We start from the raw sequence: 72,089 nt of genomic DNA on the forward strand, positions 1-72,089 counted from the left end.
ACCTTGTTCACAGCTCGACTATCCGTCCACGCCACGTCTTTCATGGCTGTTAGACATGTAGCCTCTCAAACAGCTGTTGATTACACTCCCAGAGTCCCTGATTACATTTAGGAGCACATTCACAAGCCTCAATAAGGAGAGATAATCCTCAGCTAAGCAATCGAACAATCTTTTTGGGGACAAGAAGACACCAAATTATGTGTCGGACGCTCATTGTGGTTTCACAATAACTTCATTATGAGTCTTTTGTTATTTGTTTGTTTTTAGCAGTGCTGGATTAGTGGTTAACACAGAAACATGCATTAAACATGACAGAGTAATTCAGGAAATCAGCGACCAAAACAACAAAAAGGAGAATGACTAAAACAAACATGAACATTTAGAAATTAAACTTAGCTGCTTGAGAAACATACATGTGTGTTACAACAGTGTTACACATGCAGTGCATGTGTAAAAATGAGGATGATAACATGTGGTAATAAAAAAGGATGATAGAGTCCTAATATGGAAAATCACATAAAGAGAGATGTTAAAAATAATGTATAGTCGGTTGATATCAATCAATCCTTTGACTGAGCCATCAAATAAACTCTGGTGAATTGACCATTTGCTCTTTTAGGACTCCACACAGTCTGTATCTGCAAACTAAAACTTTGCTAGAAAGAGCTAATCCATCCTAAGTAATGACCACAAACACTCAGGTACCCTAAACTAATCATGGAGCGTTGTTTGAGTTATTAATGAATTCCATAATTAACAGCTTGTGCGACACAATCTGCTTTGCTTTGGGGTGTAAGGTCCCTGCCATCTGCTCCTGGATGTGAGCTAAAACAATCTCTGAGGTCAGGGTTTTACAGTCTGGTTAATTAAGATGGTGCTTTTGATGCAGAAATTTAGTCTGTTAATTTAGAGCTTACTCAGAAATGCTCTTCAAAGGATTTCTTTGTTGAAACACTAAAGTTTACTAAACCTCATCTTATCTACAGAATTTCAAAGGTGAATGCTGTGGTTGTGTTCTGACTCTTCACACTTCTCAAACTACAGTGCTTATAAAAAGTATTCTCCCCGTTGGACGTTTTACCCCTTTATTGGATATAAACCTGTCGTCTGTCGATATCATTTGGACTGATGGACAAATAAAGGCTGATTGTCTCAGTTTGCTCTGGGATCAGACATGAACAGTCCTTTTTAAGTCCAGCCACAAACTCTCTTTTGGATCAGGGTCTTGGTTTTGACTCGGCCTCTCCAGAACATTCACCTTATTGTCTTTAAACCATTTCTGTGAAGCTTTTGCTTTGTACTTCGGGTCTTTGTCCTGTTGGAAAATAACTCTTCTTCCAAGCTGTAGTTCTCTTACAGACTGAATAAGATTGTCCTCCAGGATTTTCCTGTATTTTGCCACATTCATTTGGCCCTCTACCTTAACAAGCCTTCCAGAACTGACTACTGAGAACCATCCCTAGAGCATGATGCTGCCACCACCGTGCTTCACAGTGGGGATGGTATGTTTGTGGTGTTTGGTGTCTGCTGTCTTGTCTGATGGCTAAAAAGCACCATTTTGGTCTCATCAGACCAAAGAACTTTTTTTCATTTGACCATGGAGTTTACCCCATGCCTTTTGGCAGACTCTAATCCTGATTTTATGCAAGTTTTCTTCAACAGTGGCTTTCTTTTTGCCACTCTCCCATAAAGCTTTGACTGGTGAGGACCCTGGGCAACAGTTGTTGTATGCAGAGTCTCTCCCATCTCTTATGCTGAAGCTCGTAACTCCTTTAGAGTTGACGTTGGTGTCTTGGAGGCCTCTAGTCTTCTTCTTGCACATTCACTCAGTTTGTGAGGACGGCCTGACCTAGGCAGATCTGGACCTTCCCGACACTGGCGACTGTATTCTACTGTTGACACATTCACTGCACTCAGTGATCCCTGACACTACGAGCACAAGGTGGCTGGACCGCCGTTGAATTAGGTCAGTCATTTAAAAGGGGTCGAATATTAATGAAGTCATTTATTTTACCTGAAATTTTTTATTCAACTGGCATTACTTTGTAGTAATCTGTTCTCACTTTGACATTAAAGCTGATTTTTTTGTGATTTTTTTTGTCAAAAAAGCCAAATTATATTGACCATGATTGATTTATAAAACCAGCACAGAGTGATCCTGATGCCATCATTAAAAAACATGGACTAGTTGATGTTAGCTAATTAGCACACATCTATACTCTGATGATGAAGAATTTCTTGCCCTTTCCTTCCCAAACAGCAGCATTTTTGATTGAATCATGATGACAGTACATAAAACTGTACTTACTTTTGTGCTGTCATTTTGGCTGTGGCTTCTTGGAAAAGATTATCCACTAGTACTGTAGACAAAATGTGCAAACTGCTACCTGCTGAATCAGACTGTTTATAAAAAATGCCCAGGCACAGAACAGTGTCACTAATCTGCAGTGTTAATTTTAACAGCTATTTTTGATTGTAGACTTAGTTTTAGTCTTAAAATTACATGACTTTTAGTTTTAGTCAAATTTTAGTCATTTCTACCCTTTTAATTTTTAGTCTAGTTTTAGTCCATAAAAATTACTCACATTTTAGTCTTTACTTTTACTCCAAGCATTTATTCTCTAAGCACTCTGCCAAACCTGGGGTCCCTGCTCTCTACTGCTTAGTGGCAAAATAGATACAGATGCATTGATTTCTGACAGAGTGGAGGCAACCAGTGGAGAAATATCGTGGCTTTTTAATGTCCAATGAAAACTAAATCACATTTTAGTCTAGTATGAGTCATCTTGATAAAAACTAAACATATTTTCTGTCAGTTTTAGTCACCACAGATCTAGCTGTGGCTAGTGTTAGTCTAGTTTTTGTCATGGAAAAAAGGCTGTCCACAAAATTTAACATTGCAAATCTGAGAGCAGAAATAATGTGAAATTAATGCTTCAAAATGATGATTCGTGACAGTATAGAACATGCATTCTTGAAATTAAAGACTAAATGCTGGCCAAAGACCTTTAATACTTACGGCTGAATGGTTTCTTTTTAGACATTTCATTATTTATGGTGGAGTCTCTCTTTAGAATACTTCCATATTTTGACTACTATGGACCTAAAAGAACAATGATCTGCCACCTTATAATACTAATAAAATCTTTATGCATCCAGCATCCTGACAACTTGACAGTGTCTTTTATGAATCACTCAATAAAACCAGACAAGTCAGATAAAGGAAGAAATGACAGAGCAGCTTGAGGAAGTAAAATCAATAAGATTAGGCAAATAAAAAAACAGCATAAAACAAATGTCATGTGCTTAAAAACAAAGCTCTAAAAGAGATTTATGGAAAAAAAAAGAGAAAAGTTTAACTTGTGTCACAAGTTGTAACGTTAGAGAAACCAGCAGAGCTCTATTAGTGGCTGTGAGGGGAACATACTGGATCAGTTAATGGAAATATATTACAGAGCAAGGCTGTTTGAAGCCTTAAAAGTGAGCAGTAAAAGGAATTAAAAATCAATTTAAAATTTAACAGGAAGCCTATGAAGGGAGGCCAGCACAGGGGGAATGTTATAATGACTCTTCATCCCAGTGATGAGTGGAGCTGCAGCACTCTCCATTATGGTGACAATGAGAAAGCTGCACAGTAATAAAACAGCTTAAGAATAAACCAAATATTCTACAACCTCATCAGGCTGGAAAAAATGTCCAAGCAATGTAATCTGACCATAAACCAGCCAATAAAACAGCAATGAGAGAGCAGATGATTGCCAATCTGTTGGCGAGGAGATTCAACCAGAAGATGTGGAGTAACATGAGCAATGATTGACATACTAATTAGGTAATTATAAATTTAGGAACAATATTCCAAACTTGGTTATACTCTGTTTAGATTTAGCTAACCCCAAATTCCAATCTCATAGCCAATCCACAAGCAAAAGAGTCTGGAAAAAAAAAAATCACCCGACTTTTTATTTTGAAGGTTTTCACTGTAGCACATGACCGCCAGTATCACAGAGTGTTCTGTCTGCATCCACACTCTAGAGTTAATCACTCAATTTCCATGATCTCTTTCACAAATATACACACAAAACAGGGCCTGAAGTTGGGCTTCTACGAAACATATGTGATCAATGAAAAAACAGACCTGTCGGTAAAATGTGCCCACCTGTGTGGATGCCTTATGGAAATATTCTACTTTCTATTATGAAAGAAAATGTATTGACATTTATTTTTCTTAAAAAAGCCATATGTTAAATTAGCCAAGTTTCACCTCCAATTTTCACATACTCTGCCTGCATCAAGAGCCCCTTGTGAAGTGCACCACAGCTGGAAAAAGCTTAAAGCCTCAACATAACAAATGTAAAGTCAACTGAAAAATACAACACAATGCATGGTCTCCAGATAGCAGATCGTCACTATATCAACATTACGTCTTATCCTGTGGCAGGTGCATCACCACCATCAGTAGATCTCCACTTCTAAGAAAATGGCAAATCCCATCCCCCCTCATTAAGCATCATGGCTCCACAGTTTGAGAGGTTTAGGGGTCTGTGCTCAAAAAGATCCTGTAAACAGAGGCTGCAGTGGCACTGAAGTATTGATCTCTTCCTGTAAACACAGCACTGGTGAAAAGCTTGTCCTTACAGACCTTCAGTTTAATTTGGAATGAATCAAAACTTTGCATAATAAATATGTTCCAATATGTCTACAGCTGTGACATTGACAATGTTATTGACTAGATCTATGTTTAGTAAAGGGAAATTGGCTTGGAAATTTCTGCGTGCCCTCCAAATCCAAATGTGCAAATTATAATTCATTCATGTAGGCCAGTGCTTTCAGAAAACATTTAGAAGCACAGAGGAGATGGACCTTTTCATGTTAATGGCACTTTTTTCACTGCACAAGTGAATAAGCCACATTCACTGACCTCTAGAAGAAATGTGTACTTTAGACCCACTTATTTTCAAGAAGACTCTGACATTCAAACATTTTAAAATCTGGGATTTGTTCATAGCTAAGGACAAAATCTATATTCAGGAGCACTCTGAGGCACATTAAAGGGATGATAAATCATAGCTTTTTTATTTGTTATTTTGTTTTCTAATTTTGGCATCTTTATATTACTAATTAATGGATAAAATCATAATTTAATCATGCAATGTTTGAGCTAAAACATGTATGCAATACCAGTTTATGAGGACATGCCATTCATAATTTTATTAACACAAGTGTGATCAGTTCTGCAGAGAAAGAGCATCGCTATGAATCTACCTTTTCTTAGGATCTTCTAATGAACAAATGCAAGGAAAATCATGGAAAGATTTTGATGAATGAGGCCCAGTGGGGTGTAAAGGCACTGTTTACTCCGACATATAGTTCAAATGAATACCTTGAAACAAGTTCATTATAACATCTAATCTGTTGGGCACCAGAAATGAAAAGAAAGATTAACTGAGCACCAGAGTTTCAGCTGAGATACATCTATCCTGGGATTTCCAAAAATGCCCTTCGAACATCATGGAAAGGGCCTGGAGGAGAGGGGATAAGACACAAATACTCCCCTCTTCCTACTGTCCCTTATCAGCCACATCATTCAGTCAATGCTGTTTTTTTCAGCTTTTATTATTTACTATTATGTCATGACCATCCAAGGTAAACTAACCAAAAGTGAAACAATGAACATGGTCAGGTAGAAGACACAAGTTTGTAGGTTATCAACTTTGTAAATAGAAAAACATTGTTTATTTGCAATCTCGGTTGATAGCACTACATCATCCACAATCCCAGTGTGTCACATTGCCATCTCTGATCCCACCTTAGAGTGCCAAACTTACAAGTTCTCGCAGTTTCTGCTGCTTATACTGTATTTACCTAATTTTTTAAAAAACAAAAGAAGAAATTTTTCAGAAAAATTCAGTTATAGTAGACAGTTTCAATCTTTAGAGGGCAGTTATTATTCAGATTTTTAACACAAATTGAAGAATTTAACTCTCTGAGACCAACTTTGTTGTATGCGACAAGAAAAGAGGAAAGCTAAATAACTTTTGAACCAAAAATTGTAAACACTTACTCCTCTCCCCATTAAAGCTTGGTCTTGTGCCATTCTAAAGCTGCTATCCATGCTGTTGTACCCCTTACAGATGCTTTTCTAGTTTGCCTGGAACTTGGGTGACTTTCTAGGGTGTTTAAAGATTAAATCCACACCAGTAACCCAGACACTGAACTTCTCTCTATCCATTTTTAATCTTTTTTCGATTGTTTCTGCTTCTAGCTTAGCATGCTATAGGCTTATTGTTTTCCCAGTAAACTTAGTGTACGGCTGTGACAACCATTCGCAGGCTGCTCTGTCATTATGTCATGCTTTTTTTAAACTGCATCACACTGGAGATGGCCTGAGTAGCTCATGAAGGAGACAGAGAGACAGAGAGCCTGTGATGTGGCCCTCTGTGTCACTGCAGTCAACTTAAAAATAAAACGCCACGTACAGAATCCTGAGAGTAAATCATCACTTTACATGTCATCGTGTGGCACAAGCAAAAGGTCACTGGTTGATCAGTGGGTCACAGAGCTACTACAGCTATTGACCAGGAAAAGGTTGGGGTGTTGGAAATCGTTCAAATATCCCATAAAACCACACAAACTTTGCAGTAAATTTAACACTTTTACCTTTTTTACCCATAGTCCTCAGCCATGGTGGAAGCAAGCAAAAGAATCCAGGAGTATGTGGAATTTGGGGGTCACTCTACAAGGGTCGGTTACTGGGATCATGCTGAAGCCAGCTTGTCCCAGCTCCCCAGCCCCCTGCTTTCTTGCACTGTCATGCACTGCAAGCCTCTTGTCCTGGCTGAGTGCTGCCTGCTTCCTGTCCCTGCTGGGCGCTGCATGCTTCTTGTCCCGGTGAGCACTGTCTGCTTCCTGCCCCTGTCTGAGGCTCTGCGTACCACAGCTACTGGCCCCCTATCAGAGGCCCTGCCGACCTCAATTCATGGCCTGTCGTTGGAGGCCCTGCCAACCTCTGTTCCAAGCCCCCCCTTGTCAGAGGCCTTGTCGACCTCAGTTCCTGGCCCCACGTTGGAGGCCCTGCTCACCTCTGTTTCTGGCTCCAAGAACCTCAGACCTGATGCTTTCTCCCGCCAGTACACAACAGAGAACACATCCATCCGTCAGGACACCATTCGCATGCTTCATGTGTGGTAGCAGCAGTGGCATGGGAATAAGAGTCTGTCATCCATTAGGTCCAACACGCCCAACCAGACCCTGGTAGTGACCCTGACAAGCTTAGAGGATTGCCTGGAGGTGCTTGTTGAGTTGGGGGGCAATGTCATGGCTCCAGCCCTGCCCTGGGCCTTGTCAACAACACTCTGCTCTTCTGATTATTCCCTTCACCTGCTCAGACTGGCTCAGCTGCTCCAAATTAACTTATTAAGCTCCACAGTATATCAACTCTGGTTCACCACCCACTCATCGCCAGATCATTGTTTCAGCCTCTCCCGTTCTCACCTCACCTGCCTTGTCCTGCCTGCGACTCACCCCCGACAACAACCAAGCTCTCTCCAGTCATCTGCTACAATAAAAATCCATTACTACTCAACTATTCTGACTCTGTGTCCTGCATTTGGGTCCAATCTCACTAGCCATAACATGCAGTAACATTGCTCCAAGATCAACTAGGCCTTAGCATAAATACTGTACATCGTTGTGTTGAACTATGACACACACGGTTTTTAAGACATGTGAAGTAGACAGACAACATGACAGAAATGTTACTTACTTTGTGGCTTATTTTGAGTCATTTTGCTCAGATATGGTCCCAGAAGCACTCTGTTACAGTTTAAAATGTCTGTCGAGGGGAACGGTTGTATTAGCTACACATTGTGTGCCTGTGCTTGTGTGCATCTGCTGTAATTATGTTCAGCCTGGTCTTTGGTTTGTGTCCATTTGTTCTCAGTGGCTGTCAGTGAGTCATTGACATGGGTTCAAGAGTAGCCTGTTTCCTAACATAGCTCTCTATGAATGTTTGAGTAGGATTTAAGCACTAATGGTGTCATGGTATGACTCCTGAGCATTTGATCATGGCAACCACTTCTACTGTCATTTTTCAAGACCTTTCTTTTGACGCTTATATAATTAAAAACACACACTGAAATCAATATCCCGCCTCACTCTGCTTAAAAGCCTTTAACTGGACATGCTGGTGGCATCGGCATCGCTGGAGAGTGTCAATAAAACAGCAGGTTAGAGATAATGACAAGATTAGCCCGTCAACACTCAGCTGAGATGTCATTAATTTTTCAATCCTTATGGAAACTAAGAAAATGCATCTCTTTATTTTGAAGTGGTGCCTTATGGGAGTGAGTGTGGAGGATATTTAGAAAATGTCAGGGTCAAACTGTGAATCATCTCATTAAGAAAAGATTTCTTTTATTTCTTCATTTTTTACTCTTCTCCCTATGCTTGCTGTCTCGTAGAAAGAGAGGCAAGTCTCCTGAGTGTTCTCACAGCAGAATGCAAGGCATGTTGGGTAGTAAAATAGTCACCCATCAGGTCTGGATTAAGTCTTCCTGCTCAGATGCTGTATTTGTTTAAAACCAATCAAAATAGAAATGTCAATTAAATCAGCTAAATGTAATTTTCATATATGCTGCTAATCCTGAAAATTTCATCAAAGTTTTCAGAGATTTGGATGTGAGAGCTCTATATTTGACCCATGACTGTGAATGAGAGCATCAAGAAGAAGGAAACTGAGATCTACACTTTATAAAGCAAGTTTTGCAATCAGCTGTTTGTGAGCCAGTTTAGAGGAAGCAGGAGGATTTTATCATTAAGGAACACTACCCACACATGTTCAGGGCAGGATCAGGAAAGAGATAGAAATCAGAGAACTGACTGGATGATTGGACAGAGATAGACATGGGCACAAACATGAATCATCACTGTTAGGAAACTCAAGTTTATTCTTTCCATTTCCTGAGTTAAAAACGTTTCCTGTGCTCAGTCCAAGGAGGTCAGAGTGGACTCTGCTGTAATACAAGCAGCTAATGACTTTCATTCATGTTGGCCTTGCTTCTGAGTTATCAGTTACTGTTGGCTCTTTGTTGAGAGCAAATTGTCACTTTCAGAAATATAACCTAAAGGATTCTGATTCTGCAAACAGATCTGTTTCGAAATAGAAATACTGTGGTTTGAAAAGATTCTGATTCTTTTCTCTCTCTGCCTAACTTAAATGCTATTTCTAGCTAAAGCTGATTTTTACACCACACAGACTACTTCATTTATCAGGGAGGCAACAAAACACCTTTTCTTCATTTTTTCCCACCAATTTAAACACATTTTTACCATTCAACGTCTATTTTTTCACTTTTAAACTCTTTCCACCACTTTTTTCTGCCTGTTTTTGCCACTTCTAACCCAATTACTGCCACTAAAGTTTAATGTTGCCTCTGTTGACCCACTATTGTTACTATTAACAATTACCACTTTTTACACCCAATTTTTCCCATTTTAACCACATTTCACCATTTGATGTGCCCATTTTTTGCTAGTTTAACCAATTTCTGCTAATACCTGCCTATTTTTCCTTTCTCGGTTGACCTATTTTTGCCAATTTAAAGAAATTTTTACTCCTTTTGCCACTATTTATGCCCATTTTTGCCACTTTATCCCATTTTCGCCATTTTTGATTTATTTTTCACTTCAAACCCATTTCTGCTACTTTTTAAATCCAATTTCACCATCTTTTCCACCATTTTTGCCATTATTAACCCATTGTAGCAATTTTTTACACCATTTTACTTCTTTTTTTTAACAAAAGGGATTCACATTTTTAAGAAGGCTATTTATGACAGGACTGATTAAAAAAGATTGTTCCTTTGATAAGAGAGGTTATTTTTTCAGGATATCACAGCTGAACCTTACAATGGACCATGGTTTTGCTGACCTCCATGGCCCTCAGTTTGGTTGGACGTCAGAAAGCTCTCCCAGTTATCCCCCTTTATGGATGGCCTTGTCTGCACATGACTACTCCAAATTGTGCATGGCTGTGTTCAACCACTTTCAGGTACAGTGGGGGACCCTGGTCTCTGGCACCTTTATTTTGGGGGTCGCGGGCTGAAAAGTTTGAAAACCACTGGCCTAGAGTACCGTCCAGTAGTAGTAAGTAGAAGGGTTGCCAAGAGCCCCTGGTTGTTCTGTTGATGTCCAAGGGCCCAAATAACTGCCAGCACTCTCCAGGCGTATCACCAGGGTTGAAAGGCCCAGACAAATGAGATGCCGTGAAGCTTGACCTTGGTTGCAGAATGACACACGTGTTTTGACGTGTCAAACTTGACTCTGCCTGCTGCCCCAACCTTTCTCCAGCCCTGGCACATCAGGCCCTGTGATAAATCCTTAGGGCCCTACATGCCTAAAACTTGTGCACATGACTGTATATTTGTAATGAGTATGCATCTTACCGCTATAAGTATTCAACTTGGAGAGACTACAATAATGTGCAAGCTTAGCAAACAGGCTGCTACAAAGCTAAGAGTGTGTTACCTTCAAGTCTCATATGGCTGTAACCCTTAGTACTCACCCTCATTTTTACAGTTTCATTGAACAGTTTATCTAACAAAAATAATTTGCAATCCTTAAGCTGTTATTTAGTGTTCAGAGACACTGCAATAACCCTGACATCCATGTGGGCGTCATTATGATTGGCACCTCTTTCAGCCCCCACGAATGATGCTCTAATTTTGACGGCTGTCTGGGCATCTTGGTGCCTACATCACTTGAAGCTCCTGTTATTCAGCCTTGCTGAGCTTACGGTCTATCTTTGGAGCCACCGTCTGACAACAAAATTTGCTTTCAATGTGCAAAAATAACTCCAAACTTTATGTAATAAACGGAAATATCCATCAGATCAGAAGCCCTATTGGAATCCTTTAAATGGCCAAGTTTATTGAAAACATTATTAGTCAGACATTAGCCAAAGGAAATTCAACAGGAAGAAGAGAGTGGATTGAAAGGAACCTACCATGTGCTATCCTTTTAAAATCATGTGTGCTTATATAATTCAGAGGCAGCCCTTACCCTCTGCATTCATCAACTAAAAATAAAGTAATGAGTGTGGAAACAAAGATTTGTGGCACAAGCTATATCACTGCATGGCAATAACAAAGACACCTGTCTGCAAGATTAATATGATCATTAGTTTTGATGTCTTCTGGGCAACACCAAAGACAAAATATCATCAGTGATTTTCTTAAAACTGGACTTTTTTTCAGCCATGAAATTGCTCTTGAAATGGACTTAGCCATGAGGTAAATGTCCATACAGGTGAAGAAAATGAATCCAAAGTTACACAGCCCATTAGTGGGGTGCTGAAAAACTCTTCTGAACAAATACTGGCCCATCTGAATACTTTGTTTTTTTAGCCTGTGGCTGAAGAAATGACAAAATGTTTAGATGAACTTTATTTCACCTAAAATGAAGTTTTCAAATGATGATTTCATTAAGGACAAAAAAAAACCTTCAAACCTAGCTGGACCTGTGTGAAAAAGTAGTTGCCTCCATTCTTAACTCAATCATCATTTGATTAACCACATTTTTTGAAGTTCAACTTTACAAGCCGCACCCAGGCCTGATAACTGCCTTAGAACCTGTCTGACAAAGTGAGACTAAAGGACTTAAAAAGCAACACATCATGGAGCCATCTAAAGAAATTCAAGAACAGAGGAAAAACAAAGTCATGGACATCTATCAGTCCAGAAAGGGTTACACAGCCATTTCTAAAGCTTTGTGATTCCTGTGAACCACAGTGAGAGCCATTATCCACAAATGGAGAAAACTTTGAACAGTGTTGAACCTTCCAAGGTGTGGCCAGCCTACCAAAATGACTCCAAAAGTGCATCAACGAGTCATCCAGGAGGCCACAAAAGAAACAAGAACAACATCTAAAGACCTGCAGGCCTTACTTGGTTCAGCTAAGGTCAGTGTTCATGATTTAACAGTAAGAAAGAGACTGGACAATAATGACATCCATTGGAGAGTTCAAAAAGCCAAAACCACTGGTGACCAAAAAGGACACAAAGGATCGCCCCTCATTTACCAGAAAAATTTTGATGATCCCCAAGACTTTTGGGGAAATATGCTGTGGACAAATGAGACAAAAGTTTAACTTTTTGGAAGGTGTGTGTGTCCCATTACATCTTGCATATAACCAACACAGCATTTATCAAAAGAACATCTTACCACAATAAAATATGGTGATGGTGGTAGTGTGATGGTCTGGGGCTTCTCTGCTGCTTCAGGACCTGGACGACTAATTGATGGAACCATTCATTCTGCTCTCTACCAAAAAATCCTGAAGGAGAATCACAGTTGGGTTATGCACCAGTCCAATCAGGAGAGACTTAATACCAGTTTAACAATGATTTGTTTTTTAAGTAGGAAATGTTTGAAATTGTGAAATGTCTTTGGAGGATAGACTCCATATCATGACGTCTTTATGAATTTGAAAAGCTAGTTAGGCTGACAGCAGGATAGGATGCCCACCTTATGGAGTCTAGACACTGGTGGTGGTAATGGAAGAAGTAGGTTAAGATGAGTAAGAGACTTCTGAGGAGCAGATTTCTGAGGAGCTTGAACAGGACACCAATGAGATGGCTCGGAGGTGTGATGAAGGAATCCAGGATGGCATGAAGGAGCTGGAGCTTGACTTGGATACAATTAGATGTTATGGAGGTGGCTGGGGTGGAGGAGAGCTGCAGGAATTGCACATTTTAAAATATGACAGCAGTAGGAGGATTGGATTGTAAGAGGTCACGGCCGAAAGGGATTGGCTTGGAGCTTAAGTGAGAAGATGCCCATACCAGCTGATTACCAGATCTTGAGGCTACTGGCCATAGATTGTAATATTGATGTCAAGGCTGGAGGCGTGAAAAACGTCTTCTCTGCTGCAATAAGCTTTTGCGGTAGGTCTTTGCTCTCATTTTTAAAAGAAATGTGGTTTAGCCACAATTAAACTGTGACTTTCCTACAGCTACAGCCGAGCTAATAGCTACCACGGCACCAGCCATCAGATACACCAGCAGACCCCACCCATAATGACTGCAAACTCATGCCGAAGCAGACTGGGAGAAAAGTGAAAACATTTTTATGTCATGAAAAGCTGTTGCTCTCTGTCTTTGTTTTAATGAAGAGAAGTGGTCCTGTTCTGACAAAACTGCCGCTGTGGCTACATCCGAGCTAATCAGTCCACTAGCAGCCATTGTAGACAACTACTCACTCGTCCTGAAGCAGGTTGGCAAAAGAGTGAAAACATTTAGTGTTGAGTGTTGTTTTTACCCATATTTAACGCAGTAATGTGGTCAAGTTCTAGTACAACTGAGGCTATGCTAAAGCTACATCTGAGGTAGTCACCACACTGGAGGAAACCCCCGCCCATAGCTACTGCCTCATTCTCCTCAAATGACGCTGATTGATCTGAACAGTGTTCGGCACAAATTTTGTGGATTGGAGCTTCTCAAGCTGGATATGCCTGATGACAAAGATGGAGTCTGCATCTGCTTTGCAAAGTTAGGGCTAGGTAGATTTGGATGACTTTTTTCCCTCATAAATTAAATCACCATTTAAAAAAATGCATTTTGCATTTTCTTGGGTTATCTTTGTCTCATACTAAAACTAGTTTGATGATCTGAAACATTCAAGAGTGATAAATATGCATATCCATTTTTTATGCTGCATGTCTTATTGTGTATAATAAGATAATACAGGACATTTAATTCCTAACTTTTTCTAAATAAGAAGCATGTTTAACTGGATAATCTATATTGTTGCATGGATTTGGCTTTATTCAGACCATATTGACGACTAACATGGCACACTGTCTGATGATTAATCATGCTTTGCAGGTTTACCTCATGTCATGCATCAGCTTGTCCCATGTTTTATTAGCAGTCGCTCTGTCACACACAAACAGCTCTGGATGTATTACATGAGCTGATCAGACAAAAACACCCCACCTCTCTCTCTGTGTTTGGACGCTGCTGGCTGCTGCACTAACTACATAATTGTGATGGATCGCTGCAAACCAAAGACTCTACTCACCAGTTTCTTGACCCCTCCTTCATCGGAGATGAATTCACTTTGTCAAAAGAAATTCAAAGTGATACAGTTGAATAAGTAAGTAGGTGATAGAGGGTTAAAGCGAGCAGGGGGAAGCGGACATGGGTAATTTGTCTCCTCTGAAGCATTCTGGAGAATCATTAACGGACAGGTGGACGGGATGATGGGGGAAAAGGCCTCCTGGGGGCTTCAGGACCTGTGCTTTTGGCCTGCTGAGTAACTTCCAGCAAGCATACAGCAGTACTTTATTCTTAGAGTCAGAAACAAGTGGTCATACATCATCAGGCCTTTTCCCCTGGTTTCTGGCAGAGCTGGATGAATGTGTTTTGCGTTTGGAGCTGTTATTAGCCATCCAAGGGGCAATTATGGCCAGGCAGTGGTCATAATTGTCCTAAACTTTAATATAAATAGATGACGATCATTAGAAACACATCAGCAGGGTTTTAATCATGGGACAAAAATGGAATAGAGCCATTTTTTTTCCAAACATAGCCTTGTGGAATCAAAAAGGACAAAGCAGAAGAACAAAATAAAACTCCTGACACGGAGGAAACTCAACTGTGGATACATTTATGAGGATAAATTGATGTAGGAGAAAACCAAGTGCTGTTGTTCATCTAGATAAATAGCCATAGGAGCATTTCTGCCTAGCGACTAAAATTGATTGGGGAAGGTGAACACAAGTCGCTGACATGTAAAAAAACCCGCTGCATTCCCCTGGCAGTAAATGTGTGGTGTTTCTGCAGCCACCGTCACAGCTGTGCTCCATATTCCCGACCTTGGCTTTCTTTTATCTAACTGCCACGGTGCTTCTTTTTTTTCCTTTTAGTAACAGTGTGTTTTTGGCAGAATGAAACCACCAGCGAGCGCCGCCATGACCCTTTATCTAGCCAGACAAAGGAGGGGAATTTGTATGTGAATGTCTGTGCTCGATTGTGAGGGAATAATCAAGCTCAGCAGATATACGTCGAGATAAAGTCTGCCCGTCCTCCAGCCGCTTGTGTTGTCCTCAAGTCCTGCTCTTTCATTCGACTTAAATATCTTAGGCCTCTTTGTTCTGGTGTAGCATATTCATAGCAGTGAATAGCATGCAGTTGTCCTTTTGTTTGGACTGAGTGGATGATGGAACGGTTTTAGAAGAAGTTAATAGACTGAAATAACACTGTGTTTCAGTCGGAGCTGGTAAACTCTGAAGTGAGTCAGCCAGTTTGACTCTCTGCCTCTCAGCACGATGACTCCCACTTTGGTCTGTGGGTGTTGTTTTTGGGCTACACAGCTCCTCAAGTGGTTTCACAACATTACTTGAGGATTCATCCAAGCTTAAATGGCTTATCTTTTTCAACACAGAACTTCAGCTTTGCTTACCTTGACTTCAGACTTGTTCCTAAAGGTAGCCAGAGTTAAATTCCTTGTGTTTGCAAGAATTGTGTAAGCATACTTGGCTTAGAAAAGCTGACTCTGATTGAAGAGAAACTTTTCAGAAAAAGACCCAGTTTCAAAGTAAAAACTCCTGGCTTGCATTTCTGTGTGCTGGTAGAAACACAGACTTCAGAAACGATAGCTGTGTCCTAATTCAGGGGGGGGCATCCTTTGAAGGATCCAGCCTATTTAGAACCCAGAGACTGCACAGACTGAAGTGAAAGTAGATGCTCTGGTGTACAGAGGATTCCCTGTTTGGGCTACCAGCTGTCACCACCATCGCCCTTTTATATCTTAAATAACGCTTCCATACTCAGGTCCTTCATGTCTAAGTTTGACTCTGAAAAACTGGTCCATGCATTCATATCCAACAGATTAAATTACTGCAATATGCTGGACTTCCAAAAATGACAGTAACTCAAATCTAACTCATCCAAAACACTACAGCTGGAGATCCAACAGGAACAAAGAAACTGGAACATATCCCACCTATTCTGTCCAGTCACTTTTGTCCAATCAGATCCCTCAGATCATGAGGCTTGGTTTAGAATAAATCAGGTGACTGTTTAGTCACTGTGTTTTTGTCCTCTGTAATACGCTGCCTGCTGACTAAGTTCTTTTAACCCTCAAATTCCTGAGACCTGTCACCACAGCAATTAAAATCAAGCACCTAGCCATGCAGTCTCTATTTGCAAACATTTGTGATACAGACTGGGTTGTTCTGAAGAGCTCAATGACTCCAAGCATGGTATTGTGATGGATACCACCTTTGCAATAAAGGTTTGTGAAATTTCATTTCTGCTGGATTTTCCACAGTCAACTGTAAGTGAAAGTGGAAGCGACTCAGCCACAAAGCAGAAGACCATATAAATCACAGAGTGGGGTCAATGAATGCTCAGGTGCATGGTGTGTAAAAGTTGCCAATGCTCTGTTGATTCCATAGATGAGGAAATCTGAACCTCCGCTGGCATTAATGTGAGCACAAAAACTGTGCAGCGGGAGCTTCATGGAATAGGTGTCCATGGCTGAGCAGCTGCATGCAAACCTCACATCACCAAGTCCACTGCCAAGTGTCAGACGGAGTGGTGTAAAGCACAGCAACACTGGATTTGGTTTGGTGGATGCTAGGAGAACATTACCTGCCTGATTACATTGTGCCAACTGTGAAGTTTGGTGGAGGAGGGATCATGGTATGGGGCTGTTTTTCAGGGTTTGGGCTAGAATACTTATCTCTATGCTTCAGCATACCAAGAATGCTATGCTTTCAACTTTGGCAAGAGTGTGGGGAAGGCCCTTTTCTATTCCAACAATGTAAAAATGTAAACATAGACTGTAGAAAGAATTGGACAAACCCTCAAACAGCTCTTGAAGCCAGTCCACGCCGACTTCCTTATTGAAATCACTATCTCAACTGAACTTTGGATCAACCTAAGGGCCCGCCCACTAAGCTCGACTTCACATGGAGGCTTTTGAAAATCCTGCCTTCTGCACAAGGATGCAGAAATCCCTACTCTGCTGCTGTGTGACGTCTTCTGCAAAGAACCTACACAGGGAGATTTGTGACAGAACCGTAACACCAAGGAAACAAAAGATTCATCCAATAAAAGCAAGATAAACAGTGGTAATTGTGTTTCAACCAGGGTGAATGAAGGAGAGTTTGCTTAAGCAACACAAAGACTGAGCTTTTATACACACTGCTTCATAGTTTGCTTTAAAGTTCAATTTGAATCAAGGATGTTCCCATTGTATCTACTGGATTGCACCTACTCAATGTAAAGTTGTGATTGTAGCATTTAATGAAATGGCAGTAAAAACTTGTTGAGGATGACCTCACAGCTGCGGTAAAAGTTTGGCTTAGCTGCTGCTGCCTACATCTGCCAAAAGGTGTTATTCAAGCAATTTCCTTTTCACCTTGCTTTACAATTCATACATAATGAGTTAGTTTTTTTAAAGGTGGCAGCCAAAACCTATTTAGAGGGCCTGTTCAGGTAGATAAGTATATAAAATCTTGCTAAAATATGTGTGGAAAAATTTAGTTTTGAATAAGAGCGCTGTTTTGAAGTAAGAGTGAATAATTGGGGACAAAGCGCTCATCTGCTGAGTCTTTATTTATGGACCCCATACCTGATGTGTTTTAGCCTCCTTGACTCTCCACAGTTACGGTAATTATACCTGCAGTTAAAATAATAATAACTTCATGTTTCAAGTCTCAATGTTGCTCCCACATCAGACTTCCTAAGAGGAGTGACTGAATTTTCTGTGTGTAAAATGTCAGTGAGAAATCACATGAATCTTGGGGAACTTCATTATCCAACAGAGAAATTCATTTTCCACACAGCATGACATTCAGGGATTACCTCAGCTGCAAAGAGCAGATAGGTGAATTAAAAAATTAAAATGCTCATATCTAAACACATGCATTCTCCTTCCCAACAACACGACCTCCACTATAACATGCAAAAATAGGAAGAGGATAGCATCTTCCCTCGACTGCACTATCAACCGCTCAGTCACTTGATACTGCCGCTGACTGACTCGTCTTTATCAGCAGCTGGATGCTTCGTTTATACATCCTGCACGCAGTCCCAAAACCCTCAGATAAATAGAAAAAAACATAACAAAAGGGCTGATATGATCATCAGATGTGATATCTTAATTTGGATCTACATCTTTCAGTTATCCGTCTATTCTTTGCAGGTTTGTTTACGCTTGGCCATCATTTGAACAGAACTGATTCTTCAGTCCCTCTGAGATAACATCTGAGAGACCTTGATGCAAGATTGGTGTGTTTTACCGTCTACCGACAGTTTTTTATGGTGTCATTGAAACACTGCCTTTTTTTTCACCTGCCTGAGCTAATAGAATTTCTCAGGTGAAGACAGTGAATCACAGAGCTGTGGAACAAATCTTGTCCACCTATTTATCACAGGACAATAAGAGAAGGCTGGTAAAAGCGGAAAAACACAGTGCCGTGGCATCACACCTCCTAGGTTCAAGGAGAAGTCAGTCACATTTACTAACTGTATTTTTTGTTGAGAAAATCATGCCATCAAATCTAATCAGGTCTCTCTAAGAAAGACAAGCCTTTTATAGAAGAACCCTGAATGCAGGAAGTTACTGAGCTACGATGATAGTACGTCTGAGCTAGATCAAGGGCAGAGAAAACGCTGTGATTTTACACTAATGTCCCACATCTGTCAAAGGCAGAGGTGTTAAACTCAGTCACAGCAGGAACCAGATTCTGAATTTAGGTCTAACCTGAGAACCATACATGGTCAACATTTAAGCACAATCTGGCAACCTCTCTTTCACCAGTAATGAATTATGAGGAAAAACTAAGCACTGATGAGAAATGATTTTGAGATTTAAAAATGTCAAAATTTTAAGTTTGAGGCTCAAAAGCTGAGATTAATAATCAAAGTAATTAATTTAAAAGATAAAAACATGAAATTTAAAATTAATATGTTTTAAAAAGGCAAATATATGTGATAGAAAGTTGAAATAAAGAGTTTTAAAGGTCAAAATATGAGAAAGAATGTTGAAATCATGAGGATTAAATATGAGTTAAATTTTTAAATTGTGAGTCTTAAAGGTCAGAATACGGGAATCAAAGTCTAAGTTAGAGTTGAAAATATCAAAACGTGATAAAATTGGAAATCAGAATTTTAAAGCTCAAAATAAAACTTAAAACTTTTTAATTATGAGTCTAAAACAAGGGTGTCAGTCTCAAGGCTGGGGGCCAAACACAGCCAGTGGTACAGTTATAGCTGGCCCACAAGATCATATCACATTTTTATTATAACTGGCCAGCTGGTATGAGGTCTGCAGATTTCCTCCAGTATAAAAATGTAAACTTAACCTTGTTCATTTAAAATATCCTTGTTAAGTCATAAAATCAGAAAAATAAAGATATATTTTGACCTTTTGAACTGATGATTTCAAATTTTATTTCAAATTTGACCTTTCCAACTCCTAACTGTGTATTTAAATCCCCATATTTTGACCTTTCACACTCTTGTTTTAAACTTAAACTCATATTTTGACAGTTCAAAGTTATGATTTTGAATTTTAGGACATATTTTGACCTTTTACACTCTCGTTTTAAAACTTGAACTCATATTTTGACCTTTAAAAATCATGATATTGACTTTAGTCTCATAATTAGAATTTTAAAACTCTTTATTTTTAATTTTATTACATATTTTGACTTTATTGCTCATGATTTTGACTTTCTATCTCAAATATTTGCTTTTTATAGACATAATATTAACTTTTAATTTTGTATTTTGATCTTAAGGACGAAATGACTTTAATCTCAGATTTTGAGCCTTAAACTTTTCATTTTGACTTTTGAAATTTCAGAATCATTTATCATCAAGTGTTTATCTTGTTTTTTTTATCATCATTGTTTTTGTCTGAGTCTGATTGCATGAATGTCACATCGCCTAGCCCAGTGAACCCATCATTCCATGTGCGAGGCCCAGACATTTGATGTGATTGTAGAGACTATGGTCGTTTTCACACCTGATAGTCCCTGGGACTCGGTTTGATTTGGATCTCAAATTGCAACACTGTCGCACTTTCCTGTGGTTTGGTTTGCGTTCACATTGTCCTTGGTCAAACAAACCAAACCATACGTTTTTGATGCTGTCATCCCCAGCAAAGACATGTAGAAGAAAATCAAACTGGAAATTCATCTCCTTCAGCTGGTCTTTTCTCTTCCACATAAACAATCAAAGGACACCAGATTTATGCTGTCTTGGGATTTCTGCTTTTGTTTTGGGGTGTAATGAGCAGACAACAAAGCAGCGAGCTGTTTAGCTTGTGTTTTTTAACATAAATTAATTAATTAATCATTACCGGAGAAAAAGGTAAGCTGATGTGAGCGAGAATCTATAACATGCTGCTCTGGCAATATATCCACAAGGATGTATTATATATCAATTATATAATTATATAATTATTACACTTTGTTCCACCTTATTCCTTTGGTTCACAAGTTGGTCCACTGCGCTTTCACACTTCAAACAAACCACACCAGGGTTCATTTGGATGCAAACTGAGACCCCTGTGTTTAAGCAGACCAGAGTCCACTTGTTTGGTCCACACCAGAGTTACTATGAGCTTTCACACCACCAAACGAAATGGACTATCCAGGAGACCAAAAAGCTCTGATGTGAATGCATCCTATGTCTGTTCCCAAACACAGACTCTTCATTGCAATATGTCCAGAAATATACACAAAATTGTGTAAATCAGAAAAAAATCCATTCTAACCAATGCAACGGTCAGTGGTAGAAGTCAAAGTGACTGAAAGCCATGACTAAAGAGGCTGAGTGCTCCACAGGTGCAGTCTATTAAGCTCAGTACAAATCCCACTACAGTATAAATGCTGTGGTGGGAATAAACAAATCTCAGCACTTATAACATTTCAAAACAAAATCATGCCCTAATAGCAGATCTAGTTAGTCTTTAAAGTGATGAATACAATGAAACACTCACAGTAAAACACTCCTAAAACAAACCTAATGTAAGTTATTAAACTAGATTTTAATAAAAGACAAAGAAAAAACATAATTATTTGAGTCTGCATATTCACAAATAACTCATGCCACCCTTGTAGAAGTGGCCAACCCGGTATAGCAGAGCTACAGAGCTACACCGGGGCTGCAAAGAGCTAAAAACACTGTTTTCTTTACTGTGACACTCAAACAAAGCTTTAGAAATGTGGATCATAAATGCTAGAAACTAAAATCCAACAAAAGCCAGAAGGAAACTTCAGAGTCGTCTGATAATTCTCTTGAGATTTCTCATACAAGCAATTTGCAGTTAAATTAAATGTCGTCTATTGTTAATTCCCATGACTCCCTTTTTGCTTAAGTGTGACTGTGAGCTCATTATGACACAATTTCACAGCTAATTACAAATGTAATGTAATTAAATATACCCTCTACAGGCTGATAGGATGTCCTAGTAAGTGTAGCGTGCAACAACAGCCCTATAGTGACCCCAAATTCAAATTCATGATTGTGCACTAACCAAGCAGCACTAAACTCAAGTGTAGTGCCACATACAGCACAATTAATCACACCAGCTGGTTGGCTGTGGGTTGGAGTCTGTGGCAGGACTGGCCCTCATGAACAAGTTGCACTCCTCCGTAGCTCAAATGACACCTGGAACAGTGGGACCAGCTGACCTACATATGATTCACAAGGGGGAGAGTAAATGGAATTGAAGCTATCAGTTAAACTCACTTTGAAAGCCTTTATTTTTGGTTCCGTTTTTCCTCTCTTTTCAAGGTTATCTTTAAGACTGACCTGACTCTGTTTCCTATAACCTGTATTTAATTGAAACATGGGTTTATCAGAAACTGTGAGATTAGATTGCGTGGGTTTTTCTGAACAGAAAGAGTTTATAACAATACAGCATGCTTCAACAGCTTCATTTTTAGTTCTTCCAGTTATATAAAAACAAGTTCTTCATTGCATGTGCGGCCATGTACAGTCAATCTGACAGGATCGCTTGGGATGTGACCTCCCTTTGCATACTGTTGCAAATTATACAGGCTGTGGTGTTGACAAGAGCTGCAAGAGCCGGGTCAATTCTATTTTTATAATATGAAATCATAGCAAGAAATGATCCCACGAAAACTTTAGTGAAGGGTTAGAATGTGTTCTTTCTTGCATTATCTGAGTCTAGACTTTCATAATGAGCAAAAATCTGATAAGATATGCTTTTTTTACACACAAATTAAGCACTTTCCTTCGCAAAACAGCACCAAATTGTTTAATTAGAGTGTATGCATCAGCTTTTAAAGAGGCAGCCTTGCTCGGCGCTCGATTTAGTCATTAAAAGTGACATAGCATTAAGTTAGAGACAAACCAAAAAAACATTTAGCCTGCTTTGCATGCAGTACGTGTGTCTGTGGAATCAGCCTTCACAGCTTGAATAGGGCAATTAGCACAGACTACAGTGCAGAACTCAGAGCAGACATCTTGATCCACTGCTGTGCTGCTAAATCCCTAACATGTTGGCTCTTTGTCTGTTTGATTCAGCACTCTGGGTGATTAAGGTGATCAATACATCACTGTTCAATCCGAGCAGGGCGAGGCCATGAGATGGGCTGTTTTACATGAGAATTGATTTCCACTTTTCAGCATGACTCTTCATTGAAAAGAACAGGAGCACATTAAATATTTGGTTTAAAAAAAAAGGTCAATGGAGAATTTAATTGGCTATCTTGATGGTGCAGTGTTGGGCAGAAAAGGCTGTTTCAATACATTTTTACCAGCTTCCTGGTAGCGTCACACTTTTCTGAGTCAGACTGATTCCCTGTGGCTTTGCTCTTTTAATGCTCAAGTGTGGTTGCATCCAAAAAAGCAACATTTTCCTCACAGTCATGTGAAAGAGTAGTGGAGTTCTCTGTCATGGTTCAAGATCAACCTGGTAGAAAACCAGACTGTACATGGACATTTTCTCTGCATTTGCTTAATGACAGACTAGTAAAGTTTTTTGTTTTAAATATACATATTTTATGTCTTTACCTAGAGAGGAAGACAGCTGATAGAGTCAGAAACAGTGATGAGAGAATAGTGGGGGAGACACGAGGGAAAGCAGCCACAGGCTGGACTTGAACCCGGGCTGCATGCGTACATGGGCACAACCTAGCCACTAGGCCAACAGCGCCCCTGACTAGTTAAGTGTTTTGTATTACCTTGACATGTTTCGACTGCTAACTTCTTCCTCAAAAGAGTCACGTGGCATGTCTTTCCCCATACTGGTTTGACCCTATGGGCTTGTTACTGGATCCTCATGCCCCCCCGATTCATTGGTGGTACTTTTTGCTCACTAGATAAGTGATCTTGGCATTTCCCAGTTCATGGTGTTGATTTCCCTTTTGCATTGATCTGATAAAGCTGGTTTTGGTTTCCTGTTCTGCTTTTTCATCAATGGATCATGTATGCTTCACAGATGTTTCCTTCTCACATTCTTTCAGGCATTTTTGTCTTGCACTATGCATGTTTAATCCAAACAAAGCACGAGAGAAACAGGAAGATCCTTTGGTCCTGTGAAACAAGGATGATGGGGCTTTCATGCTAACCTTGCAAAGAAAATAGATTTGTCAGACTCCATCTCTGTCATCATGCAAGTTCATCCTGAAAAGCTCCAATCCACAATGTTTGCGCTGAACCGAGCATCATTCGGACCAATCAGCATCATTTGAGAACGAGGCAGTAGGTATGGGCGGGGTTTAGTTGTACTTGAAGCCATCTGCAATGGCTTCCTCCAGTGCGGTGATTACCTCAGGTGTAGCTACACTGTTGCATCAGTTTTACCAGAACTAGACAACATTTCTGTATGAAATAAAGAGTAAAAACAACACTAAAAGCTTTTCTTGATGGTAAAGATTTTTTTGCTCTTCTGCAGACCTTCTTTGCCATGAGATTGTGGGAGTTACATGGGGAAAGGGTTAGTTGTTGTGTGAGTGGTTACAATGGCTGCTGGTGGAGTGATTAGCTTGGACTTAGCCACAGCAGCAGTTTTGTCAGATCTGGACTACTTTTCTTTATTGAAAGCTTTTCATGACAGAAAAGATGTAGCTGTAGGAGAGTGTCAGTTTAATCTGAACAGGAAAACATTTCTTATTAAAAAAAGAGCACAGAGCCACACTAAAATCTTGTATTGGCAGAGAATATATTTTTACATGTCTCTCAACTGGCCTTGGCATCAATTTTATTCACAGAGAGGCTCTGCCATTAACAATCTATGGCAGACCAATGTAAGTAGTTAGGAGTTTCAACTTGTGAATCTTTTGTCTCAGTGAGGCTTTACCTCCAATTTCCACATACAGTGAATGCACCATGAACCGCCCGGCAAATCATGGAGAGCATTTCCACAGCCGGCCCTCCAGACGGGCAGCAGCGCGTGCCTGGCCCACACTTCGCTCTGCTTCGTTCGGGATATGCTGCAGGTCTATTTTCAGCGCCGGCCGCTGCCTAACCGCGTGAATACCCGTCGATCAGAAAGCTCCAGAAGAATAAGTCACAAGTGTAGAATATCCGGTTCTTTTAAAATACAACACAATGCACAGACTCCTGATTGTAAATCATCACCATATCAACATTACCTCTCATCCTGCAGCGAGCGCAAAGGGTCAACGAGAGGTCAGTGGGTCACAGAGCTACAATGGCGCCATTGATGAGGAAAAGTTAACTTTTGGGGATATTTAGCCAAAGGATTTTGCATAAAACCACAGATCCTTTGGCAAACATTAACCTTTTAACTTCCTAATGTACTCACCCAGCGTAGAGGTCCATGGCTTGGGCAATGTACGTCACGCCCCAGCGCAGAGGTTTCGCCCCACCGTAGAGGTCTCCAGCCGAACGCCCCAGTATTGAGGTTTGCTCAAGGGCTGCAGCCAGATGCCTCTCACTTCTGCTGCTAGGTACCTTATACCACCCAACTTAAAAAAAATACTGAATTATCTGAATTTTAAAAATGTTATTCTGGCTGTCACAGAAACATTATAGTGTGGAACTGTAAACCAAATCTCTTTTTAATATATTTATTTAATTTTTATTTGATCAGGAGAACCTTGTTGAGACTAAAAATTTGTTTATGAATAGTTTTCTTGCCAAACTAGCCTCTTAATGGAGAAATAAAAACTCATCATTGTGGTACAGAGCTTTCAGCTATACAAAATTAGCATTGACAGAAAATAACAGATTGGTGCAAAATAAATTCTATCAAACTACTACTGCTATTTCTCTGGGGTGTAGCTTTAGTGAAATAACGGTTTATTTTATGTGGAACAACTAGTTTAGCTCCCTAGTTTCAGGTAGCTCACAGGTGTAAGCTCCCTGATTTATAGCCTAACAGTCCCTAACAATTACCTGCAGTTGTCATGTGTGTCTTGTTTTGCATCCGGGGACATTGTTCAGTCTTAATGTTCTTATTTGTCAGGTTAATTGTTTCAGAGAAGAGCGCGTGGCTCAGGGGAGAGGGGAGGTGCCGACAGGGCGGCCGAGGGAGGAGGACAGGCAGACAGACAGTGTGACAGCCAGGCGGGGGAACTGGAGGACGAGGAGAGCTGCCAGCAGAGAAGAAGCAGAACCATTCCACGCGCAACCGGGACTCCTTCTGGCGCCACGCGCGCCCCGGTGCGGAGAGAGAGGCGCGTGATGAGTCGGACAGGTGCGGTTCGTCCAGACCTTGCCAGAAGACCGAGGCGACCAACAGCAGCATCAACAAGTGTGACTGCCGCGCTGCGTGTGAGCAGAAGACAGAGAAACAGGCACGTTAGGAGATGTGAAAAGGTTCACGCGGAGATTTATTAACTTCCTCGCGTGCTGCTTTGGAACTTTACCGTGTGGTTCTTTCATCTTTGTTCCTGCACGAGGACTTGGGCGAAGGAGAGAGCTACCTGATTGTACTTTTTATGTAAATTGTTTTACAGACATTGTTTTAGGAATTCCCGTCGTCTCTTAAGGAGAACAAAGAGGTGATAAGAGAAAAATTCATCCGGACTATCAACGTTTTCTACGCTTTTGAAGGACACAACACCTTTTCTTGGCACGAGGAAGAATAAAAAGAAGCTAGTTCCTGTTTATTTATATATTAGCTCAAGATTTTTCCCGGTAAGTACCCCGCTCAAGTTAAAACTCGTGTACATCTTCGTGTTGATGAAATATTTACATACAAAACCACATATTAATAAATCAACAAAAGTATATAAAGACTTTTATTTAGTTAATTTACACTTATGTATTGTAATCCAGATGCATACAATTTTTGCTAGCGTATTTTCTTTGTTGAGAACAGGCTAACAGATTTTTTTACAAACCTGTTATGTTTTCTTGTATAATTTAGTGTTTAACTAAAAACTTTGTCTTACCCAGATAAAACACAACAAAACTATGTTGGTTTAGCCAATGAAAAGCCAATTTTTCACCTATTTTCAATAAAAAGGTAGAAATATATGCCAAAGACAAGATATAATGATGATTTATTGATCCCCAAAGGGGAAAAACAAGTGTTATAGCAGCACAAGGACAAAATCGAAATGATTCAAATACAAATAGAAATGGTAATAAAATAGAATAATGTAAAGAAATTAAAACAGGAGGTAAATACAGGTGGAAAATAAAGGAGTAAAGTGTCATTACATGACAATTTAGGACCTGCTATGCAGTAAATGGTAAAGTAAAGTTATAAGTAATGATTTAAAGTGACATGATGTGATTGATAGTGAGTTATGCAAACAGTTCTGTGGCAGTTTAACTCTTAAAAATTGTATGTTATTGAATAGATGTTTCAGTAGGGCACAGTAGTACAGTTTTACACCGATTTTTCTCAACCTTACATTAGAGACTTACTATGTTATAATAAGCTTCAAATGATTGTGTTATAAATTAATGGCAGTGGTGTCATAACATATCCGCAGGGCGTTTGAACTGCCCTTGTATGTGTAGATGCCACATCTTGTCCACACCTCATGCTGAGCCGAGGCTGACGTGAACGTGAGGGGCTTATTTAAGACTCTGTTGTGAGTGGGTTCGTCTGTGCATGCGCATGGCTTCAAGCAATGAAGCCCCTACTGAAGACAAATAGAAGAAGAAGTGAAAAATGAGCAGAAGACACCAGCTCCGCAGGGTGGATGACCTCAAACACAGTGAGGGTCTCACTGTGTGTTCTGTTGAGCCCAGCAGAGGGTGCACAGCGCTAAAGTGATGATCCTCCTGCAGGACAGATGGAGTAAATTTGGAGCCTGCAGCTATTCTTATCGTGTGCCTCTGAATGAGAGACAGCAGTCCTTGGAGTGAGGGAGGGAGCTGTGCAGAAAGAGGCTTTACCTCATTGTTGGACTCTGATGAGTTGGGTGTTTACCCTCTGTGTTTGTCCACCTATGGAATAGTGCAGGCTAAATATGATTGATATTCACTACAGTGCACAAGTATCGAAGGATTATTTCACGTAGCATTTGTAGTAAACAATGCAGAGCAGAATTACGTGGCCCTAATTGAATGAGAGACTGCTGCTCAGCTGGTTTATGAGATTTGCGAAAGTGAAATGGATTTTCTTCAATAATCACATTATACATTTGTAAACATTGTGGGAATAGCATTTACTCCGTTCAATTTTAGAAGACAAAGGCAATTGCCTGCTCACTTGGAAAATGACTTAGCAGGAGTCAGTGAATGAGTTTTCATACATCTACTTCCATCTCTGCGGCCCTTATAGATCCATGATTGAGTTTTCGGTTCAAGAATAACACTTGTTTTTCTTTTCTTTCAGGGCTCAACATGCCATGTTGACTCCACTGTCGCTTGCACCCCGCCTTACTCTCTGAGGCTTACAGTGTACTAAAATAAACTTGGGATTATTGTTCCCTGCTGGAATATGCTCAGTGAGCAGCCCGGATTTTGGATGACCTGTTTTGAAATCTATTTTGAAAGATTTTCTGAAACCCTGGAATCAACTTGGAAGGATTCTCTTAAGATAAGCCCCGATGCTTGTGTGAATAAACGGATAATTTGGGAACTTTGAAAGTTAATGAAGCTGAAATCATCAGCATTTATTTACAAAAGAACAGGTGAAACTATGAATTCTTCTGCCTGACAGGACTTTGAGGGAGGTTGCTGCTGAATATGCAGATCTTTGTGGGGCATGATAAGCCCACGAAGCCCCCCATCTGTCATGGCTTTGCCCTCTTCTGGGGCCTGGTCTTTGGTTTATTCATGAAAAGTGCACCAGTGAAGGCTTGCCCCAGCACTTGTCACTGTATAGAGAAGAGTGGAATGACAGTGGTTCAATGTATGTCTCGCAATTTGGAGAAGATCCCACCAGATCTACCAAGGGACACAGTTGTGCTACTGTTGGCCTCCAACCACATCACCCACATCCCCAACTACGCCTTCAAAGACCTGCACTACCTTCAGGAGCTGGACCTGTCCAACAATGACATTGAAACAGTGGATGTTGGGGCATTTCAAGGTGTTTCTGACAGCCTCCTTGTCCTGGATCTATCAAACAATCACATCCAAAGTGTCCCTAAAGAGGCATTTGCCCGTCTTCGAGCGAAAATCAGCTTCTCCAACAACCCGTGGCACTGCGAGTGCACGCTGCAGGAGGTCCTGAGGGAGCTGCGTCTGGACCCAGAGACGGTGAACGAGGTGATCTGTCACACGGCAGTGCAGGAGGAATATGCAGGCAAACCGTTAATCCAGGTGCTGGACTCAGGGATCAACTTCTGTAACTTTCACCACAAGACCACAGATGTAGCCATGTTTGTCACCATGTTTGGATGGTTCACCATGGTGATTGCATATGTGATCTATTATGTAAGACACAATCAGGAGGATGCCAGGCGGCACCTGGAGTACCTAAAGTCACTGCCCAGCAGCTCTCAGATCAGCAAGGACTTTGACACCATCAGCACTGTTCTCTAGCAGGGCCATCATTTATTCATGCGATTGTGTGTGTGTGTGTGTGTGTGTGTGTTTGCATCTTTAATTATGTGATTAAAAGCGCGGTTCTGTACAAAATGACAAACAGCTATTACAAGACATAGCCACCTTGAAATTTTCCATATTTTTAACATTTCTATCACTGAATCTGGTATCGGAGTTTAAATTCTGGCTGATACCTGCTTCAAACTGATTCCACCTGAGACATAAAACATGACAGCACACAGCTGACCTTGTAGCATTGTTATGATGGCATTGATTGTTACCTTGCCTGGCTCAGAGAACAGAGATTTTTTTCTTTTACTAGTCTTGATTAAAGCCCCTTGTAAAGAAAGTCATAGCTAAAGAACAAGCAGAGTACCTACAAACAGACTGTGCTGACATACACAACAGTTCTGCAGGAAGCCCATTCTGTTCTGCCGTGTCCTGGAAGCGTAGGAGAAAGGCTGATTTTTGCTGACAAAATGCTTATTTAAGAAAATTTGTATTAATCTTACATCACACAGAGGTATTTGCAGCTCTTTAGTAACGAGTCTAGGAATCAGATCTTTGTTTGCTCTCATAGGGTTTTATATTAAGATGGAAGGAGCAGCAGCTGCCAAGAAGTGAAGCCAAAATATTTAGGGCTCTCCCTGGAAAAGGTCATAAACCATTCCTCCCCTAGTCAAAGATCACAGTTACATTTTAGGTCAGATTCCGTCATAAGTTCAATTCAAAAAGAAGTAGATTGAATGTCATGATGAACATCTCTGTAGACGAATGAGGATCATTGTAGTGCTGTCAACCCAATTAGAGGTGTTTGCAGAGTCCTGCATGGGCCCAGTTCTGCAAACATGCATGCACCTGCAGAGCTTAGAAATGCAACCTGATCCGCTAGCCACAATTATCCCCATCTAATACCCAGACTGGTGCTTGAGCACTAGAGCTGGACCCGACCTGGGATTGAACAGTGTTTAGGTTACAATGTTTAATTTCTGAGCTGTGTGCTTAAAGAAACTTAATTAATACATAATCATAATTAATACTCTTGTTTAATCTACAGTCTGTTTGTCTTACCAGTACAGAGGGGGTCTTAGTTATGCAGGTTTTGGGAATTCAGCTTTATAAGATCTATTTTACAATAAAACTGGCGCTTCACCAACAAATATGAGTTAATACGCCTGTTTATCATAATCTGATGTTCATCTGCAAAGACCGAAGAACTATACCAATAATACTTCAGAATAAAAGGATTGTGTGATAACATAAGTGGTCTCAGTAAAAAAACAAAACGATCTGGCTTTTACTTTGAAAAACTCAATGGAGGTGTACGTTCATAGCATCCTAAAAGGAATTGACGGACTGGGTGCACACAGCGGTCCAGGGAGATCTAACTGCAGTGCAGACGACTTTCTGCATCTCTCGTTTTATGTGCTCAATCTTTTATTCATGTTTTGTATAATGAACCAATACCCGTGACCGTGAAATTACATTACTATATTTCCTACCTGTAGCTTAACATTTTTGTGAGTTACAGTCAGATACCTGCGGGACATGGTGCAGGAGTCTAAGAGGAAGGGTGAGAGAAGACGTCATGAAAACAAAAAGCCTAGCTACTAAACTTTCCACTGACGTGGGTGTCTATTCTCAACTGAAACAAGAATCTGCTCTGCCGTGCACCGTACAGTGACGACATTTCATTCAAAGTTGCCGGCAATGTGTAGTTGTCACATTGCCATTGCAAGGATGTGCAATGTTAGGTGACCTGAAGCGCATTAGGCTGCTACTTCTACTTTGTTAGGTACGTTTAGGCTACAGGTGATGCTGCTGCTGTCACCGATAGGCTACACTGGCATGCTGGTCCAGGCAGATACTCAATTACACAAGGCTGTTCCTACATGAGTGGATTACGGCTATCACCTTGTCCAGCTACTTGTTAATATATGTTCCATGGGCAGCATAAGGTCATGTCTGACAATCACAAGTTTGTTAACTCAGAAGTAACACATGCTGGCCTGGTCATGTCAGTTAAATGCAACCTTCAGCATCTTTAGAAATGGTTGATTTAAGGTACACAGTGGTGAGGTTATTGGTAGAGTTTATTAAGAAACGAGCCATTTAGTCCTGCTTTGTCTCTCCCTGTCCTCTATGTGTCAGACCTACTCTCATCAGGCTGCACACTGTAATATTTGAATTCCAAAAATGACTTAAAAGGCAGTGGTCATTAAAAGGCCCTATGTTTATCTGGCTTCATATCCTTTTTTAATTAAAGTAAAATCTTAGTATATATTGCAGAAAGAAAGACTATCACAATGCATTTTTTTCCAATATTTTTCAGCCCTACTTATCTTCAAATAATAACTGAATCATCAAACCAAGCTCTCCACCCTCCAGCCTGATTTTCTAGCTTCATATGCAAAGAAACATGGGGCCTCATTCACCCTCAATAGCCTTCAAAAGCACTCTGTGATGATAGCAGACAAGGCTGCAGTACATAAAGATGGAGAGATGCACTTAAATGATCAAGTGCAGGGTAGTGGATGCTTATGGACGAAAGTGGAGAAAAAACAGCCAGTGTGATTGACACACAGATTACGTAACATCAGTAGCGATAAATGTGTTTTCTTGATATGAGCTACAGATGGACCAGAATGTATGTCTCAGTTTAACTTGATACCAACAGATAGTGGAATTCCACAAGTTAAGAGATTTAGAATCAGATTTTTTTGATTTAGGAAAAAATCTATTTACCTCAACTATGTAAAATAAATAGACTAGTGGTGCCTAGCCTTTTTCCTTGACCCCTTTCTTATATCTAATAATGGCTGAGCGCCCCAAGGACCAACAAGTAAAAGTGACACATGGTTTTAAAAATATCTATATATTCTTCATTTATGTAAATTAGTTAAAAAAATCTTTGTATGAACTTTCCTGCAAGCAAGTTATCACAGTTTTGATTAATATTTGCAGATCTAATTTTGACAACCTTAGAGCAAACAAAGCCACATGCCTGCCCAAAGGTCTTTGGCGCCCCCCATTTTTGGGGCTAAAACTGCAGGAACCGACAGAATAGATTGACCATTTCCTTAAAGTTTCAATATAGTGTTTAATTTGGCAGCTATTTGTTATTTTAGTCTTAGAGATACATGTCCTTTAGTTAAAGTTACATTTTAGTCATTTCTGCCCTTTAAACTTTTAGTCCTGTTTTAGTCAACGAAAACTAAAAAAACACCAACGTCCAGGTTTAGTCCATAGGCTGTGACGTTGTAGTTTGTCCGAACATTTGTTCTCTTCACCTGAACCTTTTTCCTGCACACAGTAGAGGCAGAAGAGCTCCAGATACATTGTGTTTGATTGATTTACCCACATTGGAGAAATATCTCAGATTTTGAATGTCTGGCAAAAACGAAATCACTGTTTTGTCTATTTTTAGTCTCCTTGAGGAAAACCAAGCTTACTTTTTGTCATCAAAGATCTGTTTCTAGCTAGTCTTAGTCTTTCTTCTGGAAAAAGGTAGTTCACTTACATGCTTAGTCATAGTTTATTGGTGGGGAGTTAAACCCGAAGCTCCTGCAGAAGTCCTGTGGCCTATTTCTGTTCGTAGTAGTAGTAAAAGTTTTGTGTTTGTGTACTTGTACTTAATTGAGTACATTTTGAAATCCATACTTTTACTTCTACTCAAGTAGGTTTAACCAAAATAACTTCTTTCACTTGAGTACATTAGTTATGTAATTTTTTCCACCTCTGTTGACTACACAGTGGCCACATCAGCTTCTGATATGTCCACATTCCAAAACAGCAAAGTTTTGCAAGTTTTGATAACTCAGTGTTAAACATTCCAGACTAGATTTTAACTCCTGAAGTGTAGTTTTGACTCCAGCCTGACTGAAATGGTCTTCAGTGTTGGAGTCATTTGACAGTGTTGATCCACCAGTGTCAGTTCAGCTCTGTAAAGAGTCAGTTGGTCTAATCTATGCCCACTGGGATTTCTGGTCTCTGGGTATGTCTGGACATAGTTTCCCATCATGCCCCTGGGCAGTGTTTAGATGTGTGTTAGATATGTTTAGCTGTGTTTGGATGTTGTGCAGTGATCCCTGCTAGGTTTCTTTGGTCATGTTTCTAGTGGATTGTTGTTTTTGATGTGAGACACATTTGCCCCATCAAAGAGGTTATCCACTGAGTTAGAGGTTGTGTCTGAGGTGCTCCTTAAGGACACATAGTGCATTAGTATGCATTGCCTTGCTCTGAGGTTGACTTCCTTAGTTGTTCTTGCCAGAGATTCTCAAGAGTTCCTGCTGCTCTGTCAAATTCTAAAACATTTATCACTTTAAAAGTGTAGTTTAACTTTATCACTTTTTAAGTGTTGAATTAAGTTAAAATAACACAGCCAGTTTAGCAGTTTTTTACTTTATTATATGGGTGTGACTTTACTTCAACAACCGGGTATGAGATCTATTGTCATGTTCTTCTTGCCACTAAGAATTTACCATACAACTTCCCAGTGGCTACTAAGTACTTAAAGCAAACTTTAAATTAAATACTTGAGTAGATTTAAAGACCAGTACTTTTACTAAAGTACATTTAAACCAAATAACTGTACTTGTACTTGAGTACAGTAGTAATGTACTTTTCCACCTTTGGTTTTTATTCAGTCATAACATACTCCAAACATTTTATACCATATAGACTTCTTAGACAAAGTCAATAGTCAATAGTGTGTTGAGTGATGGCCGAAAAGGCATAGGCAGAAGCAGACTGCTTATAAAATCCCATCCTCCTTTCTTATGATGAATGCTACCAACTTCCAGAAATGCAAAGAAACAACTGAAAAATCAATCAATTGTAAGCCTCAAAGTAGATTTAAAAAACATTTGCTTGGAAACCAAAATTGAAATTACATGTTTTTATATTTATATTGTTTTGAATTGAAGACTGTTTGATGGAAATGGCACACCATCTAATGTATTTTCTAAGTAATAAACCAATGTTTTGGTTTCTTGGATAACTTTAACAAAGGGAGGTCTTGGCTCTAAATGTCAACAGAGCATTACGTTTTCACCTGCTCCAGGGAGCTTTCAGCATCAATTTTGTACCATAGGAAGAGACAGAGACACACTGTCCATTTTAATACACACTCAGTTCTTGCATTTAAACAACATGACTAAATCAGTTGTTTTAGAACAATAGAAAAAAGGTTTTTTGTATTTGAAGCTAATAGAAAACAGTCCCAGACTGAAACACAGAAGATACCCAGTGCTGTATCTCAGGTGGTATCAGGTTGTGGCTGGTATCGGTATCAAAACAACTCTATAATTACCAGTACTTTTGAGCATTTGATTTGGGTTTACTAGAGTCTAAAACTGGTTGTTTTGATCATGAATGATACTTGATTCAAAGTATTTCAATTTCATTAGAAAAGTAAATGTTTATTTACAGTAGGACAGGGAATCAGCGATAGCACAAATAAACAGAACTCTTCCAAAACTCACATCTCCATGACAGACTATAGATCTAGACTTGTGAGATAAATGTTCCAACTCTGGTGTCGATCCACAGTGTGATTGAATTTAGACAGAGACGAATGAGGACGGCTACTGTGTCTCACACTTACTCTCTACTGATTGATTTATTTATGCTCTCCATGTCACTCTGCCAAGGTAGCAGGCATTTTTTTATAAGACATGGCTAATAAATGACACAGGGCGAGGTATTAACATTCAGTTTGTATAACTGACAGCCCTGCTTCAGATTAAACTTCTGACCCTGGAAATAATTCTACTTTTTGCAACCCCTGCATCCTGGTAAGTTAAGGACTAAATGTTGGAGAAACAGGAGATAATGTGATACACTTGCATCTCTAATGTGTTAGTAGTACAGTTAGAAAGAAGCCATACAAACCCCAGAGCAAGGTCACAGAAGAAAGTGTGAACATGTCGGCTTTATTGAAGCAGGGAAGGCTTGAGGTGAAATATCTTTCACACGTCGGCTGACAAAGCTGCTTAGTGCAACATGTGTTATAGAGTGATATATGGGGACATAAAGGGAATTTGCCATATTTTTCCATCTAATTCACACATGATACATTTATAAAAAAGCCTTTTTTAATTTATGCTGATTGTATGTGTTATTTCCAACTTGAAACCTTAGGGTAGAGGAGGAATGGATGTGGCAAGTTAACATGGTCAACGGCAAAATTTTCAGACTTGGACCCCCAAAATAACTGTGCCAGAGACCAGGGACCCCCACCATCCCTGGAGGTGGTTAAAGCATACGATACTGCACAAAGTATCATGTCACAATTTACATTTTGAAGACTTTTTGTGCAAATTACTTTAAGCACAATTCTCACTCAATAGCTGTGGTTTAATTCCAAATGAACTAATTTTAAGGATAGCTTTTACAATTGTTCAAAATTTGTCTTTGTCTTTTTGGGATGTATCCTGGAACCTAGGACAAAGTGTTGAACACGTTTTTATTTTAAATTGGTCTAATTTTATGCTTGTTTTTATTGAAATGAGTAAAATGTACAATTTTAAACCAGTTAAAAACATTATTTGTTTTTTTGAAGGCATCTCAGTGTCTTGTGATCCTATGGGGCGTCCTGACCCCCACATTGAGAACCACTTGCCTAGAGTACAGTCCGGGTGAGTTGTAGGGTTGCCACAAGCCCCTGGTAGTGCTGTGGATGTCCCAAGGGCCCAAAAACCACCAGTAGTCTCCGCGCATTTTACCAGGGATGCATCGACCCTGAGTAAAAAAATGCTCTCAAACTTGGCTTTGGCTGCTGAGCGACACGTGCCAAGCTTGACCTCCTCTCCAGCCCTTGGTTGTAAAACATGGGGCTGCGTAGAGAATCCTTAGCGTCCTACATGACTTAAAGGTATGCACTGTACTGTAACTTCAATAAGTTTACTAAAATGAAGAGTAACAACATAGCTACCAAACATTAGCAGAACTTCACATATTGCCTGGATTGAACTTGCTCCCTCTTAACTTTAAACATATCAAATTATTCTTTTTGATTGGCAGTGGGCTGAATTGGCACAGTGGTCAACCACAGAGTCAAATTCTATAATTAAGGTTCAATTTGGAAGCTGAAGGAAAAATACTCCTGGATTATGGATAGCTTGAGTTGCTCAGGCAGTCCTCCCAATCATACCCTTTAACAATGCTTAAGTAACCAATTTAAGATCACAATTTAACCACAATGCATTAAAGAGACTTGGCCATGCAAAGTCAACAATGGCTGCCATGATAGGAGGTTCTCTGGTGAGTCAGCAGACCAATTGGAGACCTAACAGAGGGCCAATTAGGTTGTGGTTCAGGCAACAAACTGCTTGGTTGGTTAGAATGACAGGAATTGTTGTAATGTGAAAACAGAAACTGAGGAAGAGGGAATTAAATCAGGTCCAACGATGGCATTGCTTAAAATAACCAGATTTTGATACTTTGTAGAATTCAAACGCCTTTGTCCTGAAAGCTTGCTGTTTGTTCGACTTATCAGCTGACCCTCATAACAAGACCAAACACTTTCTTCTTCATTTGTGCAGCACATAGCATACTTCTTATCAAATTACTGGACTGACACAAGAAAAGGGAAATTGCTCTAAATGCAAACAATTTACAAAATACAATTTTATGACTAATTCTATTTGTAGACCTCAATCTTTTACATCAGAAGCCTAGCCGAAGTGTGTGCAGGGCAAGGTGTATGCAAAAACACATTTTAGAGAGAAGCTGTATTTTTAAGTGGCTCAGCACTTTTCTGTTGGACTTCAAGTTTGTGATAATGTCTTGTGTGTGCTCAACAGGAAGTTACGACGTCAGTAACAACATAGCCATGAAGAACTTAACATGTAAAGTACTCAGTAGGGATCAACTGATATTGTTTTTTTCAGGACTGACACAATACAGATTATTAGTAGTCCATAACCAATATTTGGAATCAATAAGCATTTATCGTAAAAAAAATATACTTAATGTGAGAAAAGTAAAATTGCAAGATCAGAAAAAGAAGTAAAATGAAACATTTAGGAGAAGCTCTGTTGACTAGAGAAACAGCACAGAGCAACAGTAGCACCAGGAAAACAGGAAGTGGTTTCACAGTGTCAGCGGCATCTAGGCCTTAGTGTTGATTGGCTGGTACTAATAGGACTTCAAGCCAATCAGATATGTTGTGGGCGGGACATTAGGTGAGAATTTGGCAGAGTAGAAACAGAGCCAGGAATTAAGGGCAGAATATCAGCCTCTATAAACAGCCAGGTCAATAATCAGTCAACCCAAAGGACTGATTTACAGCCGTGTATACAAATGACCTTCACAGGTGGAAATTTGGCATCCACATTTTTTGTAATTATGAATTAAAATGAGTTCAAAGTCAATATTCTCTCCAATTAAGGACTTTGTGAACCACTGCAACACACCCCGGATGCTGAACTGATGCCATAAGACTAACTGTTCCCTGTTTGTAAGTAAACGTTTGTTTGGACAGAAACTCCATTATATCGAACTATTTTTGATTTAATTGTCTGGTCAAGTTTTGATAGTGTCTAAGTGCCTCCTTTCTGGGTCTTTTACTCCAAAACACTGTGGGCTATCTTGCGTCACAAGCCCTCCCTCCCCCATCCGGTGTCACCTTAAAAGATCTCAGATTCAGTTACAGCGCATGTGTAGCCGGTTTCTCTGTATGACTGGGGAAGTGAGTCATAAAGGTGTTGAAGCCCAATTCCATGGATGGTTAGATTTTCCCAAAAGAGGAGATGCGAGGGCCAAAAGACAGAGTTTTTTAAAAGTTGCTTTGAAACGCTTTTCTCCAACTCATAACTAACAGTACGGGTGTTCATGTGATGAATCACACTCAGCTTTCAGTTCAGAAACACAATTTTTATTTTTGAACTTGTATTTAGGAGCTTGTTTTATAAATTTTTTTCGTATTGCATACTGCACAACAATCTGACTTAAAGTAGTGAAGGTTTATTTGCTTTTTTGTCCTTTCTTTTTGTCCATGTTTGTGCTCATCTGTGTACACAACTTAAAGAATGAAAATGCCATGAGTGTTGTTTTGTTAGTCATTTTAAAATGTTGGGATGTCTTTCAGAGCTGTAGTTGGTCGGTGTCTTTTATTCATCTGTAGAAGATTTGGTCCTTGAGCTGTGTATTTCTGTGATGGAAATTAAAGGGCTCAAATAACTATGTTTGTGAAAATACAGTGTCATTTGTTGTTTTGGATTTCTATAGAAAAACCTTACCAGCATTTGAAAATAAAAAATCTTTTCCAAGTTCAGTCTTCTTCCTCTGTTCTTGCTCTTTGGCATCGTCATCCATAAACAGCCAAGCTCTTTTGAAGTAAGAGCTGAAACCAATATTCTGATTTGTTTGCAGCCTTGCCCTTAATTAATTAATTGGCACATTTTTCAACAGTTAAGCTGCAGAGAGAAAGACAAACATCTTTGAAATATTCTGATAGCAAAATGTTAATTCCTAGCTGATATACAAACCCCAGCTCCAAGATCCACAGGCATTCAATGTAAGCTTTTGGCCCTGCTCTTTATGTGCAGTGATTTCTTCATATTCTCTGAATCTTATAATGATATTAGGTATGTAGATGCTGAAAGCTCTTGATTCCTTACAACTGTAGATTGAGGAATGCTCCTACAAAACTGTTAGACTATTTCCCCATGCAGTCTTCACAAAGTGGGAAACCTCATGCCCCCATTGATTGTGAACAACACAGCCATTTAGGAGAGCCAATTTTTAAATCCAATCATGTTGCTATTACCTTTTTCAAATTAACTTAAACTGGGCATACCCTGCAACTTTAAGCCACCTCTTCAATTTCCATGGTGGAACATCAGCTCATACAAGGGGACTGACTCATTTAGGAAACAAGACCATCATGCACATTTCTATATGCTCACACCTAATGATGGTCATGCACAACATTAATGCTCCCAGTGTGCAAGTAGAGTCAGGATGGACTGTGACCTCAACCCCATTAATCTTCTCTTTTGTCGCACTGAAAAAAACCCACACAAAGAATGAGCGTAGATGTTGCTGTAACTTAGCCTTATGCATTTCTCCTGGGAGTAACTTTTTCATGTAGTTAAACTGAAATTAACTAGATGCAACTCAACACAATATCAAGAAGCTTGCCAAACCAAAACACTGATATTCAAGGATTTTTGCCTTCTGTCTTTGTTAGTAGGAGATTTCATGATAGAACAGAGTGAGCTGGCATCACTGTGACTAATATCTAATCCTCCATGCCATTGCATCTCACCATGCAGGGGTCCGGAGGAGGCTGTTCTCTAATGAGTGGGCGAGCTTTTGGCTTTTCCAGCCAGCAGTTTGAGTGCACAGTGTGGAGATCGATAAAAGACTCATTACCAGGGATAACTTGTGCCTGCTGCATCACTTTTAAAGGCCACTGCTGCTGCTAAAGCTCTGTGACCTACTGTAGCAATTACTCCAATTGGTGTTTCCTAAACCTTCAGACCTGCTTTGTTTGCAGTAACTCAATAGAGGTGAGCAAGCTGAAAATGGAGGGACAAATATTGAAAGTTTCACCACCCATACACTTTCTTCCTCCACATATCTTCCTCTTCAGTTAAAGTAGTTGAGATGCTTCTCTTTACAGTACAATGCTTAATCTCTACTTCAGACATTATTTTGTCACATAAGATGTTTTGTAATAAGAAATGTCCTTTCAATTCTGCAAGATCTACTGCCCACATTGACAAAAATACTCAGACCATCAAACGCATCATTAGCTCAGGTTCCTCCAATTCCTCCCAATCTTTGCTGAGATGTTTCTACACCTGACTGGAGTCCGCCTGTGGTCAATCAAATAGATTGGACATAATTTGGAGAGGCACACATCTAAAAAACAAAACAAAACAAACAAGCCCTGAGGTCTGCAGAGCTCAGAGACAGGATTTTTGCATGGCACAGATCTGGGGAAGGCTTCAAAAAAGTTCTGAAGGTTCCCAATAGCACAGTGGCCTCCATAATTCTCAAAAGTTTGGCATAACCAGGACTCTTTCATGAGCTGGTTGCCTGGTCAAACTGAGCAGTTGGAGGAGAATGGCCTTAGTAAGAAGAGCAACCAAGTACCCAATGGTCACTGACTGAGCTCCAGAGATCCTCTGGGGAGATGGGACAAAGTTCCAGTAGGGCCAACCATCACTGCAGCCCTCCACTGAGCTAGGCTTTATGGCAGAGTGGCTATACAGAAGCCTTTCCTCAGTGCAAAACACATACGCCAGCTTGGAGTTTGCAAAAAAGCAAGAACTGAACATTTTGGCCTCAGTTCTAACCATTATGTCTGGAGTAAACCAGGTACCAATCATCACTATCCCAACAGTGAAGCATGGTGGTGGCAGCATCATGCTGTGGGGGTGTTTTTCAGCAACAGGGACTTGGAGACTTGTCAGGGTTGAGGGAAAGCTGAATGGAGCAAAGTACAGAGATATCCTCAATGAAAACCTGATTTGAAGCACTTATGATGTCAGACTGGGCCAAAGGTTCACCTTCCAACATGGCAGTGACCCTCAGCACACAGCTAAGAGAACACAGGAGTGGCTTAGGAATAACTCTGAATGTCCTAGAGGGGCCCAGCCAGAGGCCAGACTCAAACACTATCCAGCATCTCTGGAGAGACCTGAAAATGTCTGTGTACTGATGGTCCCAATCAAAGCTGATTGAGTTTAGAAGATTTAGAAAGAAGAATGGCAGAAAATCCCCCAATCCAGGAGTGCATTGCTAAAAAAGACTCAAGGCTGTAAGGTGCTTCTACTAAGTACTGAGTGAAGGGTCTGAATACTTGTGACAATGTGTTATTCCAGTTTCTTCTTTTAACAAATTTGCAAAAAAAAAGCCTGAAATCTGGTTTTCCCTTTGTCATGATGGGGTTCTGAGTGTGGATTGAAGAGAGAAAAACAAATTTAAATGATCTGAGCAATGTTGAAAGGAAACTAAAAAATGTGAGAGGGTCTGAATGCTTTCTGGATTTTCTGTTTAAAATATTAAAGACTTGGCATGTTGTCCTAAGTGCCAATTAGTTTTTCCACCATCCTTTCATCTGCTGCCTCCATAAAGACCATAATACATATTTCCTCTTCTGTTTAACATGTAGAACGACACACATGTTTGGAATATGACCTGTTGGTTTGCCATCCTGTCTGTTCGTACAGGTCGTTTGCCCTTTGTACCATCTGTTCTTTTAAATATCATTTACATTTTAATGAAAGACCCCCTACTCTTCCTTACTGTGAGGGGTGAAGCTTGAGTTAAATCTAATGATCCAGTGTGGTCTTGTGGATAATTTTCAAGGCTTCTTTCGTGTCCTTCACTGCCCTGGAATCAATCTTATAGGGTGGAGATTTGACCCTGCCTGCTTACAAAAGCTCAAAATTAAAACAGACCACACGGTATGGGGGGACTAGGCCCAAACAAATAGTCAGCGTTGGGACATTAAAACAGTTTCTTTCATTTTATAAAATATTTTAGCTGACATCAGGACCGTTTCTAATCATTTTGGTGCCCTAGGCGAACTTATAATTTGCTGCCCTGCCACCAAATGTGTGGTTACAGATGCATATTTCTTAAAAAAATGCAGAAATATTAATAGTAAGGTTTTTATTTATTCTGTACCATATGCTGTTAAGCTTTTCAAACTAAAAAAACATCTGATTTTTTTTTTTTTTTTTTTCAGTTTGGCAACAAGAATGAAATTTCCATGTTGTGATCAGCAGGGTCAATCTGTTTATCAAAATACAAGATATTTCTTTTTACATTCATCAGTCAGAGATAACATACTTTTCCCAAAGTTAAAGACTTAATGTTTTGAGAAAACATTAATCAATCAATCAATCAATCAATCAAACTTTATTTATAAAGCGCTTTTCATACATGACATGTAACTCAAAGTGCTGTACATGGACAAATTAAAAACATTCCCTCAAACCCACCCACCCCCACCTTTTGCGTAATATAGACAATTAGAGTCATTCCCTCACACCCACACACCCGCAACCACCCTACAGACAACAGTTACATGTGCACCCACTCACACCCACTCACACACACTGTTTCACAAACACACACAAAAATAGTGGACATTAGGCTGAGTACAAGAGGCTGAGTACAGATGAACCAGTTGAGAAAGCGCCATCAGAGGGGCCGTCTGCACCAGGAGCAGCGAGTCACCCACAGCTACAGGACACCGACGCAGGACCCAGAGGAGGGATGAGGCAGAGACACCAAACCTCCACCAGGAACCCACGAGACAGACCCCTGCAGCCATAGCCGACCACCGCTCCCGGTGCAGAGGGCTCCCCCAGAGGAAACACTGGAGATCCTAAAAATGATAAAAGGATAAAAATAAGTAAAACCTCAGTACAAATAAAATCTAAGAACTAAAATATAAAATAGCATAACTAAGAAATTAAGGTAGGAAAAGAATAAAATTCATAAATAAATACAGATTGAAGGCCTAAAATAAATAAATATCATAAATGAAATAGATAAATATTAATCAAAAGCTAAGCTAAAAGGTGTGTCTTGAGCCTGCTCTTAAAAACATGAACGTTCTCTGCGGCCCTGAGCTCCTCTGGCAGGCTGTTCCATAGACGAGGGCCGAGTGCTGGAAAGACGCCTCGCCATGAGTGTGTGTCCTGACTTTGGGAATGACTAAGAGCCTGCTGCCAGAGGAGCGCAGGGTCCGCGAGGGTTCATAGGTAAAAGCAGTTCTGAAAGATAAGAAGGCCCAAGACCATTAAGACATTTAAAAACCAGTAAAAGAACTTTAAAATTGATCCTAAAACACACGGGGAGCCAATGCAGTGATTCTAAAACCGGTGTAATGTGGGCCCGCCCTCTGGTCCTAGTCAGGACACGTGCTGCTGAATTTTGGAGTAACTGTAGACCTGAAATATTCTTTTTGGGAAGACCAGAGAGCAGGGCATTACAGTAGTCTATACGACTAGTGATAAAAGCATGCATCAGCATCTCCGTGTTGGCTTGAGAGAGAATGGGGCGGACTCTGGCGATGTTCTTTAGATGATAAAAACCTATTTTTGTTACATTCTTAATGTGTGGAATAAAAGTCAGCTCAGAGTCAAAAATTACACCCAGGTTTTTCACTTGTGATGATGGATTAAAAGACAGTGCTTGTAGTTTGGGTAAAATTTTCTCTCTCAAGGCCTCAGGACCAATGACTAAAACCTCAGTTTTGTCCTGGTTAAGCTGGAGAAAGTTTTCTGCCATCCAGGATTTGATATCTAAAATGCAGTTAAAAAGAGCATCCATTGGCCTGGTGTCATCAGGAGACATGGAGATGTAAAGCTGTGTATCATCAGCATAACTGTGGAAGTTGATTCCATGTCTCCTGATGACACCGCCAAGAGGGAGCATGTACAGGTTAAAAGCACAGGACCTAAAATCGAACCCTGGGGCACACCACATGTGATTTTATGGACTTTGGAGGAGCATGTGTCTACACTTACCATGAATGTTCTGTCTGTGAGGTAGGAAGTAAACCATTTGTGTACAGTACCAGAGAGGCCGACCAGATGTTTGAGTCTATTTAAAAGAATAGTGTGGTCTACTGTATCGAAGGCAGCACTTAGATCCAGCAGAACCAACACCGTCACCTTTTGTGAATCATAATTTAATCTAAAATCATTTAAAATCTTTGTCAAGGCCGTCTCTGTACTGTGGTTTACCCTAAAACCAGACTGACATTCTTCATGAATACCATGTGTGTCTAAAAAATAATTCAGCTGAATAAAAACAAGTTTCTCTAAAATTTTACTTAAAAATGGTAAGTTAGACACCGGTCTGTAATTGTTAAAGTCATTAAAATCTAAATTGCTCTTCTTCAACAGGGGCCTCACCACTGCCGCTTTAAAGGCAGCGGGAAAGACCCCCGTCTGAAGTGAACAGTTCATCATGTTTAAAAGCTCATCTCTAAAAGATCCATAAAATGACTTAAAAAATGAGGTTGGAATTGGATCTGAAAGACATGTGGTGGGCTTCACTGAGGAGAAAACTTCATCAAGCATCTCAGCATTAACCAGGACAAAACTGTCCAGTGTTTCCTCTGGTAAAGATGATTAGGCAAGGATGATTAGGGGCATAGACCCCACAATCCACCCCATGGCTCCACCTCTGACTGATGAACTTATCCACCACACAAGATTTACATATCATAATGCCAGAACAGTGTCAGAAACATAAGGTTATTAACACTGTGACATAATTAATTACAGGCATAGTTCAAGAGCACCTGCGGCAGTTTTTAAAGATAATTATCCTGTTAGCTCTACTATTTTTGCTTGCACTAAAACTGTTTAAGTTCATAAACAAGGCACAGTATAATTCCTTAAATGCGCACAGAAGCTGTAACTCTCCTCATAGCGCTGCAGACATACAGTATAAGCGTCTCCACTGCTCTGATGCACCTCATGACGCACAGGAAGAGACTGGCACAGAGATACTGAACCAACATTCTGTTATTTAAGTGGAAATCTCTTCTATCCATAAAAACTGGCCTCTTTTCATAAAGCGTTTAATTTACAGACGAGGACAGGGACAGAGAGGGGCAAACAGTAAAAACAAACTCCCTGTAGAAGCTGACTGACGTACGCTGACCTTTTTGGCACTCGCGAACAATGATCAGGAAAATAATTCCACCTACGCCTCAAAAAACAAAAGATGTGTACATAAAGTCTGCAAATATGACCCTGACATTACTCTTATTAATAAAACCAGGGTTAAATTATTCCAGGCTGTCAGCTGATGTTTTTAAAGCGTTATGGCTGACAAGGATGTTAGACTTTTCTTTCCCGCTCCATTCAGTGAGAAAACTTTATCTAGAGCAGGGAAAAACCGTATTTGTCAAGGGCAGTGCTTAAGTGAACTCAGTATTATAATTTCTTAAACTTAATGCAGCTTCTGTCATTCCATGTTTTACGTGGATGGTCAGACTTTATGAGGAATTGGACGCGCATGTTGCGGGTACAGGTGGGAGGGAGAGATGACACACACTGTAGAGGCAGGTGTTAATAATCAGGAAATCAGGGGGAATGGGCAGGTAGGGTGTTAGCTGTCTTATAACACTTATATTTCTCTAAATGTCTTGCTGTGCTCCCAGTGTGCGTGTTCCGGGGGCGCACATGGAGAGAGAGACAGAGCAGCAAGGTGAGCCTGGACTGTTTCACGAACGAGGGGCGTAGAGGTTATTGGAGTGGAGTTGATGCTCTCTTACACTGATGGACTTATTAAAATGTTCAGGGCTCATGACGGCACCCCCCCCCCCCCCAGCGTGGCGCCCTAGGCAACCGCCTATATCGCCTATGCCCAGAAACGGCCCTGGCTGACATTGAATTGATTTGGCATCCTCATGTTCCTCTGGTGTGAAACCCTTTATATCCTATGCACATATTTATGCACATATCCAGTCAGGTATGGGAGCACGTGCCAGTTGGGCACTTCCCTGCCTAAATCTTGGTCCTGTACAACTCCCTTCCTGATGGCCATCCTCCGGTCCTGCTCCAAGCCCATGCCCCACCTCTCCAGCTGACCCCTCCATGACGCACATGACTGTCCTTGACAACTCATCCACACTGCTAGGTCAAGGGCACCCAATATCTGGTGAGCTGGATCAGGCCTGGGAAAGTGTGCCAGGTGCTTGTAGAAGCGTAGCTGCAGCTCCTGTAGCCAGCAGCTGACCCTTCCCATCCCTGCTGTCCTGAACACATCAGGATTGGACACACAGTCAATACCCAAAATTTTCATTGCACCTATGTGGGTTGTACATCAAAATTTAAGTAATCCTGTACTTGGTCTTGGTGAATCCATTAAAACAACAATATTCAGTCAAAATTTTCAAAATTAAAGTCTCAGACTTAATTTCTTAGTAATTTTGTCAGAATTTAATTTTAGTCAACTAGATCCCCTCAGTTAAAGTCTATAGTTTGATTTCAAACTAAATTACCCTGAAAGTCTTAAGTATGCTAGACCTCTACCACAAGAGTCAATAATATCAAAATGAGGTCTTTAAAGTGTCTAATGTAAAGCACATTTCCAAAATAAAAGCCTTTTGTTTATTTTTAAAATAAATTACTCTGAAACTAGACTTCTAAAAAAGTGTCAATGATTTCAAAGTTATGTCTTTAAAGTGTCCTAAGAATAGCAGGTTTCTAAATAAAAGCTTAATAATTTCAATTTAAATTGTTAAGAGTCTCTGAAGTAGACTTCAAAATAAAAGTCTTTATAATTTCACATTTTAGATCCTTAAAATCTCTTGAAAAAGATTTAATTTACAAAATAAAAGCCTACTTTCTTTCTAATTATATAAAACTTTTAAAGTACTCTTAACTTTATCAATAAAAACCTCAAAAGTAATTCAAAGTGACTTCGTTAATAATAAGCACTTTTTCAAAATAAAAGATTTAATTTTCTTCCAAAACACATTCTTTAGAATCTCTCTGGCAGACTGTATTTTGAAAATAAAAGTCTCAGTCATTTTAAAGTAATGTTGTTGTCTCTCTTAAGTACACTGAATGCAAAAAAAGCTCAACTTGCACACAAGATTTAAAGCAAGCTCTTACGGAGATTAAATTTTCAAATTAAAACTTTTCTTAATTAAAACACCTTCTTTTCAAAATAAAAGCTTCAGGTAGACTGGATGTTCAAAGTAAAAGCCTATTAATTTGAAATTATACTCCTCACCTGTGATTTCCACATACAGCCGCTACGATCTGCTCACGAAGTGCACTGTGGAGCAAATCACTCCCTTTTAGTCAGTTGAATCATTCCCACTGCCGTGCTCTGGTCTGGCTCCAGCACATCCTGGCAGTGCCAGTCTGCTCCACTTTGCTGGAGATATGCAGCAGCTCTATTTTCACTGCTGGCCATTGTCAGACTGGGCCAATCCAGGTAGAGCAGATGGATCCAAACAGCCGGGAAAACAAGCAAAGTATCCAGTCACCTTCAAAATACAACAAAATTCACGGCCCCTCAATGGCAAAACATCACTCCATCAACATTACATCTCATCCTGCAGCACAAGCACAAGGTCATTGGAAGGTCAGTAGGTCAGGGAGCTGCGATGGCACAATTGAGTAGGAAAAGTTAACTTTTGAGGTGAAACCACACAACCTTTGTAGCAAACCTTTTCACTTCATAACACACTCACCCATGGCAGAATCAATAAGATCACAGAATCATGTTGAAGTGAACGGCAAATCAACCCAAAAAAGGCCAAATAATCCGCTGTTAACATTCACTGGTGAACTTGTAGTTCTCCTGTGATCTTGTGCCCTCTTGTCTTAAGCTTCTAGTGTCTAAGGTCGCTCACCTTTGGTCGGACCAAAACGCTGACCAAAGTGCCATGGAGCATGGTGCAGATGGTGAATGTGGAAATAACGGGTTAGAATCTCCTCAGTAGACTGAATTTTCAAAGTAAAAGCCTAACCACCAACAGCTCAAGTGAGTTTGCCTGCCTTCCTTCAGTGTTTGCTTAAATCCAGGGAGACAGGCACCTGTTTTTTGTTTTTATTTAAAATATCAAGAAGCTTTACAGAAATATGGGAGGTTTAAGGTTAATATGAATATCTTTTAAAAAGTCAAAAAGGAAAGGAAAAACACATCACACTCACACTGTTAGCTTAAATTGGAAAAGTTTCAAGTGGAAAATACAAAACTTACTTCAGATCCATCAGGTTAAACGTTCTTCTGAAACCTAACTATGATTTCATATTAATATTTATGAACTATGATAAAAATTTGCTTGGATTTTGCAAAATAGCTCTAAGAATTTTTCTTTCTGTCACTTTCAGCAGCTCTGTGGACAAAGCTGTCTGCCTTATGCTCACTGATCTTGACCTGAATCCATATAAGTACCCAGCTTTAGCTCAGCTTTATTTGTGTATTATGAAACATGCAGGCCAAAGTGCTTGACAGACCAGACATAAGTAGTGTTTATGGTGAAATATCTTCTCCTGCCTACTTACATATCACAGGAATAAATCTTTTCAGTTAAATATGAACACTTTTGGTCTACTGGCTGATCATGACCCAGGAAAATGAAATAACTGGATGTCAATCTTATATTTAATGCTCTTGTTTACATTATAGGTCATGCAGGGATGCCATTATTTATTCAGGTCTGTTTTATAACCAGTACACAACATCTCACATTAAACACCACCATCATTAAAACAACACTTCTCCACATTAAACCGGTTTCCTCTTGGGGATTAATAAAGCTCCCTAGCTATGGGGTTTAAAGTGAAACTTTGGACTCAGTTCAATAATGCAAGCTTTAAAGTGATGTGCTCAAAGCTGGGCTTTATCCAGGGCAGAGCAAAATTTATGACAAAGGAAGAAAATAAAAGTACTTCAATGGAAATTATGAGTGCTATTATCCAGAATAACAAAGTTTTTTGGGAAGATAAAGTGAAGCTGAAGTTATTTCAGTGCCCTGTTAAGAATGACCAAAAAAGCATTTATCTTCATTATAATGAAGAGGAGGCAAAACTTTAAGAGGAAGACTGAAGACAAAAGGATGAAAGAACAACTTGAAAACTCTGACCTCACTTGACCTGGCCTTTACTGGATTACCCAATGGGCAAGCAATTTATAACTGGCTCTGGGACTGAAGCTCTTTAAAAGACTCAAGAAAACTACACTCTATTTACAAACCAGTGAACTGTTCTTTATCATCTCCCTTAGCTTCAAATCATGACACTTCATCTATAGATAAACCAGTATATCCAGTTTAGGGATCTCTACATTGAGTGCTTTGATAGCTATGGTATGCTGAGATTATGGGTGCTTTCACATTAGGGGCCCGGTCCCGGATTCGAGTTCACTTGAGCCCAAAGTCTGGTAGTGGGAATGCAAACAAACCGTGCCTGGGCACCAGGCTGGGGCCCACTTGGGGAGGTGGTCTCGGGCGTGATTCAAGTGGACTCTGGCACGGTTCGGATAAGATGTGAATGCAACCACACCCGAATACAGGACAGAGCGTCATATCAGCTTTATGACATCATCGTAAAAACTAATCTTATTTCCACAGCGTGGCAGTTTGTTCACATTTTTCCTCTATAAAGGGCGGAAATCATCAGAATCCAGTCCATAAATGGTCTTTTGTGACTCACCTTACAGATGAACACAAGTTGGAGGCAGTGAGATGAGATGCCAAGGCAATAAAAGTCTCCCGTCACCTCAAAAACCGCTGTATCTGCGCAGCGTGAGCCCATTTAATCCTCTGAGCTGCACATACACGTGCAGATATGAACAGCGAAGTTGCTGGCATCTTAAAAAGTGATTTTAAATCATCCATGGCTGCAGGATGGACTTTCTGCCTTGTCAAAACAAAAACAATCTTCGCTCAGGTCATGACCCCAGTGGTTGCCATGGTAGCTTCTTCTTCTCTCTCCTCCTTGGTGGGGTTGTAAACCATTCACGTGCATACCGCCACCTGCTGTTTCAGACTGAGTAAAAACGCAAGTGGGCCCAGGCATGGTTCGATGTTGCTAGTGTGAAAGCAAGCCAGCAGGGCGAGGGGGAGGAATCGCGTCGCAGCATGGTTCGAAACAACAGGGCCTAATGTGAAAGCGCCCCATGATGGCTAGCTATGATAGCTGACAAAGAACAGAAAGATGTCTCACACACTGCAGGGCTCCAAAGATACAATTGTTTATTGCACCAACATAATGTTTCAAGCAGAGTTGCTCTTCATCAGACAGTCAGTCTGATGAAGAGCAACTCTGTAATATAATATTGGCCACAAATATGGTCACAAATTAAAGCGAAACACTTGTACTGTTTTATCCAACTGTTGCAACTATAAGCCTTGAGTCAGTTCTAAACACTGTCTTCTAGTCCAGTGTTTTAAGATTTTCTGTGTTGTGTTATCATTTCTTATTTGACAGTGTCACTTATTTAAATAGTTGTTGATTTATTTGGTAAACCCATCATTAAAGTATGACATTGACTGTTGTGGCAAGGACCTTGGTTTCACAGCTGCATTTCTACTCTAGTCTTTAAAGCTGGTCTTAAAGAAGGTCTTTTTCTAAAAAAAAAAAAAAGGCTTGGATGAAATAACTTGTGTGTATTCGCTGGGATTATCCCTATCCATACATCCAACCATCATATATAAACAGCTAGGATTGGCTCCTGCCCCCCTGCATTTATTCTTAAATGGTAACATTTATTTATGAACTCTCTGGTAAACAAATTATTTCAGTAAAATCTGAAGCAGGTGTGAGTGGGTACAGGAAGTTGACTGAAGGATTTGTGGAGTCTGTGGAGAGAAAAATCTGACTCATCTGAAGCCTGCATAGAGGCTGTAAACATCAGTCCCACACTGCTGAAAACTGTGAACCTCCATCAGCCCGCTACTATTCACAGTTTACTGAGCAACACTGACGGTGAGAAATTCCTTCTTAGAGCTGCACAAAAAAAATCAGCATCAAATGATCCAAAGCCAGTGTGAGGTTTCAGCTTGTGTAGTGTCAGTCTCATTTTGTAACTAACAGGTCAGGATGTGATGTTTTGATTAATATTTGGCACAGGACAGGCAGTTACAGTTCAGTTAACGACAAGGCCTGGAGTAAGGACAACACCATGCTACAAAATGAAGTAAATAAGACTGACTGTCAGTACTCTGAATAAAAGCATTTTTAAAAAATGACTGAATGAAGGCTTTTATTTTGAAAATCACAAACTGGAGGTGCAATCATAATGTGCCTGTGACATATTGTACCATTGTGGAAACAGAGAGCTTCACCAGTAGTTGAAGTTTAGTGAAGAAGTTGATTAGACTTGAGTCCTGATTTGGAGTACTTGTGACTCCACTTGGAGCCCTGATGACTCGGACTTGAACTCAAGCTTCAACTTCATTAGGACTCAAGGATGGAGAGGAGAACTCAAGCCTTTTTTCATAAAGACTGTTTTATTGTGTAGTATTTGTTACTTTTGTGTTAGAAAACCCCTCATAAGTGATCAGTGTTCGTGCAGCGCCCGGTGCGCGCGTTCACCTGCATGGGTGTTCATGTGAGTCTAAACTGCTGTCTGTGAAAACAAACAGAGAGATGATAGGAAGCTTAAGCCTGTAGCTCCTCTCTGTAGACCAGTGGTAATCTTTACAAGAAATTAAACTAAAATGCTGCTGGCCTACCCTTGAGTCACTGAAAATCTCCATCAGCTGCTGAATAGCTCAGACTCATATTAGCTGCTGTTGCTGCGGTACAGTAATCCTCCTCAGTCTTGGACGGAGTGATAAAAACTCTAAAACCTTGTAGTGAGTCTCTTAAGTTAAAAATATTAATCCGACATTAAAATCTGCATTAACATCAGCAAGATAACGCTGATTAATGAGCTAAAGAACATTGGCATGTGGTAAAATTTTGATGTGTTTAATTTCAGCTCAGACTTTAGAGCATTAAAGGGGGATGGTTACAGCCTTTTTATGATGAGTTGAAATGTCACATGGAGAAAACTGGAATTTTTTGTTTTTAGCAGGAAATCTGAATAAATTCAGTCCTTTCATAGGAGAAATATTTACGCAATAAGCAATATAAGACAGATGTAAAGTATGAGTTCAGTTAAAAACATGTTGTCTCGTTTTTTCACCCTAAATGCACAAATAATCCTGTTAATATAACTAATATTATTGATGACAAGTGTGTACAAAATGAGTGTTCATTTAACCTGCTGTGACCAAAAGTGGAACTAAAGTGTCAGGACTTTTATAGACGAAAACTAGACTGGAATGTTTTTGAGTTTTCATCAACTAATTCTTGAATAAAACTATGATCAGGACAATAATATAACTAAAACTAAACACATTTTTGTCTAAAGGCTCAAACTAAAATACATTTTGCCAAAATTAAAACTATCTAACCAGCAATTTCCACATAGGATGACTGCACTGCGCACCGAAGCGCAGCGAGTTTGGTCCGACTGAAGATGAGCAACTGCGACCGCTGGAAGTGAGTCTAAAGTGCTGTGTGCAGCCCTGATCAGCAGGAAGAGATCACAGGAGAACTGCGAGTTCACACAGGAGTAGTATGTCAGCAGCGGACTTTTTTACCTTTTGGGCTTAATTTATCATCCTTTCCGGTATAAGTCTGTGATATTATTTCTTCTGCCACTGGGTAAGTACATTAGGAAGTTAAAAGGTTAATGTTTGCTTAAAGGATCTGTGGTTTTATGTAAAATTCTTTGGCTAAATATCCCCAAAAAGTTAACGTTTCCTTATCAGTGGTGCCATTGTAGCTCTGTGACCCACTGACCTCTCTGTGACCCTTTGCTCTCGCTGCAGGATGAGACGTAATGTTGATATAGTAATGATTTGTGACTGGGAGTCCATGCATTGTGTTGTGACATCCTCTTCTGGAGCTTTCTGATCAACAGGTTTTGACGCAGTTTGGCAGCGGCTGGTGCTGAAGAACGACCTGCACCTTCAAACGAAGCGGAGCGAAGCGTTGGTCCAGGCATGCGCTGCTGCCGGTCTGGAGAGCCGGCTGTAGAAATGCTCTGATAGACTAGAAAAGGAGCGATGTGCTCCGCATTACGATTCGTCCGGCAGTTCGTGGCGCGTTCGCTGTACGTGGAAATTGGAGGTAAGGCGACTCGACCACAGGGTCGTAGATATTTGGTTTTGTTCGTGCGCAACTGCTGTAAACAGCCCCTCCAATCCTTTAAAATAATAAGCTGAAGAAATTCAAACATTAATAAAAACATATCAGTGTAGCCAACCTGAAAAGCTGGAATGGCTTAAAAATTATTAATAATTTAATAATTTGGCTCTAGGTTTTAGGTACTGGAGGCTCGTCTAGGACTTGTACATTGGTAATGGGGACTCAACTTGGACTCAGACTCAGGTAAAGGGGAATCAACTCGGACTTAACTCAGATTTTTCTTTGGTGACTGACTCGACTCTGACTTGAACACTAGGGATTCGGGACAGGACATGGACTTTAAGTTTGGTGACTCTGCTGCTAAGATAAAGCAAATATGGCCCTCTATCTTTTTCCTGTCTTCTTTGTCCAAGAAACAAGCACAGCTTGCAGAAAAATAGGCGAACCCTCTATTCTCTAGATTCTCAGCATGTGGCTTATCATGCAAACAGAGTGAAAATTAGGCAGTGTTGCAGTCACAACACACCCAGTCTGAAACAGGCTTTAAAGGACAATGGAATTTATACAGTATGTTCTGGCTGTTGTCAAAATAAAGTTGGGTGAGTGAGCTTGGATATTTGGTAATCATTAAACATGGGTTGTTAATGGATAGTATAGATGCAGCCACTAGACATCCTAATACAAAAAGAAAAAAGAAAAAGAATAAAGCCCCAAATACAAAATAGAAAAGAAAAAACTGCTCCTGTTGTCTTGCTTTTATATTCAGCTAAGGGATCCAACTGTTGCCATTCTGTCAATGTTAACACAGACGTTAGATTCTGTGTCATTCACACACTTCAATAATAAACCTGATAGTCATTTAGATTCACATCAGGCTTCATGATCACAAACTATTTTTTTTCCTTCTGATTACATTCATGTCTTCTCTCTCTGTCTCTTCTCTCTCCCTTCTCTGTCGAAGCACACATTTTTAATATTACTGAATTGATATTCAGCACAGTGATGTGTTTGGTTACAGAGGGACACTTAAACTGACACCCTGTGCTCCTTGAATCACCTCACTGTGTTAGCATGTAATTAACAAACCATGCTGATACTCAAGGAAGAAAATTATTATATCAAACATGATTAAATTTCCCTGCAGACCCCACCAGTCATCTATGATTTTATTCAATAGATTACATATCTGATTATCTCAATGTGTACAGAAACTAACGACTCAAATTTGCCAAGAGCAATTCACTAAAATACAGAATTAAATTGAAAGAGTAGCTAAACCAAGTGAACACTTTTTCTATATTTATATTTACATATGGATATTTAGTCCTAATGGTAATCAGTTTGGCTCCAAATCTTGTCATTCAATGGAACTAGTTCACACACCAGCCTTCATCTTCAACCTTCAGCTGTTTGATGCAATGACTGAGGCTGAGAGGTGGAGGAGGATGGTGACAGATGAAGCTGAGTAGAGAAAAAGAGTGGCCAAGCAAGGAGCTTGACTTGAGGAAATAGTGGGTAGGCTTTGAGGAAAGGTCAACTGGGAAGATACTGGTAAAGATGGGGAAGGGCCTGGTGCAGGCCTAGACGATAGCCATTTGGAGGCTGGAGCAGAACAGGGTTAATGTGGAGAAGTGCAGAACTGGTGTACGCTTCCATAGCTGACCTGGCTCTTGAAAGAGATGCACTCTCATGGGCAGGTCGGTACATCATTTGATCAGTCTGAGCACAATTTTGTGACATAAAGATGATGAGCTTGGAGGAAAGGGGGGTAACTTTTTAGAGTTTATTGTAAGGCCAGAAATGGGAAGATGTGCTATAATTCTCACCATCTAAAACAAAGCTTCCATCCTGAATGAAGCAAGAAGGGATAAGGTGAAGATGTAAGCATGTCACATGTTGATGATGTGTCGAGCTACCAACAGTCTCACTCTATCTCAAAGGCTGAGCCCAGCCACCCAGGGAACATATTTCAGCTGCTTGTATCTGTGATCTCTCTTTCGGTCAACACCCAGAGTTCATGACCAAAGGAGAAGGTTTGGAGAAGGACTGACCAGTAAATTGAAAGCTTTGCCTTCCGGTTCAGCTCCCTCTTCGCTACAACCGTCCAGCACAACACCTGCAAAACTGCTGATGCTGCACCAATCCATCTATCAATCTCAGCTCCTTTTTACCCTCACTTACGAACAAGACCCCAAGATACTTGAACTCCTTCACCTGAGGCAGAGACTAACTCCCCAGGAAGCAATCCACCATTTCCTGGCAGAGAATCATGACCTCAGACTTAGAGGGGCTGACTTTCAGCCTGACTGCTTCGCACTCAGCTGCAAACTGGCCCAGTGCCTGTTGGAGGCCCCCCCGCTGAGGAAGCCAACAGAAACACATCATCTGCAAAAAGCAGAGACGGAATTCTGAGGTCCCCGAACCTGCGCCTCAAGATCCTGTCCATAATTTAACAAACAGGATCAGAGATAAGGGGCAACCTTGGCAGAGGCCAACGTGACAGAGAATATGTCTGACTTAGTGAAGAGTATGTGAATGCAACCCTCACTTTGATTATACAGGGACCTGATGGCTTGCCGCAGCGGCCCCTGGCCCCCTTTTTCCTGCAGCAACCCGCACATGACCCCCAGGGGGACAATCATAAGGGAAAAAGTCTGGGGTACATTTAAGCCTTTTTGTGTATTTTACAAATTTGATGGTGTCTTTTTGACTCATTTGCACTGGTTAAGGGGGCCCAAAAGCCACACAAGCTGTCTGTGAATGTTTTGAAGTATTCTCGTTAGGCTTTTCCTCATTGATGTACTTCAATGATGTTACCACTCAAGTAATATTTGCAGTCATCACTGCATCCCTGAGGGCTCTGGATATTATGTATTTTATTATATTGGATGTTCAATAGTGACGTTTTTCATCTTGCATTTGCATTACATTTTGTCTCTTTGCTGAGTCCATTTATATTAAATGATGTTATTTAACAGGATGGTATAAAAAGCCATGGTATTACAATTTCTTTCTCGACAGCATATCATTGTACTTAAAGCTACACTTGGAAAAATCCCTCCAAGAAGGAGGAGAATGACCCTGGAAAGTAATTACCAAGTGGGACCTCATGAGTCATGAGACATGTTTTTCAAACACAACAAGGATACATCTTAGTGACACCAGAGAGAGAACTGAGGTTAAAATGGTAAATCAAAAATCCCTTCAATAGTGTACTATCTCAAGGCTGTTCAGTTGATGCTTTCAGTATTAACCATTTCAATAATTCTTTTGAGAACCAAGTAACAAAAATTCTGTTAACTCCACCAGGTCTTTGTTAAAAGGAACAAAATGTCCTCTCTTCTTCTGAAGCAATTTACTTTTCTTTACTGTGATTCACTTTAATGTCATCCCGGTTTATAGTGTGGATGTTTCACACAAGGACACGTCCACAAAGGGAGAATCTAGCGGTTAGGAGAGATGGGTCCTGTAACCTTGTTTTTCAGCTTTGTTGCATTATTCATGCATTATGTTTACTGCATTATATGACTGACCACTGATAATGGCACTGAGGCCTTGCTGGGTGCTGGGATATTTGAGACGGTTGAGAATAGAATTTCCTGTCAACAAACCTTACAGACCTTCACATCCTTTTAGTATCTCACACTCTCCACTCTCTATAATGGATTCAAGGATAGCAGAGCTAACGGTGAAGACATCCCTGCCAGCATTTAGGCTTCAGAATATGGGAGATGCCTCAATGGCACCCTTTGTCCATTGCAAGCTAATATGTTGTGTCCCATTGGCGTATATGCAGCTTCATCCAGGCCTGCCCACAGAATTAGCTGCCCCCCTGAAAACACAGGAGAACTGGCCCTCCCCAGGTGTGATTTATTGATGATATCAATGTATGTGATCATTTGAATTTATGCTAACCTCCATGTTAACAGTAACCTTGTTCTGGAGCTGAAAAGAGTGTCAAGCTATTATTGGGTTGTGTTGTGGAAATTATTTATTGTCCCACTTTACCACTTTTTCACCTATTAAGACACTTTTTTGGCTGCTTATAAACCATTTTTGCTGCTTTTGCCATTTTTATGACATTTTTCAGTCTTACTGTGCTTTTTTCCTCTGTTGTCACATTTTCCAGTCGCATAATTTTGCTGACCCTTTGTTGACACTTTTTCCCATTTTACCACCTCTTTTAGCCACTTAAAACCAAATTTGCCACATTTTCTCCCTTTTTGCCACTTGAACATTTGTTGTCTATTCTTGCAACCTCTTGTTGCCCCTTTTTCGTTAGTTTTTGACTTATTTTGCCACTATTTTTTCCCACTTTTGCTTATTTTTGGTGCTTATCCACTTTTTTGCCACCTGTTTTTACTACTTTTTCCCCCCCATTTTGCCAGTTCTGTGCTCATTTATGTACTTTTTGCACCTTTTTTGCCCATTTTTCCAACTTTTGATCATTTTTCTAATCTCTTTTTGCCTGTTTTGTACATCTTTGCCACTTATTGAACCCTGTCTTCTCCTTTTTGCCACAATTTGCAACTTGTCATTCCACATTATTATGCAAATGACGTTTTTCTCTGATTTTCTAAATATCATTGCAAATGACAGTCATAATATTTTTCAAGTCATCAACAGTTAGAGTATAATTCAAATGTTTTTGAACAAACTTCATAATGATAACTATTATTTAAAAAAAATAAAAACCTCAAAATGCACTTTACCACATGTTCCACATTATTAAGCAGGCCACAGGTTTCAAGCAATATGGGAAAGAAAAAGGATCTCTCTGCTGCTGAAAAGTGTCAAATAGGGTAATGCCTTGGACAAGGAATGAAAACATTCGATATTTCAGGAAAAATTAAGCATGATCATCGTACTGTGAAGAAATTTGTGGCTGATTCAGAGCACAGACGGGTTTTTGCAGATAAAGACATAATGAGGAAGGTTTCTGATAGACAAATACATCAGATTAAGAGAGCAGATGCTAAAATACCATTACAAAGCAGCAAACAAGTATTTGAAGCTGCTGGTGCCTCTGGAGTCCCACCAACCTCAAGGTGTAGGATCCTCCAGAGGCTTGCAGTCATGTATAAACCTACTATTCAGCCACCCCTAACCAGTGCTCACAAGCAGAAATGGTTACAGTGGGCCCAGAAATACATGAAGACTCATTTTCAAACAGTCTTGTTGACTGATGAGTGCTGTGCAACCCTGGATGGTCCAGATGGAGGAGTAGTGGATGGTTGGTGGATGGCCACCATGTCCCAATGAGGCCGGAGTCATGTTTGGGCCGGAATCATGAGGAGAGAGCTGATAGACCCCTTTAGGGTCCCTGAAGGTGTTAAAATGACCTCGGCAAAGTACATAGAGTTTCTGACTGACCACTTTCTTCCATGGTACAAAAAGAGAATCATGCCTTCTGTAGCAAAATTTTCTTCAAGCATGACAATGCTCCATCTCATGCTGCAAAGAATCCCTCTGTGTCATTGGCTGCTATGGGCATAAAAGGAGAGAAACTCATGGTGTGGCCCCCATCCTCTCCTGACCTCAACCCTACTGAGAACCTTTCGAGCATCCTCAAGCTAAAATCTATGAGGGTGGGAGGCAGTTCCCATCAAAACAGCAGCTCTGGGAGGATATTCAAACATCCTGCGAAAAAAATTCTAGCAGAAACTCTCCAAAAACTCACAAGTTCAATGGATGCAAGAATAGTGAAGGTGATATCAAAGAAGGGCTCCTATGTTAATATGGAACTTGTCCTGTTAAGATGTTTTTGATTGAAATAGCTTTGATTTCAGTAAATATGACCCCCGATGCAGCAATTTCTACAAATGACCGTTTTCAGTTCTTTACAACCTATAAAATGTTTTAAAAAGCTGTTGTGTTTAATAATGTGGAACAGTGCATTTTGAGGTTTTTATTTTTTTAAAAACAATTTTTGTCATTATGAAGTTTGTTCAAAAACATTTGAATTATGCTCTAATGGCTGATGACTTGGAAATATTCTGACTGTCATTTGCATTAATATTTAGGAAAATCAGAGAAAAATATCATTTGCATAATAATGTGGAATGCGGTGTATATTCTTGCTAGAGTTGTTCCGATTCCGTTGTTGCTTAAAATGCAGGTATTGGTATTGGCTAGTTTGAGTTTATGCACCAATCCTATACTGTTTGGTTTAACTCTATATTTTTCTTTGTTTAGCCGTACTAAATGTTAGCAATGTTTTCAATTCTTTGCTGCCGGAAAACACTGCATACATGGGCTACCATTTTTTTTTTTGAGAACCAAAGAACCAAAGGACCCACTGCAGCAGCAGAGAAAGGTGGCTGAGTGACCGTTTATCTCTGAATGTGATCGTTAAAATGCCTTCCAGACCGTAGCTGTCATACCTGACAAGAAGTGACACAGTTAATCAAAAGTTAAATAACTTATGAACCATACATGGTTGCATCGTCATTAATGCCTTTGAATCCCTTGCGGCTGCATTTTCAGTGAGCCTGTACCTTGTGTGACTTTTTGGGACTTTAATGATTAAATCCACATCAGTAAAGCCGATATTAAATGTCTTTATGTCCATTTTAATCCAATTACAATCATTTATTATCACTAGCTTGAATGCTAACCATCATATTGTTTACCCTTTTTGGGGGTCTGTCAGCCAATGGCAGGCTGTTCTGTAATCATGTCCTGCTGCCTGAATAGAGCAAAAAGGAGAGCAATAGAGAGAGCCTGTGATGCAGCCCCCTATTTTAATATTTAGCAGTAAAACTCAATAATCATAAGAAAAACAACTTTAGGATTACAGAGATGCTGTAGATTATGATCCTATTTGTTCAGCTATGTTCTGAGTCAAACGTAGGTCAGGAATAATTTGCTAGTCAGCACATTCAGTCCAGAAAGTTCACACTGGGATTGGATCGGTATTCAGTATCAGCTGATACCCAGCACCTCGGTACTGGGAAGAAAAAATTGCATTGGAACATCTCTAATTTTGCTACATTATATCATTTTTGCTGATGTTACTTTGAGAAAGAGATCTTGGGGTCCTGCCTCTGACAGTTTTTTAAATCACAGAAACGTTTTCTACTTTTGTTTAGACTCTAGATTTTTACATAATGGGGGGGGTAACTTTTAATCTGTATGCACACAAACAGGATGTGCTATATCTGAAAAAAATGAAGGTAAAATTAAAGATACCATAAAATGAGAATTCAAAAAACTTGAGGACATTCTTTTTATCGTCTTTGTTGTCAAGTTGTTCTAAGCACATTTCCTTGGATGCTGCACAATCTTTGCAGCTTCCTGACTGTCCATATGCGTTCGAGGAGTAGGTTGTAGAACCCAATACATTTCTCATTTAGATTGATGCACAGGTGAAAGGGCACCAATGGATGCTCATGTGCATTCTCTGTGCACTTGAATATCTTCAGTGTTTCAGCGGGTGTTCATTTACCCTACAGTGAAGGTCATAGTGCTGAAGTAAATACATAAAGTTATTGAGTCAGTGTCATGTCTCTGAAACATACAAATGGTCCATGCCAGCTCTGTTCAATAACAGCCTTGGGGTACACAATAAGGGATGAGAAAACATCCTTATGTCATGAGTGAGATGTTGCAATGTCATCTAAGAATAATGAGAGTATGCCTCGAGCAACACTGAGTCTTGGTAAGGTGTAGTCATATCTGTCAGTCTGAATCTCGTCTATCAAGCTGAGTGATGTTTGAAATCCCCCAAGACAAACTTTTCTCTTAAATAAACCAATGTTGTAATGTCACCATAAAGCAATTATATCAATAGTTGGTTAAATCACTGGTAGTGGTGTATTCTATGATACTTGGCAATTGTAGTGGCATTAGCCTCCAGAGATTTCAGTTTGTGTTGCCTCTTTAAAGAGAGCACAATGGAGGCAATAGTTAGGCTGTATGGTTTCACTCTACTGCCAACATGCTTCAAAATGATATACCATGGCCTCTTATTTAGTGATTAGCTTAAATGTAGCCACAGCGTACATTTTGTCAATATTGGTCAATATTGTGGTATTGTGACCACACAATAACTGTTAAATAAGTCAGAGAACACATCGGAAGAGGAGCTATGATAATAGCTGATGATGATGATGATGATAAGCCTGAGACTGAATGGAACTGTAATGCACACATTAACAGTTCAAATTACAGTCGGGTTTACCATCATGATAACACTGTATCATTAATTATAACAGAATAAAACAACAAAAGGTCCAACATGACTGACCAACATACAGCATCATAACAGATTATAGTATTACATCGCATAAGAGACATATGAAAAACCAGTGACTCTAAAATCTGGATGCAACACAAACAGTATTGGGTACACAAAGTCTTACTCAGCGGGGGAGAAGTCAATCTCCTTGTTGAGGCCAGAGAAGGAGGTAGCCCCCAGTGTTTGAATCAAAAATGTCTTTCACTGCAAAAGGCGTTTGAATCCCCCCCAAGTTTTTGGAGATGACATCACCATCTAACCTTGCAAAGCAGATGGATCCGTAACTCTCGCTGGCGAATCCTTCTTGCAAAGTTCCCGTCTGAAGAGTTTGGGCCCAGCTAGAAAATGACAGGACCAGTCAATCAAAAGCGGCAGTACTTTCAGGCGTGGCGGAGTCGTGACGTAGGCAAGCAGCAACAAGAGACCAGTGCTATTGTGGCGAAAGACATTAGCGTGGATGCTCCTAAAGCACCAGTTTTATCAGAACTTGACGACATTTCTTCCTTGAAAGAAGGACAAAGAACAGCAGTGAGTTTTTTCTTTTTCAAAAACAACAAAAGTCGTGTACTGACAAAATTACATCATATTTGATGTAATTTTGAGGTTTTTTGGTGACCTCTTTTTTGTGGTGACCTTTCTCACTAAAATCAGTGAATCCCTTTATTATGATGTCTGTTTTGTTGTATACTTTTTCTATGTTGTATTGACCTTTTGCCACGTGATCGTGATACTTCTTTTGTACTTCAACACGTTTTTTTATCTGCTCATTATGTCCTGGTGAAGACTCATTGGAGTGGAAACGCGTAGATATTCCTGTTTAATAAAGGTTTTTTTATTACATCAGAGTGCCTCGGATCCTCAGTTCTGACGGCCGTCTGTACTGTGGACTTTTTTTGACAAGTTAACAGGCAACTCATCGCTCCGCTTTTTTAAACTTTATTTCTACTCGAGTACAGGATTGTTATACTCTTTCCACCTCTGGTTACTTTACAATGTGTAACACTGGTGTTTTTGTCTTATGACAGACATGCACAGAAAGGCACTGATTTTCCTCCCAATAACAGCATAATGGCTCATTACCTATGTGTAAAGAGAACTGGCACACTAAGCACTGTTTGCTCTGCAGCCTAATTAGGGAGCATTTAAAACTTGAAGTGTGTTTTGTGGATTATTCTCTTTGCCTCATTAGCACTGGTTTAGCAGTTACAAAAGCAACAGAACCCTTTACTAAACTAGGCCCTGAGGTTATTTGTAGATTTTAACATCGTCCAAGACTCATGATCAGTTCACCCAAAAAGCTCCTCACAAACTCTCTGCGGTGCATGAACAGCACATTTCTGTTATTGGAACAAATGTTGCCACTGGAGAGAAAGCATTTGTTCTTACAGACAGAACTTGTGAGCTTGTATTACATTTATAAAAAGCTGCTGTGCAGAACAGTGTGTATCTGAGCGGTCTGGTGATTGATGCTCCTTCAGTGGCTCTGATGTCACCACACGTCTCGCGGTCCTGCCTCCTCCACGGTTCTGCACGTCCTCGTTTTAAAAATCCATTAGGTAAACATTTCAGTGAAGCAGGTCACCTCTTTTATTGGCTACACTGAAAATCTGATTTACTACGCTGCACTGCCTGTCGCTTTCTGGCATCATGTTATTGAAAGTCTGCTATTGATTTAGGTCCAATGTCCTCCAAAATCTGGACTCATGTATGGCTAACATTTATGTGTGTTTAATAGCTCGCCATTAATCTCTGCAGAGAGAAAGTGAGTGTGCTTCAAGCCTTTGAGACTGCAGGAGTAAATATTTGTATTAAAGTGTAATTTTCTTTCCTCTGTTAGATTGCAGTTGAAGTAAAAGAGCATGCCTCTCTAAGGAAAAGAATCAATTCCCATCATCCAACGGGAAACCCACTCTACTCAAAAGCCATTATTATACACAAATAAGAGCATCAGTTCTCATGAAGTCAGATGGAATTGAGTCAAAGAGGTGATATCACAGCACCGATTACTCTAAAACTACACCCACATGAGTGGAAATGATGGTGAGTGAGGCTGACTGGAACCAAAGCATGCAGTGTTCACCATGTGGTGAAATCTGGTGGGGAGTTAATTGAATACTTTATCTTACGAGCAACTGTGGAATGAGAAACCCCTGATCCTGAAGGAAAGCAAAGTGTTTCGTCATCTAGATGAGATGAATGACACACAGAAACCAGCAGCCGTTTTACAGGGAACCAGCTGGAATCAGATGTGTCATTCACAGGGTGTGGTCAGTTTCTTATGGCAACTAATATGCACTATATGGACAAAAGTATTGGGCCACACCTGTTAACTATTGTTCCAATCAGACTAATTGGCACAAGTGTATAAAATCAGGAATCAACCCTGCTATCTCCATTTGCAAACATTTGTGATATGACTGGGATGTTCTGAAGAGCTCAGTGAATTTAAGTGTAGCACTGTGATGGATGATACCTTTGCAATAAAGGTATGTCAAATTTCATCCTTGCTGGATATTCAACAGTCAACTCTAAGTGATATTTTCAGAAAGTGGAAGCATTTAGGAACAACAGCAGCTCAGTCACAGAGCAAAAGACCACGTAAAATCACAAAGCGAGGTCAACAACTTCTAAGGCGGTATGCATGGTCTGCATATAGGCAGGGGCAGGCCTGGGTGGGAGCTTCATGGAATGGGTTTTTCTAACATCACCAAGTCTGATGCCAAGTACCAGATGGAGTGATGTAAGACACACTGACACTGGACTGTGGAGCAGTGGAAACGTGTTCTGTGGAGCTTCCAACATGACTGTGCCTCAGTGCTCAAAGCTTAGTTCGATGAGTTCAGTGTGGAAGAACTTGACTGACCTGCACAGAGCCCTGACCTCAACCCTAGTGAGCACCTTTGGGATGAACTGAAAGGCTGGGCCTTCTCTTCGAACATTAGTGCCTGACCTCATGAATTCTCTACAGAATTAATGGGCACAGTATCATAAAAACATACCCAAAAAGAGTTGAGGCTGTTATAGCTGATAGAGGGGGGCACCTCCACATTAAAGTAGATGTGTTTAAATATGTCACAATTTGATCAGTGAAAGTTAAAATATGGCTACATTTTTGTTTTTGATTTTTCAAAAAGGAAAACTGCAAATATCCACGAGACAATAACAACAAAAGGGTCAGCTGCTTTCTGTAGATGCATTTCAAGCATTTGATAGAATAGAGTGGAATTTCCTTTAAAAAACCTTCCAAGAAATGTTTTAGGTCAAAGATCTCTCAAATGGATACAGTTACTGTACAGAAACCCAACTGCACAAATTCTTACAAATAATAACTTCTCTAAGCCCTTTAGTTTACAGCAATCACCCAGACAGCATTGTCTCCTGTATCCACTACTTTTTTACATCAGCAAAAGAGCCCCTGGCCACAGCTGTATGAGCACATACAGGAATATCAGGTATTATAATCATTGGAGTAGATCATCAAATTTCTTTATATGTAGATGATAAATGGAAACTTTGGAGAGACTCCTGAGCTTAGTAAAATAATTCCAGCAAATTATAACCACCCAGGTTCAAATGTCTTTTACAAAATCCAAACCCATTATTGAGCCAGTTCCTCTGGAATTAAAGGAAAGCTACAGTCATAAAACTAAATGAATTTTCTTCACAGAGAGAAAGCAGTTTTTCTTTGTTCTATTACATCTTTTGTTCCATCACAAGTCCAGCCTGTTCCTTTCTCATTTAAATAACATTTGGTTATGACTGAAATATTGAAGAAGTTGGGTCATGATTTGTTGTTAAGGTGGTAGAGTTGGGTCCGAAGGCTAGAACTAATGTTCTACATAATCATAAACCTTCATTTCCCCATCCAAATTGTCTTTTTATGCAGAATTACCAAAATACACTAGCATACGCAGAAGTTTTGCTGGTAATGGCAGGACCACCCCATCAGGGGCATTGCTATGGCACTCTAGAAATGACGGTAAAACAGTGCTGTTGCCCAAGATCATGAATAAACAATATTTTTCTGAAAATGGGGTCAATAACATTAACTTCTTTTTCATGGCTATATCATTGTGTCACACTTAAGTAGCTTGTGGTTAGTCTACCTTGAACCGTTATAACGTTATGGCAGATAATCAAATCTAAAAAGCAGCATTGACTGAGGGATGTTGTGGCTAATAAGGGACATTTTTTGAAATTCCAGTGTAGATGCACATCAGCAGAAACTCTGCATGACTGCAGGTCCAGTTTTAGTTGGAATATCACAGCAATTCCACCTTTTCTCAATGCATGCAATGAATGACAACTGTCTGTTGTTTGGTGTCCAATGATAGGTCGACCGGAAGGCCGACCAAAAGGAACTTACTCAAAAGAGGGCCTATACCTTTGGTAGAGTCTTGCTTATACACTGGGACAAGGACAGTAGTCAAGTTAAATTGACTAATCCAGCTGTAGCAGTAGCTTGTAACTATGCATGTTTCCATTCTGTCTTGACTTTTTTTCTTAATAAATGAAATCTGATTACCCCTATGATAACAGAAGATAATGTAATATCAGCTGTTGTGTTGCTGGAGCACAGTATGATCTAAACAGTGTCCGGCCGTGTGTATGGTATTATCTTTCGTGTATGTATTGATTCACTTTAGAGAGATTAACATCTGTTACATTTTTTTCCTGTATTGCAGCCCAACACTCATATTGATTGTGATATAAATACTCCTATAATCTGAGCCTGGCTGGGAAAATCTGCTGATGTGATGCTGCGTGGGGATCCTATGTGTCTCGATATGACACACACTGTTGCATTACATATGTGCTGAAGTATCCCATTATACACGCTAACCATGATAAAATGTCCTTTCAAAGAACATAGGGTCACATATTGTTGTAATATGAACAAAGTGGTAACCAACAATGTTACTGGTGGAAAGGATACATGAAATGCCAAGTCTTGCTTGTTTTTAAGCTGGTTTTTCCAGCTAGAATATTGAATTTTTGAGCCCACTTGAGTGGTGTGCTTGACTGAAATGATTCAGCATTAATTGCGCATGTCCCTGTAGTAAGAGAAATTTTGGCATGTGTCTGCTTATCGCCTTGTTCAAGGACACTTTGATTCAGCTTGACATATTCGCCATTACAGGGATTCAAACTGTGACCCTCCTTGGCAGACTGTGTGCCACCTGCTGCCTGTGCCCTCCAAACAGCCCACACTGCTCAGATCTGAGAGACCTGAGAGTTTTAGGTTGATGAACTGCAGGAGAGGTTACAGATACCAATGATTCAGGATGGCCTCAGCTGTCAAACGTTATCGATGGTGTTTACATTTAAGGTCAGAGCTAGCTTTTGCCCTGACACAGAAATAAAAAAATGTGGAAGTTACATTAAACTTTTTCTTTTTTAACTGCAAACCAAGAGGAGGCCAAAAGGCTTGTTTGCAGATGGCGTCACGGCAAAGAACTCCAGATGGGGCAGAGGAAGGGATTTCAGCAAAGAGAATAGCAATCGAAAAGTTTTGCTGTTTATGATATTACACTCTTAAAGCTGGTTTTGTGCTCTGAAAGCAGTGACAAATTTATGTGAAAAAGTTTCAAAGGCTCACAAAGAAACTGCAGCATCCATGAATTAAAAGCTTCTATGTAACGTATGGAGGAGTCAGACAACACTTGTGTATGATTAACCTTTTAATGAGTTAGCCTTATGGCTTAGTACAAGACTTTTCAACATTTTTGTCCCCCCTAAACCAGTGTTCAGTTTGTTTACTATAATTATAACTAAAAATATTAGTTGACCAACTTTTTTCAACAATTGAAAGTTTTCATAAAAGGGACTGAAATGGCTAAAACGTTAGTACTAGACTGTTGCCGTTGAAAAATCCATGTAATTTATCCACTGTGCAGATAAGGTATATCAGTATTAGGTATAGTAAGTATTGCTATTATACCCATAATATGAGTATGGGTATTATATTAACATTGATTTTACAACCTTGCTCATTAAAGGGCTATTTCAGTATTTTTTAAGTTTGGTTGTATAAGTTTCTTGGCAATGTTGGTGGTATTAGCCAACATAAATTTCAGTATGTATTTCCCCTTTAAACAGAGTGGACTGGAGGGGATAAGTGGGGCTCACATACACCTGCAGTCTGCATCACTCCCTAGCCAGAGTTGACTTACTAAACCCCTCTGTGTTTTACAAACCTTCTTCAGCTTTCCAAAGATGAATTTAAAAATTATTTTAAAAAAAGTACCCCGACCAGAAGAGCTGGACGGAAATTTTTCATCCAATGTGTCCACTGTTGAAGTGAAAAACTGAGCTGGTGTAACTAGTTCTAAGCCTGCATGACTAAACAGCTGAACAGGAGATGATGATAATGCTAAGGACAATCTAGTCAAAGGTTGTATCGCAAAATAGTGCCAAACACAAGCTTTCTAACCTTGCACTGCAGATGGATACACCCGTTTCCCTGTTTCTCACTGGCAAATCCATCTTGCAAAGTCCAAACCGTTTGGGCCCAGTTCGAAAGTGACAGGACCAATCAGCAACGAGGGGCAGTACTTGGTGCAGCGGAGTCATGATGTAAGCAAGCAGCAACAAGAGACCAGTGCAATTATTGGCAGAAGACATTAGTGTGGATGCTGCTAAAGTGCCAGTTTTATCAGAACTTTATCAGAACGACATTTCTTTGTTTAAAGAAGAACAAAGAACAGCAGTGAGTTGTTTTCTTTTCAAAAACAACAAAAGTTGTGTACTGACATGTCTACAGTCGCCATGGTTCGCCTTATGCAGTTCTCTATGGAGTTTAGGGGCGTAGCGGCTACATCATGTGTTTTGTTGCTCTGATTGGCCTGTAAAGATGTGTTTTGGCCTATTTTTAATCCTAAAACTCAATAAATTTTGAGAAGCAGTTGCCCCAATCTGCAGAGCTGTATAGCCAGGCTTCCTTGCCAGTGCACCGTGTGCCTATAAAGATGAGCTATTCATTTAAAATGGTTTTTCTAAATCTAGTTATAAACATGTTTATATTTCTTATATTTCTTATATTTTTTGATATTTTCCTGCACCGAGGAGGTTATGTGATTGGCAGGGTTAGTTAGTTAGTTAGTTAGTTTGTTTGTTAGCAACATAACTCAAAAAGTTATGGATGGATATTGATGAAATTTTCAGGAAAGGTCAGAAATGGCAAAAGGAAAAACTGATTAGATTTTGGGAGTGATCTGGATCACCATCTGGATCCAGGAATTTTTTAAAGGATTCTTTACTATTGGGAGATAGGGCTAATGGCAGAGGTCTGCGCTCTCCGAGTGCTTTTCTAGTTACTGCTTGTGTTTACATTACAACAAGTAGTTAAAAAAATAATGTCCTCATATGAGTGCAGCGAGTCACAGTTAAGACATAACCGTGTAACAAAAAAATCCAAGATAAAAACAGACTGATCAACACTAGAGCTGCTGGGGTGCTGCTATTGCTCAGTATGGTAGGTTCAGTATCTGTCCTATCAAATAAAGACCAAAAAAATGAACACAACACTAGAAGAGCTGGACAGCTTCTCATCATCTGAGAAGACGTGCCCTCTTGTTTTGCAATTAGACGAAACTGATCCTTTAAACACTATATCTCCTGACTGTTGCCAGCAAAGGTTGTAACACCTCACAGTGATGCTCATTATGCTGGGGGTCTTTGCTTGGCCAGACAATGTTCTGTGTTATAATCAAATTATCATCAGATTGCAATCTATCCAGCAGCTGTTGGCCTCTGAGAGGTGGCCTTGAGGATCTGAAGGCACTGTGCCTGCTTTGCATCACGCCAATGTCCATCAAATTAAGGCCACAACAGATACCAATCCCACTCTGCCCCATTCTCGACACACTCTGTTAGTGGCAGATCATCGTACAAGCAGGATCTGGAAATTACATTTGAGGGGAGGGCAGGTCATCTCCTTTCCATGTGCCCTGCATTCATATTTTATCATGATATGGCTGAGCACAGACACTCTTTGTGACGGAGAATTGATTAGAGCTTTCGCTTCAGTGCATTCCAGTACAGCGTATTATTTTAAAGATGTGATTGCAGCATTAGATTATCCTGTGTCTGTATGCAAATTAGAAAGTGTGAGGCAGCTGAAGAGGAAAGCATTCAGTAGTTCTGACTGCTGTGTTCATCAGAGCATGTGAGAGGGTGTCTTGAAGCCATAAATAAGATAATTCCCTCCTAACCCAAGCGTCTGCAGCGTTAATAGTGTGACAAGTATCAGGACTTACACCACCGCTGGAATCTCTAGCTGGATGCATGCACGCACCAAAGTTCATTGTTTTGTTGTTAAACTGCTTTTATGATTCCTGGTCTGTGTGGTCAGTTCCTTGGCAGCTCAGTCATCAGATTTAACAACAAAACTCTTGCACCTAATTACTAATCTTCTAATTTTAGCATTTTAGCTGTCACCATCACTGATGATGAGGGTCTTCACAATCAAGGATTCTACGTGCTTCATATTGATCAGAGACGACAGCATGGATATCCAGGCTTCAGTCAGAGGTAGAGATCGGTGTCATCAGCGTCACAGTGATGACTCATAATATGTCCTAAAAAAAGACTCCAAATGAAATTCAATATTCATGTTTTTTCTCCACTGTTCATATAAGGTCTGTCAGTATTTTCATCACTGTATTCTGAACTGATTAAAGTATTGCTTGAGAACTAATATGAGGAATTTACATTGATATTGACTTTACAACTTGGCTAATTAAAGGGCTATTTCAGTATTTTTTCAGTGTGATTGTATAAGGTACTGTCAATATTAGCAGCATTAGCTCAGAGAGATTTCAGTAAGCATTTCCCCTTTAAGCAGAGTGCACTGGGGGATCAGTGGGGCTCACATACACCTGCAGTCTGCATCACTCACTGGGTTACAACTGCATGCATGTGTAGATAAAGCTTTTGGACAGTTGGTGTATCACAGCATGTTTAAAAGGGCTCACCTAGCCTCCTCTAGACTCTTGTATGCTGTCATCTAGACCAGTGGTTCTCAACCTTTTTGAGTCGCGACCCCCAATTTAACATGCACTGTTGTCCGCGATCCCACTCCCCCCACCCACCCCGCGCGTTCCTCCCAAACACGCATGCTACCCCCTGAAACAAAAAACGGTGCGGGTATACTGAAAAAACAACTGAAAAAAATGTACTTAGAGTTCTTATTCTACCCCCTTTACTGGTTGTCAATAAAACTCTGGCTCTAATTTCACTCTAATGTCAGTGGAGAAATCCAAAGATTGTGGAAACGTAACTAAGTGAAACGATCGTCAACAAGTGTGAGAGAGAAAAAAGCAGCACCTTTGTCTCTTGGGATGAGCTTCTGCTAGGGGTGTAACGGTACAGAAAATTTTCGGTTCAGTACGTACCTTGGTTTTGAGGTACCGTCATCCCACGGTACCTCGGTTCGGTATGTTTTTGGTATGGTAATTGAAGCAAATAATTTTTTTTTTTTAATTAGGTTGTATTAAAATACATAGGCTGTCTAAATTACATTTAAATTAATAATACAGCAACTTCCTTCCAAAAAGTCCTTCAATGATTAAAAAATTTAATAAATAAATATATTTTTGATTAGCTAGGTTTTTAAAATTGATATATTGACATATTTATACCCATTCTTTAAACACTAAAATTTCCCAGGCAACTTGAACGCATCATTATACAACCGTTAGTTAGCTTGTTAAATATGTAAATTAGCGTCTTTCCTGCCGATTTCAACACGGACTTCAGCACTGGATTACTTTTTTAACCAATGGGACCTACTACAAAATTTTGGAGAACTTTTCACAGCCCATCTTGGCGGATAAAGACGTTAGAGCCTTGTGAAATCTGAGGATAACTTTACCTATGACAAAGCTGCAGACATGAAGGAGTCTGCAGCTTTGTGAAGGAGAGTTGTGTCAAGCACGAGCACTTAAGGTCACACTTAAACTATCAGTTTCTTATTGAGACACAGGTCTTGCCCAAAGGCACAATAACATTTTTTGGCAAACAACTTTTGGATTTATTAAAAAAACATGTAGCAGCATCACAATAACTCTTTAACGTGACCAACAGTGGTCGCTACATCACATCATACTGCTGGTAGTTGGGCCAGTTAACATGTAAACAAATAACGCAAACTTTATTTTTCTTTTAAATGAAAGAAAACAACATCAACACATACTAATTAAAGCCTTAAGAAAACACAATGGGGAGAAAAATTTTGAAAATTTCTGTTGCTGAGAGCTTGTTAAACATGAAAACACACTGTGGGTATTCCGTGTTGTTCCATTTTTCAAGAAGTGGGGCTGATATTTACGGAGCTCTAAGCTCTAATATCAGCTGGTGTCGGCCACAGGGCCTTACGTTTCTCAGGTGGTGGAGCTGCTGTTAGGCTTTCTGGTGACTTACCTTGAGACCCCTTCTGCTGCTGCTGAGCCAGGTCTGAGCTGGAACACTTTTTCTTTGAAGCCAAGCGCTCCATTTTTCATCAGGTAGCTAGCAAACTTGCTGCAGCTAAGGCAACAAGGCGTGAGCTTTTTTCTTTCTCTTTGTTTTTGTTTTTTTTTCCGCTGTGTGTCACTGAACAGAATCTCCCGCTCACAGTTCAGATCGTACAAACTCAGTTGAGACAATGAATTTTTGACAAATAATGATTCAGAAAACAACTAAAACAACTCCCTGTCTAAAATTATGTAATTTAATATTAATTATGTGCATTTATATTTTTCCAAAATGATTTGGCGACCCCCAGAAATCATTTCGCGACCCCAGATGGGGTCGGGACCCCAAGGTTGAGAGTGGCTGATCTAGACCAGTGGTTCTCAAGTTGTCTGTCCTCAGGACCCTCCAGCCTGTCTTATGACTGACTGCAACCCAAGTTTCCAAAAAATCTTTATCAGTGTATGTTTAGTTAATTGAATCTGTTGCAGTTTGGAGCATGATTGGACCAAAACACCTGATATAAAAAAGAAAAGGGACAATACTGACAAATGTTATACTCTCTTTCTCCATCATTATGTATCAATTTTTTCCCATTTTCCAGAGAACTTGTGAAATTACTTCTTTATTATGGGAAAAGAGGTCATTTATCGCAAGAAAAGGAGATAAAGTAGTTGAAATATTGATAAAACATTTAATTTTAGACAATTTCACTGTAAAACAGGGTAATATAAAAGGTATCGATGCATGTCCAGTAAGAACTTCAGGACTTTTGCCACCACTTTT

The 72,089-nt window shown here is 40.0% G+C and overlaps 1 protein-coding gene across 1 annotated transcript; it reads left to right on the plus strand.

The window, feature by feature from the left end:
- Nucleotides 1-28,160: 28,160 nt before the first annotated feature.
- Nucleotides 28,161-28,961, plus strand: lrrc3 (leucine rich repeat containing 3). Its single transcript, XM_041807147.1, has one exon. It carries the CDS (start codon nucleotides 28,161-28,163, stop codon nucleotides 28,959-28,961), a length of 801 nt encoding a protein of 266 aa, XP_041663081.1.
- The last annotated feature ends 43,128 nt before the right edge of the window (nucleotides 28,962-72,089 follow it).

This window comes from Cheilinus undulatus, linkage group 15, assembly GCF_018320785.1.
Source record: "Cheilinus undulatus linkage group 15, ASM1832078v1, whole genome shotgun sequence".
In the NCBI taxonomy this organism is placed as follows: Eukaryota; Metazoa; Chordata; class Actinopteri; order Labriformes; family Labridae; genus Cheilinus; species Cheilinus undulatus.

Coding starts and splice junctions, on each gene's coding strand:
- lrrc3 (XM_041807147.1), top strand. CDS start 28,161: ATGCAGATCTTTGTGGGGCATGATAAGCCCACGAAGCCCCCCATCTGT.